Source organism: Leptidea sinapis, chromosome 32 (genome assembly GCF_905404315.1).
Source record: "Leptidea sinapis chromosome 32, ilLepSina1.1, whole genome shotgun sequence".
NCBI classification, from domain to species: domain Eukaryota; kingdom Metazoa; phylum Arthropoda; class Insecta; order Lepidoptera; family Pieridae; genus Leptidea; species Leptidea sinapis.
Window position 1 is genome coordinate 3,973,214 of NC_066296.1, and position 65,166 is coordinate 4,038,379.

General features: G+C 39.1%; 1 protein-coding gene and 1 long non-coding RNA gene across 2 annotated transcripts; both read left to right on the forward strand.

Annotated features, from left to right (window-relative positions):
- The first annotated feature begins 11,003 nt into the window (after positions 1-11,003).
- Positions 11,004-30,331, forward strand: LOC126974523 (mitogen-activated protein kinase kinase kinase 4). Its single transcript, XM_050822033.1, has 11 exons — positions 11,004-11,415; positions 12,152-12,233; positions 13,505-13,606; positions 15,274-15,385; positions 17,068-17,252; positions 19,270-19,437; positions 20,288-20,453; positions 21,673-21,795; positions 23,323-23,423; positions 24,369-24,548; positions 26,431-30,331. Exons 1-11 carry the CDS (start codon positions 11,174-11,176, stop codon positions 26,488-26,490), a joined length of 1,521 nt encoding a protein of 506 aa, XP_050677990.1. The 5' UTR covers positions 11,004-11,173; the 3' UTR covers positions 26,491-30,331.
- A 20,852-nt stretch (positions 30,332-51,183) lies between these two features.
- Positions 51,184-53,251, forward strand: LOC126974578 (uncharacterized). Its single transcript, XR_007731545.1, has 3 exons — positions 51,184-51,265; positions 52,340-52,411; positions 53,173-53,251. It is a non-coding gene; the product is annotated as an uncharacterized LOC126974578 (long non-coding RNA).
- Positions 53,252-65,166: the final 11,915 nt, after the last annotated feature.

Here is a 65,166-nt window from a genome sequence, read left to right on the forward strand (position 1 = left end):
GACGTATGATCTCTGACATTGCTTTCTTCTTGAAAATAGCTCAAAATAAGGTTGATTGTCCAGATCTTCTTTCGACAATTTCAATGAGAACTTCGTCAACTGCACGACGCTATAGCCGTTTATTGTATGTACCTCAGTCATCTTCTAACTACCGGAGCAATAGTTATATCTTGCGAGCTAGCTCCACCTATATTAAACTAAGCAGCGAAATAATTAATTTGGATATTTTTAATACAACTGTCAAAGCAATGAAACAATGTATCATGAAAACATTTTTTGTATCCAATGACTAACCTGTAAATATTTAGTGTGCTTATTATTAGATTATAATTTTACATGTTTACTCTTTATAATTTTACTTCTTACTACTTCTATTGTCTATTAGTGAATATCTGTAATTAGCTCTAAGTTTTTATTGTCTTTTTATTTTGTGTAAGTAGCTGTTGATATTCCTTGAAATAAATAAATAAATATTACAAACGGTAATTAACAATCATCTTATATTTAAACAATTTGTTATTTTTTAAAGTGACAACCCTCACTTCTGGGATTAATTACACAAAATAAATTTGAAAACAAAATTTGTAGACGATGCGGAACTCGAAACTGCGATCTCTCGCGTTCCGTGTGAGCACTCTTCCTAGGCTCAGTGCCTATCGTTCGAGAGACGTTTCGTTGATAAATCTTGTATGTCTTTGTTTAACTCTCTGGTTGTGGCTCCATCTAAAGGATCAACTTTACAGTTGATATCCTGCTCAATCCCAATATTTGCATATTAGGAAATTGACTTGAAATGTCGCTCTTTCAATTCTAAACAATTTGTTATTTTTTAAGTGATAACCGAAACGCGAGAGGTCGCGGTTTCCAGCCCCGCATCGTTCATAAATTTTGTTTTCAAATTTAATTTGTGCATCTTATATTTGTTTGCTGTTAAAGTTTGTTATGAAAGCTAAGGGAGATATAAGTTTAAGGCATAGTTTCTCATCCTTATTTTGCTCACCGCCCACTTTATGTTTTTCTAGAGTATTTTCGTGTATTTTTTGGCTTTTTAGACTATATTTTTTAATCTACCCACGCCCCATCTGCGCCATCTCAATGCCCCCTAATTTTCTCTGGGTCTTCTACTGCCCCCCCAAAAGTCTCAAACGCCCACAAGGGGGCGTTATCGCCCACGTTGAGAACCTATGGTTTAAGGTATTCTTTCGTACAAAGGTCTTAGGTCTTATAGAGCGGTTTTCGCTATTCCATACGCTTATTATTATTATTTAAGGCGAAGAGCCAAATTCGTCGCATCTTATTGAATGTATCTACATTATATACACTACATCCGGGGCTTACACCGCTGATGCCGGATAGATTATGGGTTCCACAACGGCGCCTAAAGCAGTAGCTTCACGGCAGAAATAGGTGAACATTATGGTGAAATTAAGGTGAAATGTGTGAACATTATTGTGGTTAGGTCTGAAGGGCGCCGTTGCTAGTGAAATTACTGGGCGAATGAGACTTGGTGACGAGCGCAATTGTAGTGCCGCTCAGTATTTTGGGGGGATTTTTCAAGAATCTTTTTTTTCGCAAGAAACTACTAGTTCTTTTTAGGCTAATTTGTATTATTATTAAAATGTATTTTATAAAAAAAAACTAAGTGATGAGTGCTACAGTCCTAAGATATGATATAATATAACCTTATCCATATATAATTCAGTAGTTAAATATGGTTCAATGTACAACAATTGCAGGCAGGTGAGGAAACAATTGAACTCGGAGAACAATTGAGAGATGAGAAGAAAATGGAAGAGAAAGACAGTAACATTGGCAACATTTACGAATTACGGAGGTGAGTTTGTTTTATTGGTTATATTTTTTTATGAGATACCTAGGGTACTTATGGACTTATGCTCTTGCAACCGTAAGGGAATCGAAAAAAAAATACCTACATGTGGTTGAAACATCGGTAGGGCTGTTACGACACGTCGGTTTTTATTTGGTTACGAACCCTGTAGAGTTCTCGCATTAGCGTGATTCTCTCAAGTTGATATTATTTGTGGGAGGCACCTTTGCACAGGATGCCGGCTAGATTATGGTTACTACAACGGTGCCTTTTTCTGCCGTGACGCAGTTATGTGGAACCATTATTGTGTTTCGGTCAGAATGGCGTCGTATCTAGTGAAATTACTGGGCAAATGAGACTTAACATTTTATATCTCAATATGACGAGCGGAATTGTAGTGCCGCTAAGAATTTTATGTTCTTCAATAATCCAAAGCGGCACTGCATTGTAATGGGCAGGGCGTATCAATTACAAACAGCTGAACATCATGCTCGTCTTGTCCCATATTGTCATAAATAAACTTAAGCCATACACATTCAAAGGCCGTCAGTATCAGCCTAGCGAAACTCTTAGAGAGAAAAAGCGATTCACTCGAATATATGAAACATGCAGTCATTGACAGATTGACAGCTATAATGTTGTAAAAAACGGAGTTTTAAGCAACTGTTCGCTTTCAAATTTAGCCGGATTATACTTCGTCGCCCAATTGTAACCACTATCTCAAACTTATGTCACATCACTGCATGTTTCATACTAAACTACATTTCAATTTTTACTTTGGCAATCCATCTCTTAATCACCATTTTATACTCTTTTAACCGTAACCGAGTATGTAGCAGTGAGTATGAGCAGGTACGGATGCTGGTCGCCGGAGTGCCGCGCGTTGCGTCTGCCTTCATACCGCAATCACTTTCTGCTGCTAAGCTGCATCTGCATGGAGGCCATACATGACTACCTGGCAATGCGCGTGCACTCGCGTCCAGACCAACCCTCGTGTCTCACCATCAAGCAGGTACCCTACACCTACATTATCCTTAATAATAACCTATAACAATATTTAACTTTCTATTATATTCCGATATAGGTTCATGTCACCGAAGGGTTTTGGTGTAAATTTATTACACTAAAATAAAGAAATATGTAGTATATTATTTCTAGTGTAACACTAGAAATAAGGGATTGCGTGTAACTATTTCTAGTAGGCTTCATAGGATACATAATAGCTTTAAGGGTAAATGTATACATTTTTAAAATAAAGTCGCAGCCGCTGTTCCGGCATTATCTATAAATAAATCTAAATGTTTTATTAAAAAAGGCTACCGTAAATCCTACTACTCCACAGCTGAATATCTAAGTGATCAGAGAGCCTGGGACTAGATTATGATTATTTTAAATAAAAAGAGCGCAAAAAAGAATGCTGGGAGAGTTTCTTGCGCCGCTTAATTAAAAGATGAATGATAATTATAATAATCACATGAGTTTTTTAATACCTAATTATCAACAGTTGCATACAAGACTCTATCTACACCCATAATATGAATGCTCTATAAAAGATTCTGAAACAGTTAGCTTACTGCTAACATAAAAAAAAGCCAGTAGCTCGTAACCATTACATTATCCAAACGAGTGTTGTAATGTTGTTCTGAATTTCAGTCCCACACTTGTATGGATGATGTAATGGTTATTAGGGCATTTGGTGTTTTATTGTTGGCAATAAGCTGTTTTAGAATCTTTTATAGAGGATTTAAAGCATGGGTGTAGATAAATAACTATTACGTGTGTATCACTATTATTGCGTTAATATAAAATCTATAATCACATTCCAAAGATAACAAGAGAGGTATCGTCAAGTTTCTCATCAAGAGAGAAATTTCACATCTAAATTGAAAATATACCTTATTAAAAACTGCTTATATTTATTAGACAAATATTTTCAATTAAAAACTTGTATTTTTTTTTTAAATAATTTAATACTAATAAATAATACTGCTACTAATCTTTTGTTAAATTGATATTATTGTATCTAATGATTTAGAAAGGTACTAGTGGACCCAACAGATGTTGTCCTGTACACACGTCTTAAATTTGCAAAATCTGTCCAGCCGTTAAGAGGAGTTCTTATTTATATGGACGGAGAGAATTATATTATATGGACGGAATTGAGAATCTAAACCAATCTCAAATTCACTGAAACAAACAAAAATATCATCAAAATCGGTCTAGCCGTTTTGGAGGTAGTTCAATTGTGAATCTAAACCATTCTCGAATCCACCTGAAGACATACAGAAAGTTTTAATAAAATCGGTCCAGCCGTCTAGGAGGAGTTCAGTGACATACACACGCACACAAGAATTATTAAAGAATAATTAAAGATTTTGTAAAATGTCATAAATGTCATAAATGTGGCAAACATGTACTTTATAATATTTATGTAACATCAATCTAACATGTTTATGCAAATAAAAACTTTTACTTTTTGAATTTGATAAAATAAAATAAAATAATAAAAGTTAAGCGTGGTATGAGCACACCTGTTCTTTCGGTTCGCAGCTGATCCACGAATTGCGCGAGGGGCTGGATATAGCGGCCGAAACGCGTGCCACCTTCACCAGGAACACGTGCGCCGTTCTGCGTGGCTGGCGGGCCGGGCCCGACGAGCACACGCGCCGCGAACTGGCTCTGGTGCTGACCACCTACGACACCACGGTGCGGGACACAGTGCAGGTACGTGACACACAAGAGAACACACGCGCCATATGATACTGCCATTCGAATCAATGCCATGTATATAGTTCTGGAAAAAAAAAATATTATTATTTATTTATTTACTAATTAATTAGCAAAATCATCCATTGTCGCTTATGAAAATATTAAAGAGAAGGGGGCCTAAATGAGATCCCTGTGGAACACCAGATGTCGCCTCAAAGGATGAAGATGTGAAACCGTTAACCACAACTCCGCACGTGCGGCTAATGATCTAAACCATCCAAGAACAGTTCCATATATTCCATGCCTTAAAAGCTTATTTAATAAGATACTGTGCTCTACCCATCAAATGCCTGCTGAAAATCGGTATAAATAGCGTCAGCACAAAATCTATTATAAAGACATAAGGAGATTGCATTTATAAATGAAAGAAGATTTGTCGTTGTTGATTTACCACTAGAAAATCCATGTTGGCCAGGGTCAAGTGCACAAGGATTTTAGGATACACAAATTTTTCAAATAATTTTGGAAATATTGGCAACAATGAGATTGGCCTGTAGTTTTTGACATGATTGAGAGAATCGTTTTTCAAATATTTTTTTCAAAAATTAAATATTTCTTCCAGAGCGAAGGAAAGACACCACTATCAAAGGACTTGTTAAAAACAATAAAAGAGTATGTCAGAGAGCATCTGCGAATTTAACAGAGAAAACAGAAGGGATTTTATCACAGCCTGCACCCTTAAACTTATCAAATCTTTTTAAGCCTGTCAGAATTTCCGTTTTGCTGATCATAATTGAAGATGATTGAGATTATTATTAAGATTTTCTTGAACGGACGCAATTTGGGGTGCAACGATACAAATTCAGTTTCACCTTGAGTTCTTGACTAAAAAAACAAAAGTCTTCCACTGGTAGTTGGTAAAATGCTTAACAAACCATTTCCAACGACGTTGTATAGGGAGCAACTAAATGTCAATAACTTATATGGCGTACAGCTACAGTATTTCAATTTCATGCGCTATCAGTACCGGTACCTATCAGAAATTGATGTTACTTAACGTTAACCATAATAGTGGGCAGGGCACATAATACGACGGACCTGTCCGTCGTATTATGTGCCCTGCCAGGCTGTTGGGCCAGTTAAGTCCTCGAATGGCGACCACGTACCGGATGACGCAGTGTTGGTTGGCCCCCCACAAGATGGACCGACGATCTGGTCAAGATCGCCGGAATACGGGGGCGAGGCCTCTGTCCAGTGTACGTTTTCCGGCTAGTGATGAAATAATGAAAAGTTATCCATAAAATAAATATGATTCCTGACTTTTTTATGTTAACTCTCCGTTGCCACTCTACAACTGCTGGATTAAGATGATTACTGCTGTGGTGTTTGTGATATGCTGTCCGCGGCAACCTATTCACCGCGAGTACCTTTTCGTTCAATATTTGCAATTAAAATTTGTATTACAATTCATGTAATAATTTTTAAACATTTTGCTAATTCACATTGCAAATTATTATCGAACTTTTTAAATTTTTATATTTAATTAAAATACGGGATTAAAGATCCATATTTGTTCTCCTTCGAACTTCTTTTCTATTCTTCTTTTTATTATATATATATTATATATATTCTTCGTTATTATGACCTGGTTTTTGTTTCAGCAATACTTGTCTTACCTGAGGAAAATGTCGGTGACGGAGCCGATGTCTCGCTCGCAGCTTTCGGCCGAGTGGAGCTTCGCTTCCCGCCTGGCCGCGCGGGTACCTCTTGCCGACCACCTGGCGCCACCTGCCTTTGCGTTAGTATTAACTGTACCGCACCTTATTTATTTCTTTATTAGGCACTTCAACAGAATACATATTAATACATTAACAATTATAAATTTAATATTATTTACAATTCTAATCGCACACCTATAAGAGAAATGCACAGCATTGACTTATAATAATTTAAAGTGTTTCATCACTAAGTACAAATGAAAGTAAATGTGAAAGTTACTATGTTTATAGTTAGTTTATAGTATGACTTAAAAGTATGTTAGTATTTTATTTTTACCTTAAATATTATATTAGTTTTAGTGTGCGTGCATTTCTCAAAATAAAGGCTAAGTTTAAACTCAATTTTTTTTCGACGTTTTTACAGCTGTCATAGTCTATCTAGACGCATAAATGATCTAAGATTTAATCTATTGCTTATTATAATTTGCAGTTCATCGACAAAAAACTGTTAAGGAAAAAGTATTTAAGTATTAAGTAGTTGAGAGTTGTGAAGGGAAGTAACTTTCTTCTGGTAAATTCTTTGTTATCTGAGTGTGTTATTCTACAAGCGAACACAGGCACTAGGAGCCACCACTTATGAAACGGATAAAGAGAATAATAGTAATTAGCTGTAAAGTAATCTTAATTAGTGTTGTTATAATTAACATAAGGTGGTTTATTTCGATTATTACATCTATGTAATAGTTATTTATGCAACTGTTGTGTAATAAGGGGTATTAAAAGACGAATGTGGGTTTATCTCACGAGGCGAAGCCGAGTTTGATAATAGTGTGACACATGAGTGTTTTAATACCTAATTATCAACGGTTGCATATAAGACTTTATCTACCTTTATCTTATCTACCCACCCACCCAAAAAAAAAACATATGAGTGTTGTTATGAAATTCAGTAGAACATTACAACACTCGTTTGGATGACGTAATGGTTATTAGAACATTGGGTGTTTTAATGTTGGCAATAAGCTAGCTGTTTCAGAATCTTTAATACAGGATTTAAAGCATTGGTGTAGATAAATACATTTTTCAATACGCTTGCTCCTAAAGTGAGCCTTATTACATCGTTATTAAGGCTATATCACACATTTACATAATAGTACAAAGATAAGTTAGTACCTAACTGCAAATTATATGAGAGTAAAAAGAGCATTTTAAATTTAACCGGGTGATATAGTTTTTGTTACAACAAATAGGTTTAATGTTGCTGAAAATCCATTTACATTTTTTGAATAAATAAATGTGAAATGTGAAAAAAAAAGTAACGACGAAGACGAATAAAAATGTGCGGTTATTGGCAAAAATCATAATAAACTAAAACCAATTTTTCGTAAAATAAAAACTAAGTTAACTAATTCAACAAAACTGTACTATTAATCAATAATACATTAGTTGAATTATTCTTAAAAATCAGATATTTAAATCGCACACACGAAAATACCTTCCAAATTATTCTAAAGTTCAAATAAAAATTGCAGTGAAATAGCGTGTAACCAGCTGAACAGACTTCGACAAGACTTCCAAGAGAAATTTGAGAAGTTGTCCGCGATGGACGAGAACACCGTGGACAACGAGGATCCCAGGTGAGTGGTAAATTTGTAATGCAGCTCAACAGATAGATTATTAGGCCTATCGCAGATGACACACTCTTTGTGCAATTCACAAAGTCTGCGGCACACAAAAAGTCTGCATTGCGCGCAAAATGTCTTTCAGCTATTACACAAAAAACCATTTGTAAATTAATTATCTGTAACTATTCGATTGGAACAAAGAAAAAATACGTTTTTACATTCTCCCCACTGGTGGCTCTCTCTTGTGGCTGAACTGATAGGTACATACCTACTCAAATGTCAATGTCTGTGTCGACATGAACACAAAGGTTACCTCAATAACAGTTTTATTTGGTGCGTGAAATGTTTGCATGCGAGCTAAAGCGTCGTTCCTTCCTGCCCAGGCACGTGATCTACGTGCTGTGTCGCGAGGCGCAGAACATCTACGTTGGGTCCCGCGAGGCGGCGCTGCAGGCGGCGCAGTGGGCGCGCGCTCTGGCGGCACGCATGCCGCCGCGACACCGCCGCTATAAGCCACTCATCTTCGTGAGTACGTCGCTGACTGTCGTGTCTGCGATACCATCGATTTGATAATTATAATAACCCAACATGCACAACTCAGTACAAAAGTCACGTTTAATTACTACATAATTTATCTATCGATGCAAATGAAGCGGTTTTTGCAATTCGAGTTGAACATTTTCCGGGTTTTGAGTCATGGGTGCAGGTCGGAGCGTAGACTTTATAAGTCGAAACCACTCCAGTCTTAGAGTTATATACAATGAGTCTCTTACTATGCGGTGATACTCCCAGCCGACGCGGACGCCACCCTGGAAAAGTTGATCGCCCTTTATCGAGTCTGCCGGGGACTGGAGGCCGGGGCCTTACAGTGTTCTGTTTTTTTTTTTTTTTTTGTGCGTTTTTCCATAATCACCACGCTTAGCAGGCCGTTTGGCGATCGCAGTAGATGGTGATGCTCTCTGGGAAAGATGCTGCTGTCGATCCTCCGATCTTTGTGTCCCTTAGTCGCCTCTTACGACACCCACGGGAGGAGCACAATTTATATACTACCAGTTTATTAATTTGGTTGGCACGGAATTCACTGCATTGGTAATATGTAATGGCCCTTTTTATGAATCCAAAGTCTGTCAAACGTTTTTTTTTTTACTTTTCATAATACAGAATTTGTATGTGAACAGAACAGTCTGATGTCTCTCCGCGACTGTCTGGTCAAGCACACGGAGCACATCCTGGTGCGGAGCAATGAGGATCATGGAGAAGTGGATTTACCGAAGGATGTTCAGGACAGTCTCGCAAGCCGTGTACGGGAGCTGTTGTTGCAAATCTTCAAGCTGAACTTCGAGGTTTGCTCGTAGCTATGACAATTGTTTTATAGAGTTATTGGCAGCAATAGAAACAAATTATGATTAGGCTCTTTATATAATTGGTATATGTGTGTACGAGGGCACATTTTCACATACTTCTATTATATAAACTACTAACTGCATGCCTTATTCGAAATTCTTAAATTACCTGTATATTAGCAATACTAACCCCAATTTGTGTATACATATTTTGTTTTCTAATATTAACCTGCTATGCACTTTTAATGTTTGTACCTCAAAATACAGAAATCGCGACATATTATTATATTGGTGCTAAACGTGATCTAAGTCCGAAAACAAATGAGTTTTGTTTTTCAACTGAATGAATAAAATCTCCATTTGTTGTATCAATCCTTTTCGATAACACTGCTCCAAGTATTGGAATATTCACTCGAAGTTTCAAAGGTTCCGCCCACACATGGAATCTGGTCTGGTATATCCCAGTATCAGCTCGTAATATTTGACCGAGTGAAACGCAGAGCTTCTCGAATTATTGTGGCTTAGAACTCTCGGTTTGTAGCGTTTCAACATAGTGTGGTTTTTAAGAAACCTTCTTCGAAATATTACCATGTGGAATGAGCTTCTTGGCGCTGTGTTTTCAGGTCGATATAATATGTTTACCTTCAAAAAACATTTCTTCTAGACCCACCAAAAGGCTGGTAACGCAACTATTATTTCTCCAGAGTAGACCATTATTATTCATAAAAGAATAAGCCACGCCCATTTCTAAGATCTCAATATTAATAAAATACATTACTTTCATGTCGGATGTAGAAAATAATATATATTTAGAAAATGTAAAAAAAAACTGTAAATAGTATTGTATTGCGTTTTATTTGCCAAAAACCACTTTTTTACTATTATATATAAGTCAGCACGCACGCTCTTCTGCGTATGCACACGCACGTTTGCGTACACGCATGTATTTTCACAGCTACACAGGGAAATGTATATATTCGTGCAAGCGCCGTTCCTAGAGCAGCGCGCGGCTCGGGCTCGACGTCTCCGCCCCTCGTCGCTGCAGCCGTATCGCGAGCGGCCGGAACTACCCGTCAAACGAAAACGACCCGAGACCGTTCTCATACGCGAGACGTGCAACCCCATGGTAGAGTTATGCTCCTGAATTTGGTCACTGTGTTGTTGGCTTCGCTTTGTTTGTGTTGTCTGTGTGTCTGTGTGTTTGAGAATTTTGTATTGAATATTTATATATATTTTATTATGTATGTTTTTTATGTATTTCTATACTTACACGATATTATGGTATATTTTAATATCTATACTTAAACTGATTGCTTGATAAACTCAAACTGTTTTGCTTCTAGAGTCGTGTTTTTTGTTTAATTGCATATTTAATCGAAGATCCTATCACACGAGTTCCTGCCGAAAAAAATCAGATTTTAAGTTAATCTGTTCTAGTTACTTTAATGTAGTTTTGTAATGTAATCAATCATAAAGCCAAATTCATTATTTTTGTTAAATATTATCAAATTCAGTGTAAAAATGTTATATCTAGTAGATACAATATTTAATGTATTAAGGCATCTGCATGGTGTTAATAATTGTGAATTTAATTACATAGATTCACCGGGAGCTGCATCGCATGGTGGCAGAGTCGGCCCGTATCCCCTGTGCGGCGGCCACGCGCGGCGTGTCAGGGGGGAGGCGAGTGCGGCTGCTGCGGGCGGACAGCGTTGGGGAGGAGGAGCCGGCCGTGTTGGATGACCACGCCTTCCGTAGCCACCGGGTGGGTGACAACATATTGGATTTACATCCCTGTGTTAAACTACCATAAGATATAATTTCGTTTCACCGGAAGTTTGCCATTGACATCTAACAATTTAATCGGGTCGGGTAATTTCAAAATTACTCCGTACATCATCCGCGCTGAGAGTTGATGATTTTTGATCTTATTTTTAGGCACAAAACAACATGGAATGGTTATTTTTGGATTCCGGTTCGGGTTCAACAGGGACGCAGGGCGAGGCCTTGGAATGGTTATTGTCGGATTCCGGTTCGGGTTCAACAGAGACGCAGTGCGAGGCCCCGGAGGAGGTCGGCGAGCAGGAGGCGCAGTGGGCAGGGCGGGTGGCGAGGTCCATCATCGAGTTCGCGCGCTGCTGGATGACCTTCGCGGTGGAGCACTGCGACCGCGGCCGGGGGGTGCGACCCAGGTTACAATACCATCTAATTTATATGTTGATGATGTACGGATTATTGAAGAAATAATAAAATGATTATATGATTATGTGAACGGGAACTGGGAAAAATGTGGAAAGGCTGACCAGACCTGGCGTTTGCTTCTTACAGATAAGTAACAGCCTTATACTACCTAATCCTAACAAAGTCAGATTTTTTATCTACACCCATGCTCTAAATCCTCTATTAAAGATTCTAAAACAGTAAGCTTATTGCCAACATTAAAACACCCAATGTCCTAATAACCATTTCATTATCCAAACGAGTGTTGTAATGAAGTTTAGTACAACATTACAACACTCGTTTGGAGGATTCATATTATGGATGTAGATAAAGTCTTGGATGCAATTGTTGATAATGAGGTATTAAACCACTCATGTGATACTATTATCACACTCGGCTTCGCCTCGTGCCATACATTCATGTTTTAACACCCCTTATTACACAAAAGTTGCATAAATAACTATTACCTATCAATGACATAAAGACGATATTTTCTCACCAACAATTTTTTTACGTTGGGAATGCTATTCAGTCAACTCCAGGTCTTGTCAGCTTACTCTTTGCACTTATTTTCCTTCACTTCTATCAATAGCCTGTTAATTACCGCATTCCATAAATTGTCAATAAGTAGTAAGTACGGACTCTAAGATTGTATAACTTATGTTACATTAAATTTAAAATAATAATAATATTCTAAATTACTTACAGATGGGCCAGTCAAGGCTTAGATTTCCTCATGTTGGCATGCGATCCGTACAACACAAAATATCTGAGCGACGAGGACTTTGAGGTAAGTGATTGAGTCGTCTTTTAAAAGTTATACATCGTTAAAGAAGTATGTCTCTTGTCTTGGTCTTGACTTGTTGCATTTTCCGGGCATTGCTGACTTAATGTTGAATATATTGGTGGACGTGATCTGGACTCGAATACAAATGGGGAATTGAATGAATAAAAGTTTCATTTGTCGTGTCAACGCTCTTAGACAACACTTCTCTTACAGCCTCGCCTAGTATCGGAATACTGGGTCTCGAAATCTCGAGCGATTGCCAATTCCGCGCTCATCTGGAGAGCAAAGCCAAATTGGCTTCGAGTAACCTGGGCATTATAAATAGAGTACGGCAATACTTCAAGCCGGCCCACATTGTAGCGCACTACAAAGCGCAGGTCCGCCCACATGTGGGGATTTCCTGTCATCTCTGGTCTGGCGCAGCCCAGTGCAGAGTAGCTGGAGTTGTTAGGGACCCAGTGCTCTGTGAACGCCTGGATCACTAGGCGTTGAGTAGAGACGTCGCTTCATTGTCTGTCTTCTACCGCATTTATCACGGGGAATGTTCCGAAGACCTGTTTCACCTGATTCCTGCCACCGAATTCCACCTTCGCACTACACGTCACAAGTTAGGATATCAACCCCACCATCTGGATGTGTGGCGGTCCTCCACGGTGCGGTTTTTAAGGAGCTTTCTTCCACGTACTATAAAGCTGTGGTATGAGCTTCCCTGTGCGGTGTTTCCGGGACGATTCGACATGGGTACCTTCAAAAAAAGCTTGTACACCTTCCTTAAAGGCCGGCAACGCTCCTGCGATTCTTCTGATGTTGAGAGAATGTGGATGGCGGACGCTTGTTTGTCCTCCTTTTAAAAAAAAACCCTACTAGTATATCATATACTGTACCGCCGAGTCGCATTACATTCGACACCCTTGACGTCCGGCACTACAAGTCAGCACACTGGGATCAGTTTTTTTTTCATTGTTTTTTATTTTTGTAGACCTATTTTTGTTTTAATTTGGATAAATAACCAGTGTTTAATAAACGTTTTTATAAACCAGAAGAAAACTGCCATTTAAGTTGATACTTTATTAAGTAAATTTTTGATATCGCAAATAGATTCCCCTATCACTTAACGGGAATGCATCGAATTACCATTAACCCTGTCTATATCTTTATATTACTTATAGCGGTATAGATATATCACCATACTTCTGACCGATCCTATATATAGCTTTATAATATTTAGATACAATAGTGACACTTATAATTTTGGTAATTGTGTTCAATAATAGGAGTTGAAGACGCAAATGGATGGATGTATCTCCCATGTGATCGGCTCCCGGCTCGCAACTCCCTCGCCGACCGCGCCGCACCGCCAAAGGCACCGCCTCCAGGTAACCCTCTCACATGGCACGATATGAGCACTCATTTCAAACACGCATCTACTCAAATGAGTCAAAGACAGGGTCTGTTCTATTTTTTAAATTGTGACTTTTGTGGAAAGGTCACCACAATTGAGCCAGTGTCTAATAAGTAATGAATTATGGTACGGTGTTGAAAAGCATTCCAATTTTAAAGGTAATGATGAGTGTTTATATAAATACAACAGTCTTATAATTTAATTTTAAATTCTAAAACAAATACACAAGTGATAGTAAAATAACTTAAAAAATTATATACAGCATTATAAAAAAATCGTATGTTAGTGTTAGGAGTTACTTAAAGCTTAATCTTATTTTTCCTAATATATTTACAAATGGAGTAAAAACCAGGGAATGGAGATATGACAGTTAGGAATCACATAATGACATGACACCACAATTCAACACTTTGCTAAAGTAGATATAAAAAGATAATAAATGGGAAAAAAGGTTAATAAGATATATCAAATCAAAATCACTTTATTCATGTAGGTCACGGAAATGATACTTATAAATGTTTAAAAATATTTTTCTTATTGAATCTACCGCTACTTCGTAAAGGGTTGAGCTAATGAGAAGAAGTAGCAAGAAACTCATTGCCACTCTTTTATATCAAGATTTATATTTCCATCGATTTACAAATCATTTCAATTACAATATAATATGTAAAATGATGCAACAAACATACTCAAACGTCAAATAGTCAATGTCTTACACGAGTAAGTCAAAAAAGTAAATGTTAATTAATACAAAAGTTATTGAGTACAGTAGCTGCATCATCCACACACCACCATAAATAAATAAAGGTATTCTGCGAGCATTTTATGATCGACGTATATAAACAATGACATGACAAAGGAGCTTTCTTCCTCGTACTACGAAGCTGTGGAATGAGCTTCCTTGTGCGGTGTTTCCGGGACGATACGACATGGGTACCTTCAAAAAAAGCGCGTACACCTTCCTTAAACGCCAGCATCGCTCTTGTGATTCCTCTGGTGTTGCAAGAGAATGTAGGCGGCGGTGATCACTTAACACCAGGTGACCCGTACGCTCGTTTGTCCTCCTATTCCATAAAAAAAATATTCTCCGGTTTTTTTTAAATATAAGAGGGGGCATACGGGCAAGTGGCTCGCGGGACGGGGAGAGGTGAGGCGACCTCCCATGGACATCTGCAACAACAGGTGTCAAGAGATGCGTTGCCGGTCTCGAAGGTGGGAGTATGCTCTTATCTTGAAAGTGGTATGTGTTCGGAAAAACCGCAGCCTTAAATTGATTTCATAAAGTGACTGTGCGAGGCAAGAAATATTTTGCCTCGAAAGATGGAAAATGAAAGACACGGAAACCATGGACAGCAATACCAGAGGACTCGGAGATGTGTTGCGGTACTTGGGAATATTGTCGTTTCGATATCCTCAATCATTTCTTTATTTATGAGTCAAAACTTTTAAATTTGTTGCACAATAATAATTTATTCACAATTATTATTTATATATTTTATATAGTTTCAATAGTATTTTTTAAATATATAATATAGCAAAAATGTAGTTTTCTTATACTAAGCGTCACTTTGATGAAGTTTTCACTTCGATCGTGTGGTCTTATGCAAACACTGGTTTTTATATATTTTATTGTACTTTCAGAGTCCACTGTCGAACTGTAGCGCATCGAGTAATGGCACGGGAGCCGAGTCGATCACTTCACACATTGAACCCGAGGCCGACCCACTGCTCGTCCACACGCAGAGAATGCGAGGTACACACACACACACACACACGTAGAAGAACCATATTATAACGCTTGGTATTGTATTATAAAAGGGTGATCATTTTCTTAACATAACTATATTCAAATTCAAAAACACTTTATTCATGTAGGTCACGGAAATGACACTTATGAATGTCAAAATAAAAATAAAAATATTGTTTCTTATTGAATTTACCGCTACTTTGTAAAGGGCTAATGAGAAGAAGTAGCAAGAAACTCATCGCCACTCTTTTAAGTCAAGATTTACATTTTATGTTATTGTTTTACAAATCATTTCAATTACAATATATGCAAAGTGACGCAACAAAAATACTCAAATGTTAAAAACTAAGTCAAGTAAGTCAAAAAAAGAAAAAAAAAGTAAATTAATACTTATAAACACAAGAGTTATTGAGTATAGTAGATGTATCAATCCAGACATACCGTAAATAAATAGAGGCATTATGTGAGCATTTCATAAAATAAAATATATAATAACTAACGAAATATGATTGATTTATGCTTTTATCGCTTCAAACTTGTCTGAGGGCTAGGAATTAGATCAGCTCCTAACAAAAATCGGTTTACGTAGTAGCTACGGATCCCCCGGTGATAATTGTTATATTTATAATTCAAATCAAATTAACCAGTGGGTGGCTCCTTTGCACAGGATGCCGGCTAGATTATGGGTACCACAACGGTGCCTATTTCTACCGTGAAACAGTAATGTGTAAGCATTATAGTGTTTCGGTCAGAAGGGCGCCGTAGCTAGTAAATTTACTGGGTAAACGAGACTTAACATCTTATGTCTTAAGATGATAGCGCAATTGAAGTGCGAGTAAGAATTTATCCTGAGTATGGCATTGCATTGTAATGGGCAGGGCGTAATAATTACCATCAGTTGAACGTCCTGCTTCTCTTGTCCCTTCATGTCATAAAAAAAATATTTTACGAGTGGAACATCGCACATCACTTGCGCCCTGTCAGCGGTTACGCTGGGCGTGCCGTGTTTCCGCATTTTCTCCCAGTTCACGTTCGAGCATCAATCGGTTCGCGTGTGCTCAAAACCATTTACCATTTCAACCATTTAGACTAAGTTCAATAAACTAATTGTTCTTAAGTCTAGTTTAATTTATGAACCAAACATAAAATCTGTACGGCAACCAGCGCACCGTACAAATAAATTAGCCTACAATTGGTTCTGTTATTAGTAAGTTCAATTCTTACAAAGATATTTTATCGTACTCGTAGTACCACATTGATTGTTAGGTAATATTTTAGGGAGCAACTATCGGAACTACCTATACTTAAGTTATATTGGTTGGAGTGTGTAATTGTCATCATCTTAACGATTTGTTATGTTTTCTGTGTGATAACCCGCATTTCTAGGATTAATACACAAATAAAATTTGAAAACATAAATTTATGAACGATGCGGGACTTGAATCCACGACCTCTCCTCTTCCGTGCTAGTCCTCTTCCAACTGAGCGAACCGTTCGAGTGACGTATCGTCATTAAATCTGGTACTATTTGTTCAACTCTCAGGTTGTGGCTTCACAACGCTCGAAGTTGGAAGAGAACTCGCACGAAACGCGAGAGGTCATGGGTTCGTGTCCCGCATCGTACATAAAATTTTGTTTTCAAATTTTATTTGTGTGTCACAATCTTTTGATAAAATATCCATGTTCAGAGAACAACAATCGCGTGCTGGAGGCAATAGGCGCGACGGACGCAGCGCGCGACGCTCAATTGCGGGCCAGGGGGTGTGTCGGCCGCGTGTTGCCGGCGGCCGTTCGTAGCTACGAGCCCAAGTTGCGGCAACTCACCTTCAAGTGGCAGCGCGGGCTCAAGATCGGCGCCGGCACCTTCGGCAAGGTATTGTAAAACAACCTCTTACCCACACGCACAAGTAAAAAAAGAAGGACTCCGCGCCGTGATATTACCAGGTAAAGCACCGTTATGCTAGTGTGTGTGCGGTTACGGGGGATACTAGTTATACAATTTTTTCTCCCTTAAATAATTCTATATGGCCACAAATACTTATATAGTATAGTTTTAACACTTTTTCACAACGCACGACAGCATTTTTTAAAATATTTTATTGAGACTCAAACTAATCTGTCACAGAGGATGACAATTCTCATAATGGCCGCCTATCGGCCTGTAGTAGTGTAAGTGGGGCTATGTTATGTAAGTAGACTGTGATTAGAGACTAATGTCATTTTGAATACTATTTAACTCTACTTAGATGTTACAGTAAAGACTCGAAAGAATGTTTAAAACTTAGATTCAAATTTAAATATTTTTATTCAAAATAGGATGTGACATCACTTATTGAAAGTCAAAAATTACTACCCATTCCAAAACGAATGCCTCAGACCTGAGAAGAATGGGCCCAATAAAAAATATGTTAACAAAGTACTATTGTACAATTAATGTTATTATTTCATAGCCTGAGGGCGGTCTCTCCATTCCCAATCTGTGGTATCATTAAGAAAGTCATTTATGTTATAGTTACCTTTACCACACAACAATTCTTTTGAATAACGTAATAACAACAAAAAAAAAGTGTTTTGAACATTTTCTGGGATCTTCTTGTAAAAGCATATACATCGCCCCAAAAAAGACTTACTAACTCGATTTAGTCGAGTAGTAGGCATTATAAGTGTATGTCTGTTCCTGGTGTTAACATTATGATTATGACAGTTTCTAGCAAACATTATCAAGAATATATTGAGGTAAGGTTAGGTTAGGATTTCTAAAATTTTAAGTAAACATTTTGCATGCTAATTTAAATTAGCCGAATACAAGACACTACAATAAATTTAATATCTATAATGTATACTATATTCGACGCATTAAATAAATTTCATTTCATTTCAAGATGTTAAGGATTGTTGTCCAAAATTTTTAAATTACTCTATTTGTACTCCTTATAAATCGACATAATAAGCTGTCTTTCGTAACGAACTTAATTCAAAATACGATAGACAACATAAAGGTAATTTTAGTAGTAGTCAATTGGAATTCGATTAGCCAATCAGATACCAAAGCGTCTGTTGTCCATAGCTATCTCTCTATTATCTACAGGAATCTATCTGCACTATACCTTGCCACAGTAAAAAATTACAACAAAGAGCATAGACACTATATAAAGAAGAAAAAATATTTAGTGTTACATCAATATTATCTAAGTTTTATTTTGAATGTATACTCTAATCAACGGAATTGTAAAAAGTCTTTGTCGGGCGATGTCTATGCTTTTACAAAATGATCCTAGAAAACGCACAATAAATATGTTGCTAAATTTCAAAAGAATTGTTAAAAATTGTTAGTAACTTAAAAGACTTTCTTAATGATTACACAGATTGGGAATGGAGCGGCCGTCCCTCAGGCTTTTAAATAATAATGTTATTTGTACGATATTATTACATTGTAACTTCTCAGGTCTGAGGCATACTTTTTAGAATGGGTGGTAATTTTTGATGTTCAGTAAGTGATTTATTAGGTTTTTGTTGTTAGTATTTGCATAGTTAATTGTAACCGTTTTTTCTTCAAACAAATAGTTAGCTAGATATTTCTTCTGGAGTTCACATAAATGTACGTCAGATTTAGTCACACATGTGGCATAGTATTCCACCCTTATTTTGGGCTATTCATCTTATTAAAATGGTACTAAGTACATGAAATGGGTAATTCGGGTAGGTTATGTGAATCATCGGCTTTGATGGGAAATCGTGGAGTAGTTTCGTAATTTCTGAAAAAAATTGCTTACTATCCAAACCTGCCTAAATCGCGTAATAAGACATTCTCGCGTCTCCTTTGAAGTTCGTGTTACTGTTTAACTGGTGATGTGAGGTGAATAACGATGTATTTGTTCCGATTGAAACAGGTGTACACGGTGGTGAACACCGAGAGCGGGCAGGTGCTGGCCATGAAGGAGCTCAACATAGGCGCGGGAGATCGGCGCGCGCTGCAGCGGGCTGCCAACGAACTGGCCGTGCTACAGGGGGTGGTGCATCCTCACCTGGTGCGATACTACGGCTGTGAACTGCATAGGGTGAGCACTCCATGTACTTTACACGAGTGTGGAGACTACTTACTTCGCACTGTTTCCCTAGTGATACAATATGGTATAAGATATCTCGAATCATTATAAGTCCTCTCTCTTTAGTCGTTCTCTCCTGATTGAAGGTCGTGTATATCAATAAGTGGTCCACACTTGGAGTGAACTATTTGTTTCCATCGATTTCTGTCCATCGCGGCCCTGACGACGGAGCTAAACCTCGGGGACCTGGAGTCTTTTATTTGGTCTGTCCATCTGGTAGAAGATCGGCCACGGGCTCTAAAACTAAACTAAAACATAGTTTGCTTATGAATTCAAAGTGGCCAATATCTTTTTCCGAAAAGAATTACTGGCAAAAGAGATCCACTTAAAAATATATATATTTACATGAAATAAATGAGTCAGTTTCAGTCCATTTATTTCACCAAAACTAAGGTACTGTTGTAGGTGTGAGGGTGGTGGGTATATATAATGTAATGTATTAATTATAATCAGATCGAAACACTTAAGAAATTAATTTTAAACTAGGTAACCTTATGTAAGTTTATAAGATTTAGTTTTTATACCACGTTACTTTTAGTTTCCTACTAGTAAAAAGTTTTGCTTTTATTTTATATCAAAATATTTTTTTTGACGTCACAAAATGGCCCAACGGAAGACCAGCGTTGGTTTTCAAACCGGCAACATGCTGAGTTGGGACCATTTTTTTGAATCGTATATAATACAAATGTTTCAGTCTTTTTGTTTTTTGCTTGTTTATCAATCTTAGGTTTATATATTTTATTTTTTATGTTATGTCTTTGTTTTCCTTCTAATGTCTGTAACGTGACCCGTGTCGCGGCAGGAGGAGATGTTGATCTTCATGGAGCTGTGTGTGGAGGGGTCGCTGGAGGCGCTGGTGCTGACGAGCGGGGCCCTGGCCGAGCACACCACGCGGCGCTACACCAAGCAGCTGGTGGCGGCGCTGCGGGAGCTGCACGGGAGATCCATCGCGCACCGCGACGTCAAGAGTGAGTCGCACGACCACGGGCACACAGACCTACTGGAAACCTGTTTATGAGCCGCGCTCTGGACTCATTTTTTTTATAGAATTACCGGACGAGACGAGCAAGATGTTCAGCTGATGGTAATTGATACATGCAGTGCCGCAGTGAAAAGCCCAAAAATTCTGAGCGGCACTACAGTTGCGCTCGTCACCTTGAGACATTAAGTTAAGATGTTAAGTCTCATTTGCTAAGTAAATTCACTAGCTACGATGCCCTTCAGACCGAAACACAGTAAAATTTACACGTTACTGCTTCACGGCAGAAATAGGCGCCGTTGTAGTGCCCATAATCTAGCTCCTGTGCAATGGAGCCTCCCACTGGTAACCAGAATGTGCAGTGAGCTCTAAATCCAGAGGCAGCTTATTATACTCTTGCCCGTAATAATCACTATTACGAGCAAAAGTATAATAACACAAAAAATAAGGGATATCTTGTAACCAATTCTAGCAGGCTCCATAAGAAACGTAATTAGTGTTCATCTGTTATTTTGACAGCATCATTAAGTACGGTATTTCACTATAGGGTCATGCTGCTGACATCGATGTATTGTTTTTTCAAGAGAAGCTATTCTTGCTGTATATCAGCTTGGTTATAGACAGTCTCTCAAAGAAAAATTCAAAGAAATAAATATTATAACTGTTCATTATCAGTACATTTAGGAAAATATTTTATACTTTCACAAACCTTTTTGATCTTAATAAAGATTTTCGTTATAATAACACTAAAATAGGAGATTGCTCGTAACTAGTTCTAGTAGGCTTCATAAGATACATAATAGCTTTAAGAGTAAATGTATACACTTTATTTATTTATAATAAAGCCACTTTTCAGGCATTATCTATAAGTAAATAAATTTAAATAATTTATTAAAAAATGTCTCTGTCATATATCCTACTACTCCACAGCTGAATATCTAAGTGCTCGAATAGCCTGGGAGTAGACAGTACAATATTGTATATTTTATTAAAAAGAGCGCAAAAATAATAATGGTGGGAGAGTTTTTTGCGCCGCTTCTTCTCTCTCAGAGCGCCATTTGTTTCCGAAGCGGTATTAGTATCTGGTATATTAGAAATGACACCAAAAACATTACTAAAGGAATCAATTTTGAGAAAATAAATGGCTTTTATAACCACGCTAGTGATGAAATATATATCTATGAAAGTATTTGTTGAACGGTCCACAGGTGGCAACATCTTCCTCACCAACGACGGACACTGCCTCAAACTGGGTGACTTTGGGTGCGCCGTCAAGATTCGCGCTAACACCACCGCGCCCGGAGAGCTGCAGGGCTTCGTGGGCACGCAAGGTACTACCACCTGCCACCTGTGCACCCAACGTCGGTACCAATAACTACTTTTTTAAGCAGCAAATCGCCCGTGCGTAATAGAAGCACTTCGTCAAAATTGGCGAGCAGCTTTCCAGTCACCCGACCGGAACACGCAAGTTCTGGTCGTTGTCGAAAGCTGCTCTTGGTAACTTCAACCAGCCGTCCATGCCGCCGTTGCACATGAGGAATGAAACCCTGGCCCATACGGCAAAAGAGAAAGCCGACCATCAGTGCGCTCTTTTCGCCTCCAACTCGACTCTTGACGACAACGGAAAAACACCGCCGACCATCCCGCGGTGTCAGAGCTCTATGATTGAAGTACAGTTCAGACAGAAAACTGTTTTCAAGGAGCTTTCTTCCATGTACTACAAAGCTGAGGAATGAGCTTCCTTGTGCGGTGTTTCCGGGGCGATACGATATGGGTACCTTCAAAAGGCCGGCACCGCTCCTGTAATTTCTTTGTTGCTGTTGCTTTTCCTGTGTTGCAAAAATATGGGAGCGGCGGTCACATCAGTTGACCCGTAAGCTCGTTTGTCCTCCTATTCCATAAAAAAATACATACCATACTCATACGAGTATGGTGTGTATTTTTTGCTGCATGGGTAAGAGTATACACTCTTACCGCTACTGCAGCTTACTTGCAGCTATTAAACGGCGTGACATCTTAGGGTTAAGTTAACAATAATTCATAATTACAATAATGATTATAAGTTCGCGAGGTGGCTCTCTTATCTGACCCTTTGCTTGAAGGAAGCCCACCCATCATGGAAGATGAGCATTGAGGCAAATTGACGACAGAATCTTACATCTTCAATTCCGATAGACCACTCTGTACTTAAGATGATATGATATCGGTACCTTTAAAAATAAGCACATACACTTAAAAGGTAATCCTCTCGTTGCTGCTTCGTGACTCGACTGACCACCAGGTGACAATTTAGCTTCCTAATATGTAAATATTGGGGTTGAGCAGGTTATGCAACTGATCCTTTTGATGTAGCCTCAACCTGAGAGTTGAACAAAGCATACAAGATTCGATCAACGATACGTCACTCGAACGGTTGGCTCAGTTGAATGATCGCTCGCACGGAACGCGAGAGGTCGAGGGGTTCGAGGCCCGCAACGTTCTTAAAATTTAGTTTTCAAATTTTATTTGTGTAATAGTTATGTAACTCAACGTTTTGTAGTTTCTTCGCGTTTTAGTCCAATAAAAATTATTTTATTTATATTATTTAAAATACTAACTGTTCATTGGATGGTTTTAAGTGTAGAGGGTCAACCAATTGAGATTGAAATGTGGAGTCTGTACTGCCTTTTGTGTTCAGTGATGGGTTGCCTGCTGATCGGTGAGTGGAATTACGCGACAATTACTTTGGAGAGGTTACACCCCGATCTGATATTGCTCCGATTTTATTACTCTGCTCCGATTAATATATCAAGACAATTGTGTGAAGTTTCTCAATATATTAAATATATTACAAAGTCGATGTGTCGCTTTCCCCGCAGCGTACATGGCGCCCGAGGTGTTCATGAAGTCTTCGGGTCACGGGCGCGCCGCCGACATCTGGTCGCTGGGCTGCGTCGTCACCGAGATGGCTTCCGGCAAGGTAACCACATACAAATATCTGGAGTTCAGTGACCCAGCTCCGCACTCTCTTCTCGATTTTCGTTTACGAAAACACCCGTGTTGTTGACTTCAATAATTCAAATCTTTAGAGCCAAAGATAGAATAATTAATATTACGCTCCAGTGCACAAGCGCACACGGCAAGCATTTCTGTGGTCCTATGCTACCGTGTCCAGTTTTTTGACAGCTGTTAAAAAACTGCCAACATCTAGGTATCCCTAGACAAAAACACCAGACAGAATGTTTTACCGTGTGTATTATTTACTGCTCTTGGTTCTAAGAGCCATTAAAAACAAAGCGCAACGAGTCGAGCAAGCGAAAGTCGAGGTCGTGAGAAGAACATACAAGAAAGTTAACGGCCACTCTTCAATCTAATAGACTATTCTTACAATGGCTGTAATATACATAACAAATTAGTTTGTAAGCTGCATCCAATATATGAATCGTGTTTAAATAATATATATGACTTCATAAAAAGAAATAAAATAAAATAAAATAGCCTTTATTCAGGTAAAATACTTAATCAAATTTTACATGCATTATTATTATGTAAATTTGACAGTATTTTCCTTCATAAATTATATATATATACATTTTTTTTAATTAGTTGAATTATTATGGGTTTTGTCTGTTTGTCTATAATAGACATAGGCCTCCTTCAACTGCCTCCACAGACTCCTTTTTTCAGCTGTTCTAGTCCATGGACTACCGGAAACTGCTTTAATTTCATTACCCATCTCCTAAATGGCATTAAAACTAAATCCTTATACAAACCAACACTGAAGATAAGCACCCCAAGCCGGCTAGTCACCGTGGGGGAAGATGACTACTACCCTCATAAAAAGCAATAAAGAATATAAATTTTTGTAATAATAATATTATAAATAGTATTATGTCGATATGTATATTCTTACTGCGTGTCGCAGCGGCCGTTCCCGGAGTACGACAGCAACTACCAGATCATGTTCGTGGTGGGGATGGGCGGGAGGCCCCACGTGCCCCACTCTCTGTCGCCGGAGGGCCGCGAGTTCTGCGGCGCGTGTCTCACGCACGACCCGCACGACCGACCCGCCGCTGACGCGCTGGCGCTGCATCACTTCCTCATGGTGAGCGCACACTCAACACTACTGTACAACTTTATTTTTTAATGAAAATAAGGGACGAGACGAGGAGCTTATGTTAATTGATACGCCTTGCCCGTTACAATGCAGTGCCACTCAGGATTGTTGAAAAACCCAAAAATTCGAGCGACACTACAATTGCGCTCGTCACCTCGAGGCATAAGATGTTAAGTCTCATTTGCCCAGTAATTTCACTAGCTACGGCGTCCTTTAGACCGAAACACAGTAATGTTTACACATTACTGCTTCACGGCAGAAATAAGCGCCGTTGTAGTACCTATAATCCGGCATCCTGTGCAAAGGAGAGCCCCACTGGTAGAGCTTGAAATGTAATGGTGGCATTTATTAATACACGCAATACGATCCTTTGCCCTTATCTTAAATAAAAGTGTGTATGCACGCAAGAAGTTATGCTTCTGTGGCCTAACAAAGCAAAAATCATTAAAATGATTTATTCCTCGTCCGTTTCTAGGAAGAATAATTTTGTATTTGAATTATTGCTAAGATGGCTTTGGCAATTATTTATTAAATAATGAATACGGCTGTATGGGATTGATCCCTTTGTCTGTCCTAATAATGGACGAAAAAACCGAAAAAAAATAACGAATGACGAAAACGTCAGAAAATTTTAGGAACCAACTTGAACCTGTTACTTTTGTGTTACAGTGAAAATGTATGAAAGTTTAAATTGCACTCTCATCATTTATTCATAACGCGCCTAAAGAACTAACTTAACGTCTAACTAACCCTAAAAGCCTAACTTCAAAGACTGAAAAGTGTAGGATAACTTACTAAAGATTTAACGTCTTATGCAAACCTGATAACTTTAATATGAATAAAATTCTACCTATAGATAGGGTTTAAGTCAGTGCCTGCCTGCTTGGGTTAGTTGTTCTAGACAAAGCGATCCCGCTCAAAGGTATCTGCTGTTACATTTGGCTTGGCAAAAAAAAGCCGCACACAAACTATAATTATATCATCCACGTAAACAAAAATATTCATAAAATCAAAACTACTGGGCCAAACTATGTAAAATTTTCCTCATAAAACTAGATAAGAATCATGTAAATCGGATCATGAATCTCAGCGTAATCATACATACAGCGTACATACCAAAAAACCGATCGAATTGTAGAACCTCCTCCTTTTTGAAGTCGGTTAAAATTAAATTATTCCTAATATCACATCAGAATAGCTTGTACTTAAACATTTGTAGCACAAGAAGTCATCAATGACATTAAAAAATTCAAATTTTAATTACTGAAATTTTTATATTTGTTTTATATTTACTGCTAAGTAGCTCTACGAGGACAAACGAGCATACGGGTCACCTTATGGTTTGTGATCTTATTATACACAGGGCCTCCGTGGTGACAGTCAAGTCAAAAAACCTACTGCGACATCAACGATCATTATTATAGTGCCGGGTTTGATGATTATTGTTTTTTCTTTAGAATCGTTGTGATTTGAAACTCGATGAAACGAAAAAGTGAGACAATAGAGACAGAAAACTTAAAATTTTGTATGCATTTAAATATCTCGTCAGGATGAGAGATGAAGCCAGCGCAGTACCGATCGTCGTGGAAATCTTTGGGAGAGGCCTTTGTTCAGCAGTGGACGTCTTCCGGCTGATGATGATGATGATAATGATGAAATATCTCATCATAATAGTGACGAAAAACCCAATAGTTACTTTTTAAATATCTATAGTAATTATTTCGAGAGCTACCAATTGTTTTAATTGGTTATAGAGTGTTTTGTTTACAACATTTTTCTGTCAAATATTTATTTCAAGAAAAATTTTTTTTGATGAAAAACTACGAGTAAGAGAAAATGAAATGACTACATTACGTTAAATTACTTCCAGGTGAAGTCTGACGATGACTGCAAATGTGAACCCGGGTTCATGATCCAGGCGAAGAGTTAACCTTCTGTTCTACCACACTGACTACTTGGTAGATATCATCTGCCTGAACTCATTTGGAAACCGAAATCTGCCATTCGTCTGAATATATCAAGCGATTGTACACCGACAATTGACATTGTTCTATTCGTTACACGCACTGACCTGTACTATATACCACTGGACTGGCGGCTGTCAAAGTGCTTTTGTGCCTGTTTGATATTTTTATTATATTCGCCATTTTGGCGCTGTTGGCCATGTAGCGAGAGTCTGCGGTACTAAATCTAGTGATGACAACCTCAGCATACATCGATAGATGGTGGGATACTATTTACAAAAAAAATGTCTACTTTATCACGTTGATTCCTGGCGTATAAATAACACGGAAAACGAACGAAATTAATTCAAAATGTAAAAATACTTCAGAGTATTGTACATTCCTTCGCAGCCATTTGTATTATACCTCAAAATTATTTCTCTGGGCGCTCGCGAGTGGCGCTTCAAATAGGCACAAAAAAATTGCTGTCAAACATGTGACAGCGACAGCCTGTCCAGTGAAGTTTGTACAGGTCAGTTGTTACAAGTCAGAATTTAAATACGCACTTAAAAAGAAAAAGGTGCGTACAAATAATTTGTCTTTCCATTTTAAGTATCATTCATAGCAAGAAAACACCTTCGATCAACAATCAAAACAATCCAAGAAACGCGGCAAATTTTGACAGTTTGGCCTAACGTCAAACTAATGTCAATGCAATTGGTATTGCCATAGTGCTAAAATGGCCTAACTCACTTAGTCCACTACAGCGCTACCAAACTTTTTAAATTTCTGAAAGGTTAAGATTAATTGTAATGCCATCTATGAAAAAAATGTTGAACTAAATTTTAGGCCACTTTGGCGCTATGACTTACCTTTTAGAGCAGTTTTATCAAATAAAATCAGTATTGAAAAAATGACAGTTAGGCCACTCTGGCTCTCATGGCCTCAATTTATATATGTGTGTTTATATAGTAGTATAATATTATAATATATTAGTAAGTAGGTATAAACTTTATATTCATATATTTTATGCATTTGTAACAAAGAGATTTAAGTATGATTTGACATCGAGGGAAGATCACGAACAAATTCGAAATCGGAAAAAAAAATTCAGTCACATGTGTGATATTCTACTTAATGCGCGGTATCTCCCAAAACGATTAAATAATAAAATAATAGTTCGATATAAAAATGCGTTCGTGTGCGTTGTGATATAATTTTCTGTGACTTTTAAGAACAATCGTGTTAACTTAGATTAAGGGTTGGGCACCGCTGCGCTCCACCTAGATACCGCACTACTAAGAGCTTTTTTACTACGGCAACTATAAGATTTTGTAAAAATACGCTTCGTGTTATTTTACTTCAATGTAATTAATACAATACAAAATACTTACTGATGATATGTGATCCCAGTGTATTTCTTATATCTTGTAGTATTATTTTTACAAAGTTTTGCTACGTGACCCGGTATTTTAGTTTCACTTATTAGCTAAGTTTAACAGAAGTTGTGGCACGCAACGTCTCACATTGTTCGAGACTGGCTCGAGTACGCCCACTTGGGCGTAGTATTAGTTGCCGCGCCTGCGGTATCTAGTTGGAGCGCAGCGGAGACCAATTCTTTATCTAAGATTGTTAATATTGTTATAAGCGCCCTCTATTGTTCACCAGCTATATCGATCCAGCTACACTATACTTGATGATTTTTTTTTCACAGTTTACAGCTGTAGTTCAAAGTAGAGCGATCACTGGCCTTCGATTTTAAGCTGTGTTTAATGTGTTATAGCTATTGGTATTTGGATAGTGCCATTATTGGAAGCCATCAACAATTATGTAAAAAAATCCCAGTGAATCTTACTGTAATCTCTTTGATATAATAATTATGATAGTACCTGATTATTATCTATAAAAATACGTATTTTATTCTAGTTATTTTAAAGAAATAAATAAATTATGTTAAGAATATCGTGTATATTTAAATTAAGAATACGTATTATATTTTATTTGTATCAAAGATATGAGTTTAACTCAATGGAATTGTATTAAATTATTATGATTTTTCTACTTAAAATTATATATAGTAGTCAAGTGCGAGTCAGATAGACACTCGGAGGTAAGAGATAACATAATGTTGTTCGCAAATACTTTTTGTAAAATATTCTTATTTAATTGTTAAGCCAGTTTGGAATTTCCCATCATGTTGAAGTTAAAACTTCTTTAGCTTCGTTGCGATTTGAAAGTCGATGAAACGAAAAAGCGAGACGAAAAAGAGACAGACAGATAAATTCATAAAATTTAACGTAATAATGAGAAAGGAAGCATTATACAGTGTTTTGGTACCAGGCAATCATAGTTGTAGAAGAGATTGTCTTATGTATAACGTGAGTATACCCTAATATATTCTAACGTCATGCGCACGACGTATTACTACATAGACACCAGGAGAACATAAATATTGGTAACGGTGATAGTAATGTCTTTCATAGCGGTTAAAATCATGTGTCATCCTAGCAAGTCATGTACCAGGACTTCATATGCAGTTTAGAGGTTCATACACAATGCAAGTTTAACTTCAGACATGTGTACTTTGTATCCATGCTTTTTTTTTAATCTGTAATAGTTACATAATATTCGCATGGTCACACTTAACGATAACAACCTGTATATATCATAATGTTATCAGAAATATATAAGGCTGATTTTTGATGATGAAGAAGTGCAGCTGTCTTGCGAGTCAATATAATGGTTAAGTATCTCAAACTGTCGTTTTAACATTATGTAAAATTATTTGTATTAGATTGTTATTATTAGGTTTGGTTTGTTAAACGTAAAAACCACGAGATTGTCATTCACTACTTCCATTTTTGTAGGCTTAAACTAAGTACTTTTGAATCGTCACTCTAAGTATTTCTTTCAAATTACTGAATACCATATGTTTGTAAAAAGTTGAGCTAGTGAAAAGAACATACAAGAAACTCAACGTCCACTCTTTTCAATCAAATAGAGTATTTTACAATATTTTGGTTTGTGAGGTGCTGCATCCAATTAAATGAGTCGAGTTTAAATAATATAAATGATTTCATAAAAAGTAATAAAAAATTAACTGTATTAATATAAATTATCGTATATTGGATGCATCAACCTTTAGCATTTGAAGTCATTGTTTGTGTAAGGATGCTTCGTGAACATGACGGTCGTGAGTACTGTCACCTAGTAAAAGACTTAAAAGGTTTTCTTCAATTCTGTAGTAAATTAATACTTGAAATTAACAAAAAACAGATCTAAATGCATGCAGCTATATTATGATCTCACTTTAATGATTGTGAGATGAAATTAATATTTGGATAAACTTTGGCAATCATTTATCGTCCTACTATGACTAAATTTATATTGTTTTTACAAACTATATGATGTTATTCACTTAATTATTATTGTATTGCTACGTGGCGCATCTCAAACGTTATACGAATTGAAAATACAACTTAGGCCGCTATCCCAAGAAATCGCCAAAATAGCGCATAATCGAAACCATTTCTTGACGGTTTATGTAAAGCTTAGATTTTTACAAAAAATAATTATACATCTACACAATATGAGACGAAAATTGATTTTTTCTTTACATTTCTATTATTTTTATAGACAGTGCCAAAAAATAACTAAACTACGCCTAACTTTTACATTTGTAGCTAGTTTACAACACTACACTATCTGCGTATGCGCGTTGTCTTTGACATTGTTATATTATAACACAAATTTAATTTGAAAACAAAATTTATGAAAGACGCGGGACTCGAATAATATAATTCCTTAAAAATGTTATTTTTAAGGAATTATATTATTCGAGTCGCGCGTCGATGCTTTTTCTGTATTGTAGCCACATGGCTACAATTTATACATATAAATAAGTATTGTAGATGTTTATTGCATTTTTAATCTATTAAGTTGTTAATTTTAATCGTTATTAGATAATTTATACGTCTAGACTCTAGATAGAGTCTCTTGCTGTTAGACAACCGATAAAAACACGCCAGAAATATTTGTTTATTGTGCGTGACAAGCTACGTCTTACACTCGCGATTTGTATGACACTTTGTGTTAGTGTGCGTGAATTGATCAAAATAGATATTCTAAAGTATATTTTTTTCAACGTTTTCACAGCTGTCATAGTCTATCTAGACGTATAAATGATCTATGTAATCGTTATTAGCTGAATATTTTTGTATGAAATGTATGTTAATATACTTAGTCAATTTTAAACTTCGAAGTTTCATTTGGTGCCACTTCTTCACTGCCATATCAAATATAATAAATATTATTCTTAACCTATCGATCTCAATACTTAAATTATTGTAAAACATCTCTAAAAGTGAAGTTAAGTTCTTGCGTATACCAGGCCTGTCTCATTCCCCGTTTCGGTATCGAAATCGTAAGTACGTGCGGCGGCCTCTACAGAGTAGGCCAGCCAGTAGGGACTCACGAGCGAGCAGGGGACGCACGCGCGAGCTTTACTTCACTTGTCCAATGGATCTTTTAAAAATGGAGAAACATAAAAATTAAAAAGGTTAAAGGTCATTGCGATCCTCATTTTAATTTTATAAGCTTCCCTAAGACGCTGAAACAATCTAATTTAAAGTAATATGTATAATAAAATTACCATTCATGATAGCTACTTATTTATCTCCTATATACTAAGTAGGTTTGACTTTGTCGTGGTCTTCCAACGCATACATTACTATCTGCAAGTAATTTAGTTTAACATCGAACGAAAATTGATTTAAAATACGATTAGGTACATATCTGTTTATATTATAGAAATACTGAGCTATTTTTATAAGATGAACATTTACTAGGTTGTAGGTACAGTTTAAGGTAAAGAAGAAAACCATAATGCCGTCAGAAGAGGTTAGAGTCACGCAGTATTAAGAGAGTTTTAAGTGCCTGCTTTTTGAAGGAAAAGTGAATGTTGACTATGTCGTGGTCTTCCAACGTATACATTACTATCTGGAACTAATGTAGGTTTGACTGCGAAAGAATATTGATTTAAAATTACGTTTACATACCTATTTATAGAAAAAACTGAACAGCATTAATAAGATGACCTTAAACTAGGTAGGTACAATTTAGTCAAAGACAACCCTAATGTCGTTAGAAGCGGTAAGAAACACGATTTAGAAAGAGAGGCAACTACTAGGTGAATAATAAATTAGTTGAATAGCGCTGTGGGATTTTAAATACATCTTATTGGATGGCCGCAATAGCCCTATTTCTTTAAATTTTTTGGCGGAGTGGGATTTCTGTACTTGTACTATTTATTACATATTCATTGTGTATACACACAATGTTTGTATCGATCGATAAGACTGTTCACTCGAGTTTTGTACTTTTCGTGAATTGAACACAACTAAACCATTCCAACCAAGTCGATGGAGGTGCGTAAATAATTGATGCAGTCGATCGTGGTATAACATCTTCTTCTCAAATTGACCAGCCGTTGTTTGGCTATACCCGAGTCAAGGTCCTACAGACAATATCAGTTTGCAAGAAAGTTCTACAGTCTAGATCTTGCTTTAATTTATAGACATTTTATAAAAATAAGTAAAGGAGCAACGAGAGAATAGATTAAGGACGAACGAACAATAGCTTTTTTATTACGGCATCTTTATATTGTTGTGTGCATTTGCTATTTGTAAAGATGCTTGTGTGCGTGACATCTTGACACTTAATGGCATCTTTCAAATTTTGTAACTTTTGTATGCTTCGTGTTATTTTACATTGAAATACAAAATACTTACTGATGGTATGTGATCTCAGTGTCCTATGTCTTTCTTACTTCTTGTAGTTTTATTTCTACAAATAACTACGCAACTCGGCATTTTAGTTTCGCTTGGGCGATATATTAGTCGCCGCACTTTGCGACTACGCCTGCGGTATCTTGATGGAGCGCAGCGGAGACCAATCCTTAATCTAAGTAAAGGAGATACCGTGTCAGGCGAGTGTCACTCAGCGATTTGGGTACGAAAACATACTTCGAAGTAATTAAACTTAAAGCAACTCGGTTGTCTATCGCATTCTTGTCTCGGCCCCCGCGCCGAGCAGACTACTTCACGCGCCTGTGCTCACGCTCCGCTACGCCGCCACGCTACGCCCAGTGCTACGCTACGCAGCTCCGCTACGTGTGGTACGAGGTATACTACGCCAAGTTCGACTGGTTACGTCGAATTCGTTCCGGCCCGCAGCTTGATTACAGCAATTTTTATTGTAGTAAGTGAGTTGCGTGCCATCGCGGTTGAGCTGAAGGATACCTAACGGTGACAACTAACTCGGCTAACGTTGACCCGGTGCGTTTCTCAGGCCGAGAGAGAAACCGGACGACCCGATCCCATTGCAGTTGGGCTTTCCCAAGGGTGACGGTTCGCGGCTATAACCAGTAGGGATAGCCGCGCCTCTTCCAACCCCCGTTGCTCCCTGCCCCCGGCGGGGAGGCTTCATCAGTATGGCTCCATCAGCGGACCATCGCAGCGCCCTCGCAGTCCAGATTGCGGCTTTGGTTAAAGCCGCAAATACCCAATTCGACCAGTCGCTGGTCGATACCGTCACCTCCGTGATCAACACTCCAAGTCAGCCCCTTGCTGACTCTCCCGCGTCCCCCGATGAGCCCTCCGCTCACAATCATACTTCCGAGGACATGGAGTTCTCCGACTCCGCCTCCTGCGGCCGAAAGCGGCCAGTCCAGTCCTCCTCTGAGGACTCTGATAACGGAACCGTCACTGGCTCCGTTGTCAACACCTCCCGTTGTCCCTCTGGAGAACCTTTCAAACTGGTTCAATCCAGGAAGAAGCGCCAGTCCAAGCGCTCAGCCACCACGTCGGATAACGTACTCTCCGCGGTAACCCCTGTCCCTCTAATGTCTCTCGACATTAGCTTGCCCGAGGTCTCTGTCACCTCTTCTATGAAGCCAGCCACGCGCTGCACGCCTGTCCTCCCTGCAAATAAGCCCCCACCGCCTATCTTCATACGAGACAAGGCAAAGTGGACTTATGTTGCACAGCTCTGCGCCGACAAAAAGGTGCAATACACCCGAGCCACAAACACGGGTGAAGCCATCCGCGTAGTCGTCCCGACTACGGAGGACTTCCGAGTCCTCACTCGCCTCCTCACTCATAAGAGTGTTGCTTACCACACCTATGCGCTCCCGGAAGAGCGCAAAGTGAAAGCCATTCTACGTGGCGTCCCATATGAGCTCCCCAGTGAGGTCATCCTAGAGGACTTGACCAAGCAAGGGTTCAAGGCCGAGGCTGTACACAAAATGTACAGCCGATCCGGCAGGAAATACCCACTGGCCCTGGTTATCCTCACCAATGTCCCCGAGTCGAGGGAAATCTTCAAGAGAGAGCTCATCGTATGTGGGCTCTCAAACATCCGTGTTGAAGCTCCACACAGACGGGGCTTTCCAGGGCAGTGCCATCGCTGCCAGCTTTATGGCCACGCAGCTGCAAACTGCTCAGCCCCGCCTAGGTGCGTCAAGTGCCTAGAGCCGCATACAACCAAGGAGTGCAAACGCACTCGCGATGCGGAGACTCCTCCCGCTTGCGTCCTTTGTGGGCAGGAAGGACATCCCGCGAACTACCGCGGATGTCCCCGCGCCCCTCGTCCTTCAACATCGAAGCCTGCTAAGAAGCAGTCTTCAAAACCAGGACCACCTCCGGCCACTGGCACGAACTTCCCTCAACTGAGGAAGAGGACAACCGGGCCTTTACTCTCCACTTCTTGGAGACAAGCAGCCCCGGTCTCCCAGACATCCAATGTCAATTCCCGCCCTGTGCAAGTCACCCCGAGTGGCCGCAGATGGGCAACACCTACCCAACCAGACTCAGGAGTGCAAAACCCCCTGAGTTTCTTGAAGAATGGAGAATTCGATATTAAAGAATTCAACATTCTCGCCAACAAATTTAAATCAGCTAGGTCTCCTGCTGAGCGCCTTATTGCAATGATAGAGCACCAAGACCTGGTGAATTCTTTGTACTAATGTCCCAATCGCGTAACGCTTCATCACCGAACATGGGGCGAGTGAAGCCTCAGGGCTTATCACTTGTCTCATTCAATACGCGCGGCCTGCGCACCAACCTCCCAGAGATTAAGGAATTTGTTCGCAATAAGGACATCGACCTATTGCTTATCCAAGAAACATTCCTTAAACCCGACGCTTCAAAGGGATTATCGATCCCTTCCTACTCTCTTGTACACAATGGCAGAGCCGACGACCGTCGTGGCGGAGGCACAGCCATTTACTACAAGAAATCCCTTCATTGCTCGCAAATCGCTACTCCAGTGCTTACCAACATGGAAGCAACCGTCTGTCAGTTGGGCATGTCAGGTCATCCGTCTCTGATCATAGCCTCAATCTACCTCCCTACTCTCAAGATCCCTCTCCAGAGCGACCTTGAGACTCTCCTCTCACTAGGTGACTCGGTCATCTTGTTTGGAGATTTCAACTCCAAACACGCTGACTGGAAGTGCCTATCCACAAACGGGAATGGCATCAAGCTCCGCCGTCTAATTAGGTCTATGGATTTAGACGTCCTAAGTCCCACCTCTCCAACACACTACCCGGACAACGTAGCACACTCTCCCGATATTTTAGACATCGCCTTGGTCAAGGGTGTCGCTCTTAATTTAAGGGCGATCGAACCACTCGATGACCTGGGCTCCGACCATCGTACAGTCTCCCTCAAGCTCGGGCCCCATGCCCCCGCCCCTACCACCACACACCCTAAAACCCTCACCAACTGGGAGGGTTATAGGGAATCTCTTGCATCAACTTTTGATGCCCACAATTCACCGTATGCAATCTCGTCCAACTATTTCGATAGTACGGATAAGATTGACATCACGGTAAAAGCACTTACTCAAACAGTGCAGTCCGCTCTCCATGACAACGAGCGGGTGGTTAAGGTTAACAGCCATAAGCTCCCGCTTGATGTCATGAACCTCATTAGAGCCAAGAATGCTCTCAGAAGAGCCGCCAAGTACCCAACGCCCAACTATAGGTCACGCGCTAACTTCCTCCAGAGCCAAGTTAGGTTACGTCTCTCCGAATTGAGGAATTCCAATTGGGATTCACTCATGGAGAACATATCCCCTTCACACCAGGCGTATTACAAAGTGGCGAAAGCCCTTCGTACTGACGCAATATTCCACACTCCGCCTTTGATACGCCCCGACGGCAGTACAGCTTTCGAGGACAGGGATAAAGCGGAGTGTTTTGCTGAAAGCATTGCTTCACAATGCTCACCCAGCACTTCTTCTTTTGAACCCCTCCACGTAGCGTCGGTGGAGAATGAGGTCAGCCGTCTGAACTCAATGCCTCTCACCGACGATCCCATTTCAACTTCTGTAGAGGAGGTTAAATCCATCATCCGTGGATTAAAACCTCGCAAAGCTCCAGGAGCCGACGGTATTTCCAACCTGGCGCTCAAACACTTCCCCGAGCAGGTGATCTTCTTTCTTGTCCTCCTCTTCAACGACTGCCTCGACCACTGCTTCTTTCCAACCGCTTGGAAAGAGGCCATAGTTATAGGGATCCCTAAACCAGGAAAACCCCTCAATATCCCCTCCAACCATCGCCCCATCAGCCTCCTCAAGGCTATGGGGAAAGTCTTTGAACGGGTTATTCTGTTCCGTATGAGAAAGCATCTCTTTCCAACAGACGGCCCTCCCTTAATAATAAATCAACAATTCGGCTTTCGTGCTAAACACTCTTGTCCTCAGCAAGTCCACCGCATTGTAGAGTACATCTACAGCGGGTTCTATCCCAAACGTAAGAAGACAATCGCTGTCTTCTTCGACGTCGCCAAGGCTTTTGACAAAGTCTGGCACGAAGGCCTAATATATAAACTCCACGCTCTAGGCCTCCCATCCCGATTAGTCCGCATAGTAGCTTCTTATCTTCACAAACGTACCTTTCGTTTCAGACACGAAGGTGTCCTCTCCTCCCCTCGCCTGCTCACGGCTGGGGTACCACAGGGCTCAGTGCTCTCACCACTTCTATACATATCGTATACCAACGATATTCCCATCCCTAGAAATGGAGTCCAACTCTCTCTTTTCGCTGACGATACCGCTCTCTACGTCCAGTCCCAACAGATATCTTCAGTCCTCTCCAGGCTCCAACGCTCAGTTAATGAGCTAGGTGACTGGTTTAGGAAATGGCGTATTGAGGTCAACCCGGATAAAAGCTCCGCAGTCCGTTTTGATTTTAAGCGCAGACGCTTCTGCCGGGATCGACCCATTCATCTATTAGGCTCCCCTATCCCCTTCAGGTCCACAACCAAGTACTTGGGTGTGACCCTCGACTCCCAACTCACCTTCAGGCCTCACGTCAAGAAGGTGACCGGAACCGCCCGCTTCTATCTGTACCGCCTAAACAGTATGTTAGGTAGGCACAGTAAAATGTCTTTTAGGAACAAACGAACACTCTTCAAGGTTTGCATTCGACCGGTTTTGACTTACGCCGCTCCAGTTTTCGCTCATGCGAAACCCAATATTATAGACAAATTACAAACAGTTCAATCCATTTTCTGCCGTAAGGCTGTCAATGCCCACTGGTGTGTTAGAAACGCAGACCTTCACCCAAATCCCCTGATTAAGGAGGCAGCGGATTATACCGCCTCCCCTCCTTCACGTCATCAAGTCAGGAGGCCCAGACACGCCCTCTCCGATCCCCCTAACAAACTCTCGTCTGACCTGGAACGCCTCTTGGCATCCGGGGACAATCAGACGCATTCACCTCTATTTTGTGATCATCCTTCTGATGTGACTAGTCCCAATTAGATAGCACCCTCTGTGCAATATCCCAGCGGAAACTCCATAGGGAGTGCCGCTTGCGCCCCTCTCTCCCCATGAGAAGGTCGCCTTCGATGTAGGCTTAGAGGGCACCTGCCCAAAGCCAACTGCAGGTGGTGTTTAGTGGGTAGGCACCTAGGTTTCACGTGAGTCCCACATAACCAACGCAGACTTAGGCTGCGTTGGTATGCATGAGCATTCACCACCTCCCTCCCGTCGTTATCCCGGAGGGTAGCCCATTCCCTTGCTTGTGCGCAAAAAAAAATTGTCTATCGCTCAATTAGACTATCATTTATCTTTTAATTCCAATACTTACACACCATTAAATACCTTACGATACTTGCTATTCAAATTATGTGACATAAGATATTATTTTCTTTTCTTGTGTTTTAATCATAGATTAATCAGTATGTTGCTCGTAACGCGTCCATCGTAGCTGTGTACTGATTTGGAATAAAACACCTTATAAGCAGGCGCATAAAGTACTTATTTCTCTATAAGGTTATTTCTTGAGAACCTTCTGTACTAGTACTTTATTTATTCTGTACATCCTATACTCAGAGACAGACTATCTTGTGGAATATTACAAACATAACATTGTTTCTATCTCATGGCTCGTTCAAGTAATATTTTACGTTCTTATGAAAAAAAATCCTACGAAATAAGTTTACAAGTGTAGGCGCACGAGATCTCGCTGCATGGTGACTTGAACTTTTAGGGTTTTGCCTAATAAATGGCGCATATTTCAAAGAGCTCTTGATGTATACCTCGATTTTGCACAATCTATAATAGAACCGTGTTGTGGTTTAGATACCTTGTCCTAATAATTACAGATGGAATATAATCAGCAATACCAATAGTGTTGATAACAGAGATAGGAACCTTTTGTGGTGCTGTTAGCGTCCGCCAGTACTCTACGTGTTCAGTTGTTTTTCCTGAAAGTTGTGTGCCCCGCTGGTTGGCACTGGTTGACGATTTCCCTTGAGAGACCTGCATGGTCCGTGTATACGTCATCACCAGTGCTGTCGTCTGCATAGCAATGTATGATGGAGGTGTCCAACATATTATTGATATGCAGAAAAAACAGCGTGGGAGATTGCACACAGCCTTGGGGCACTCCAGCGTTCACGGGCTTGGGATTCCAGCAATAACCGTCGACAACGATCTGTATGCTGCGCCCAGTGAGGAAGCTGGAGGTTCACTGGCGTAAGCTCTCGGGAAGCCCAAATGATGGAAGTTTTGCGAGGAGTGCCTTGTGCCATACGCGATCAAAGGCCTTCCATATATCCAGGCTAACTGCCAGGCTTTCCCCCCTGATTTCAATAGCCGCCGCCCATCTATGTGTTAGGTATACCAGAAAATGGCCTGCCGACCGACCATGGTGAAAGCCGTACTGTCGGTCGTTGATCAACTGGTGACCCTCTAGCTATACCAAGAGCTGGTGGTTAATTATGCTCTCCATGCATGAGAGCTGGCAGGTAGTAGCAATAGGCAAGTAGTTTGCTGGATCCGAACTGTCTTCTTTTTTTTTGGATTGGATGGACCAGGGCTGACTTCCATGAGTCAGGGACTACGCCTTTTGAATATGAGTGCCGGAATAAACGCGTTCTTAGCACGATTGGATAAATGCCATTCGGCCCGCTCGACTTCCTGACGTCCAACGAAAACAGATCGCCGAACAGTTTTCTATCTGAACTGTACTTCAGACATAGAGCTCTGACACCGTGGAATGGTGGGCGGTGTTTTTCCGTAGTGGTCAAGAGTCGAGTTGGGCCATTTTCGGTATTGTGCGAGTGCGTAAGCCCACTTCTAAGAAGCCCTTAGTCGCCTCTTACAACTCTTACTTGCCATTGGACCTAAGACTCCCCTATTATTTTTACGCCCCGGGGAAGCACACTTATGGACGTAGAGGGCTGAATCTCTTGCGAGATGTGTTCTCGTAGGACCACAAAAATACACAGAAGTTTTTTAACACTTTTCTTCTCCTGCAATTTTGTTTCACGTGTGCAACTTCAATGTATCCATTCTAGACGTATAGATTCTTATTGAATCTTAGCAGTGAGTTATCGTTAACAGTAAGTAGATCACATTCATTTATAAGTGTAATATTCTGTGAATCTCTACACGACAGCCTCTTGCGTGACTTACATGAAGTGACTCTGATTAAAGTCCCTATTCGTGATTTTTGGGTCTCCATATGGAGGTAGAGTATAGTAGCTGTACAGTACAGTGAAGTTATGTTTAGTTATCTATGTATCGTTATTATTTTAATCAATGTTCTTTCATTAAATTTTCGCACCAGATCGGAATGCACGAGTCAATGTACTTGTTTTTTGGAGAAGGTTCATTTTTATGAAAGTAAGGGAAGATGCGAACAGGACGTTCAGCCGAGGGTAATTGATACGGCCTACCGATTACAATGCAGTGCCACTCAAGATTATTAAAAAATACAAAAATTATGAGCGGCACTGCAATTCCGCTCGTCTCCTTAAGACAAGATGTTTAATCGCATTTGCCCATTAATTTCAATAGCTACGGAGGCCATCAGACCGAAACACAATAATGCTTACACATTACTGTTTTACGGCAGATATAGGCGCCGTTGTGGTACCCATAATCTAGCCGTCATCCTCAGTAAAGGAGCCTCCCACTGGTGCTACAGGGATATACAATAAAGATAGCGTCACTTCGATAGAATTTTATTGAGATCAACAACATCAATTACATCAACAAATAAACTTACAAGCTATTGATATGTTCACATTGCATTCCCTGCTCTACACACACACTTACATAGTAATACAAAGCTTCTGGCAATCATTTTACTAAGGCACCTCTACACAATCGGCGATTACACACGAGCACGTGTGGAGGGCTTATTCGCTTCTAGTCGTCGATCATCTTCTATAATCGCCATAGTGATCGCGGCGATCAGTAACTTGTCCGTTTTTCGGGTACGCATCAGAGGGACTTCGCGTGTAGTTGCGTGCGCAAGCCCACACGATCCCCGGTCATTCATTCACTGGAAGACACTGGAGAGTGAGCGAAGCTAGTAACTAGGATTACTAAGTTAAATTTTGTTGGAAAAATATATTTACTTTGTTCTATTAAGATGAATGCTCAATCACCATCATCTTCTCTTCTTCCATTTTTTTTCACAACATTTCGTTCAACTAAATAGGCAAAATAATTGTATACTGAAATTAAATGGAATGGCACCAACTCCACGTCCAACTTGAAGGACAGCCACTCAATAAATGATCACGGACGATCGAGTGGATGCTTACACGATGATCAACGCTTAACTTGCCGATGACAGACGATCATACAAGTAACGATTATCGCCGATAGTGGAGAGGAGGCTTTATGTTCATTAACACTTAATACTTACTACTACTTACAATTACACTGTATATAACAGTGAGCTAACGTTTTATAAAATTTTAACATGGTATAAGTAGAAAGGTACCAACATTCATTCATTCGCGTAGAAAGAAAATAGATAACATATAGATACATAAAATATTGTAACAGATCCGAATAATATGGCGATCAGAATCCATATAATATGGCGTTATAATATTGACCTGTTTTCGCACTCTTAAAATATTTTTTATTACTTGTCAATACAATTATTGTTTATGGTGCGACGTAAAAGAATATTTATTTATTCGACCTATTATAAATAGGTAAGTCAATCAGTAAGTTCTAATTGTCAAGACAACATATAAAAATCATAAAATTATTTTAAAAAAACTAAGAATTACATTTTGAGTAATTTTATAATGCTTAAATTATTTTTTAATTCTTATTATAAAACACTTATTCTCACATTAAACAGTTCAAAAAAAATATAACAGCCATATAAAATATATTTTAATTAGGTACTAAGTTGTAATAACAAACACTAAAGATGTATTAATTACTTATATAAATATCCTGCGATTTGTTAACCATAACTTTCATGTGAAGGGTCTCAGCCTTAATATGGCTCTGGGTAGGAAAACAATATTACTTATATTCTTCATAAAGATATACATAACTACATAATATAATATAATTACATAAATATATTGCAATGTATTTTGATTATATTTCCAACGATATATATATATATATAAATATTTAAATCATTTCAGACTTTATAATTTCGAATTATAGTTTTATTCTTAGAAAAAATCGTAAAGGTTGTTATTGACACGTAAAAAATAGTTTTACAGTATTTAGAGTTTCATCTCATTATTTAAACTGAATGTGTTAAATATTAATGTAAATCTATACACTTTTATAATAAAGTCCCAGCCACTATATAGGCAATAACTATTAAATTAAATACCTAAATTTAAATGTTTTATTAAAAAATGGCTGGACCGTAAATCCTACTACTACATAGCTGAATATCTAAGTGAACGGACAGCCTGGGACTAGATTATGATTATTTTATAGCAATAACAATGACAGTACAATGATGTATATTTTATTAAAAAGAGCGTAGAAAAGAATGCTGGGAAAGCGCCGCTTCCCCTCTCTCAGAGGGTGATTTGCTTCCGAAGCGGTGGTAGTATTAGAAGTGACATCAAAAAGAATTCTAAAGAAATCAATTTTATCGAACTGTCATATTACGCGTTGCATTACGTAGGTACCTACCTACTTACACATTGTATACTGATTCAAGTACCTAATGCACATTGCGAGGTACTAAATGAGTAGGTACTCGTTACCACGGCTAATGCAAGCTCCATGTAGTAAAGTTTGTGACAGCTAATTTGATTTATATATGTGAATTATTATACTATAATGGTGCTCATTTCAAAATTGACAAATACACTACTTACGATTAATTCTAAATTGACACAAACATATTGAACACAGATAACTAATAGGTTCCACACACTAGTTCTACATTGACATATAGGTACAATGAGTGTGCGCCTAGTTACCTAATTAATACTTTATAGTTACTTCGATCTAACTTTGCTCTCTACAGTGCGTACGCGTTTTTTTTTCCAACATACTAAGATGGTGTCGTCGCAGTGTTGACAACCTGAGGCCAGGCAGCTATCGTAACTACCAGTGCCGTAAATTTGTCGTATGTTGGCATTATTATAGTATTGTTTAGGGATCAAACTTATCGTACACACCAGGATAATGATGATAATAAAAAATCATATGAAACGTAACAATAATCGAAACAAAATACATTGCTCGACGATATATTCATATTTCTAGTTTAAGTACTCTGTGGACGATATCGATATCAATCGCTGATTGGCAGACAGTAACAGCAACCAATGAAAGATCCTGATGTGGTCTTAAGAAAGAAACGAGCCAATAGATGGCGCTGACTGCAAAAACCTGTAACTTTTGGTTAGTATCCATCCCTACTCTGTGCTATGAGTATAATTTTCAAATCCCGCATCATAATAAAAATTATCGTATAGTCTACGATAATTATCGTACGGTTGCGAAGGTTGTGTCGTCACCAGCGGCCAAATTTACGTTTCGAACCCGAAAATCAAAGTCGTGCGGTCGACATTGAGAACTATCACACACGGAAATCTTTTCATCTTTTTGATGAAAAATGGTGTTGTGTGATAACATCTGCTCAATATCAAACAACGTTCGAAACTCAAAGATCGCATTCTCCGTCTATGATTTACTGTTTATATCATAAAGTTAGTATACTAGCGTAATAGATGAACCCTATGAATAAGATGTGAGAGTGAGATCCTTACACAAAATCCTAAGTGTGAGAAAGAGACGGAATAGATGGACCATGAAAACGTTTTTAAACAATTTAGTCTCCATTAGCCTCTTGTCAAATTGGACCGCGTTTTAATTTTAGTGCTTTTATTGCAATAATACTGTGTTATAACGGAAATTTCATGTGTTGTTGTATATAGCAACAGCCCAAATAAAGAAACATTTCACAGGTAAATACTTTCGTGGTGTTTATTTTCGTAGAACATAATATTATTCACAAAAATCTTTTTGGTATTACATTTAAGCACTCTATTTTCCAAAGATTATAATCATTTAAGAAAATATTTGTTAAATAATAAAATATTGTATACGTGAATATGACGCCGTTTATCAATATTTGGCCAAAAGCAAAATACTACACACTTCATTAACTCAGTAACACATCTGTAAAACTAGCACACATGAACTTAAAATTTTAAATTTAGTCTCGCCGTAATAAGGAGAGTGTTATTACTCTAGTATACTAAGTCTATGGTTTATACATCTGACAAATTACCTCTCATATCACAGTACCTATTACAAAAACGTGCAATTATAAATTACATTATCTGCTTCAATTCATATAAACGATTTCCATGAAGGAACCCACTATAATTGTACTAAACAAAGCGGTATTCTAATTCTTAATATTAATGTAACAAGAGAATAAGAATATAAAATTTATTTATGACATATATAACACGAAATATTTGGTTACTTTGTAGAAGCGGGACTAAAGCCTGCCTCAAGAGGAAGGAACTTATTCCATAACATTAATTAAACAGGGAACTACTTTTTATCTAACCTATAATTACTAACATCACTTGCAGCTAGGGTTGCCAACGGTACTCTAAAATAGAGTATTGTAGGTACTCTATATTATTATCATGTAGCTATACCTACTCTATAATCTATAACACTAATAGATTATGATAAAATACTCTTTTTACACAATGTTTACTACACTAGTGCCGAGTGGGTCATGTAATAACCAAAAAAGTCAACTATTTACTGTTAATGTGTTGGTAATTGATAGTCCCAATTCCCCAAGCCACACTTCTGATACTGTAAGTCTACTCTTATTCAACGAAAAACGAAGTTTAGTTTATTTCCTACTACGGTTCCATTCGTTCTGAAGTTTTGTCCCGGATGTCATTGTTTGACATTTAGAATTTTTAAACCCACTTTAATTTATTTACGTTGCGAACGAAAATTTGAAGATCATAGCTTTTTGTTCTATTGTTCCGAACTTCGTCGGTGTGTTCGAAAACAAAATAGAGTAGGGTCAGTATCAAAACTTCGTTTAAATTTCGTTCGTTTACGAAGTTTCGTTTCGGAGAAAATGAGTAAGCCCCCTGAACGTACACACCTATGTCATTATGTCAATGTCAATGTCATGTCCCAAGTTGTTTTGAGAAGTGTGGCAAACTTTTAAAAATATAAAATAATTGATACTCTATATTTACTTCATTTGAAATCAGATATACTCTATTTCTTCCAATAAAAGTTGGCAACCCTACTTGCAGCGAAGATAGTGCCAGCTGAAGGCTACGTACCCATTCTCATACCCATATAATACATGTACCTAGGTATAGGCTGCATAACTACACTACAATCAGTTGATTTATGTCTAATATTTATTTTAAGCGTCATATTAATCTAAGTATAATGTTTAAAACACTCAATCCAACATTGATATTAAGTAATTATACATTCATATTGAAATAACAACATATTTAATAATTTCAAAATTGCTATTCATTAGATTTTTCTACAATAAATGCGTAGGTTTACCTACAATTATTAGTTTCTAATAATATTCTTACAATAAACTTTGATATGTTTTTGATATTCTCGGTCATGTCATGTCATGACAAACACGAAGTCTGACACCTTGATATGTACTCGTTACCTTATAAACTAGACATATTATCTAAGATACTATCAGTAAACATTAATTACTTTTAAATATAAACTAACCTTCCACACATATATATTTGTGAGTAGATAGTACGGTATATCTCTGTTAAGATTTGAACAGATTGGACACTCATTAATAAATAATTCCTGATAAGTTAATTAATTAACTTCCCAACATTAAATGGAAGCCGTTTACATATATTTTGATCAGATAACCCAATGAATATGAAAGTGAACCTATTTAATGTAATTAAGCACAGACTGCATTTGTTATTGCAAAGCTGTTGTTATAAATATTATAACATAATTTTATTACAATAATTAATAAAATCATACGACGCTTTTCGTTGACACACTAACGAGGATAAAAATATTATAATATTTTCCAACCACTTTTACATTACCTAAATGTTTCGTTTAAGGAGATTTATCTAAAAATTTATAATACATATTCCTTACAACTTTTCTTCAATAAAGCTGCAATAAGTATTTGTTGGTATTATTATTAAGAATTTTTCGAATTCAAATGCTTAACTGGTTTATCATAACTTATTACTGCCCTAGTGCACGTGTGGTACATATCTTCCAGGTTAGTATTATTAAAATCGTTAAAGCGATGTAATACACAAATGATTTGAGTTTTCTTTAGTGTTAATTCCGCCAATATTTGTCTTTAAACAATTCGACACGTGTTTCGCCTCTACACGAGGCATCTTCAGGACGTGTTGTTTCGCCGAAATCTTATAAAAAATATTAGTGGAAAAATTAACACTAAAGAAAACTCAAATCATTTGGATAATTATGGATTTCCGCAAAGTAAGGCCTACTTCAATAAATTTTCGATGTAATACAGTCCATTTTACGGGCAAATAAGTGAGTTTAAGGTTTATTTATAAACTTCACGGACAGAACATCTACTAATGTATTAGGTATGGAGTTAAGTACATAAGATTATTTATTTATCATTTTTATAGTTTCACTATATGTGTTATAAATTTACTATATGTATGTCTAATAAGCATAATAATATCATATATATTTTTCAAGAATAACAGGAATCATATCCCACGAACAATGCATATAAAGTAAACTAAGCAATAACTTTTTTTATCAATCAAATTGATGCGGTAAAGTTTTAATTGAGTCATTTAAGTATACTCATAATTTTATAATTTATACTTAAAATAATAAATTTATAACTAATAAAAATATCTATCATAAAGTACTAAACACTTAAGCGATAAGTAATTAATATTATATTTAAGTATGTACTCGTAGTAAACTGTTCTATAGGGGCTATGTTCTGGGCCACCTAGTGTTTTAAATTAGAATCAGCTATAAAAAAAAATTTGATTATTATTTGAAATTTCTATTGTTTTATTGGAAAGGTTGAACTTTGTCATTTAAGAATGAAACACAATATCATTCATATGACCACCACGACTGGCTCGGCAGTACCTCATCCGATCAACCCAAATTTTCAGTAGATTTTCCATTGTTTCGGGTTGAATCTCTTCAATAGCAACTTCAATTTTCACGTTTCAACGCTTCAATTGTCTATGGATGGTTTGCGTAACATGTATCGTTAATAGTTCCCCACAGAAAATAATCCAAAGGGCTTAAATCACATCTCCGAGCTCCTATTAAGAATAGGCTGACTATATATCACTTATTGGAAGTCAAAATCTACCCATTCGAAAAAGTAAAGTAAGTTTTTAGTAATTTCTTAATTTTGTTCGAGCATATAGTGTCTGATTTTCCAAATGTCAAACATTAAACTAACTTCCTGTCAAAAAATGATTGTCATTCTGCCTTTCAAAGTCAAAGTAATCGGTACTTCTAATTTAAAACACTACATCGCCCACCCTTTATAATTATACAATAAAATAAATACCAATATTAATTATGTCCGGTAAAGCTGTTCGAAAATATTGAACAATAAGTATCTAGGTAGGTTTATAATAATAAGAAACCAATAAATTATTATAAAGTTACATGGAATTTGGTCGCAAATTTATAAAAAGCCTCAGATCTTTGTTGATATGTATAGATTATAGAATTAAAAATACATTAACATCTAAGTAAGTCCAATTGTATTTACCACTGAACTGGCGGCTGTCAAAGTGCTTTTGTGCCTGTTTGATATTCGCCATTTTGGCGCTGCTGGCCATTACGGGAGCCTGCGGTACTAAAACTAATTATGGCGACTTCAGCTAAAGAAACATCGAAAGATGGTGGAAAACTATTTACAAAAACAGAAAAAGTGTGTACTTTATTAAGTTGATTCTTGAAGTATAAATAATACGGAAAATGAACGATTCACTGTTCCTGTCGTCTCATCGGCGAGAGTGGGGGCTTGCGTTCGTGGCGGAGCGGCGCTCGCACCGAGGCCGACGGCGGAACCAGTCGCCTTAAGAACTTGACCCGCGCGCACATGCATTAACGCTAGCATTATATTAACTTGCATCTTATATATATTAATTACGTAATACAGTCCTTTTGTGAAACAAGGTATTTTAATTCAAGACCACCAGAAGCCACAACTGGAGCTTGATATTCAACATTCACTTTAAATGCAAAAATACTTCAGAGAACTGTACGCTTCTGTCGCAGCCATTTTGTATCATACGTCAAAATTAGTTCTATGGACGCCCACGAGTGGCGCTTCACACAGGCATAGTCCAGTGGTATTTATACAGGTCTGTGTGGTACATGCACTACAATAGACCAAAATGTGTCTAACTTCATAATGACGTTAAAATATATATTCGTGTATATAGTAATATCTAGATGTATAATGAAATAATAATCTTTATAATACTTTCAATGTATAGATAACGAGAGTATAATATAAACTTGATAAAGGCAAGAAGTAGCGTCAACGAAGCAAAAACTGTGACACGCTCATAAAATATATACAAAACATAATATATTTAGCTTTGGTTTGTTAATTATCAGGCTTCCGATGTTGAAACATGAGTTTCATGGAGTCGAGGGCTTCCGCCAGCGACTGGGTGAAGGCATCGGTGTTGGTGAGGCTGGAGGGCACGAAAGACGAGATGCAAAAGATGACGCAGTCTGGTTTGGGGTTGTAGCTGCAACCGTAGCCGTCGGGAACCACCGCGCCGTACCCCATGAACGTGCCAGGGGTGGTGCTGGCCACCTGCTCACCACTCACATGTTCAGTTATCATGCAGACGTAACAATACCAGTTATATGAAGGATGTAAGGAGTGTTACACATTTAAATAAAACGCTTTCAAAGGATTAAAATGCGTGTAATTGAAACTGTGTTTTTACATTAGATTTTTGCGGAAAAGTTACATTTTTATTATTACTCTAGTTAATCAGAAGTTTCAAGACCTTTCAAAATCTCGTTTTCAGGGAGTCAAATGAAATGAGTCAAGTTAGTATTTGTCACCCAAATTTCAATAGAGAAGACGGTATAAAATTATCTAACACCTGGGAACCAATAATCTTTAAATTAAAACCGAAAACTAGAAAAACCTTTGACCTATAATACCTACTACCTATGACAAATACTATCATGACTAATTTCATTTGTCACGCGACAAAAATGAGAGATGTTTAGACAGTCAGACTAGGTTCTGGCCCACACCAATATAAATATATTAGTGGTGGCTTGCGCGGAACATGCATGAATTATAAACATACCTGACTAGTACTAAGTTTGAACTCTAGCATCTTCTGGTACGTAGAGTCCGTGAAGATGGGCGGTAGATGACCCAGGGTCTCCCTCGCAGCTTCACGTAGCCCCAACAGATGATTGTCTATACCCTGACCCTGTATGTTTGCCTGCATTATCTTGGTTTGTTTCCGAGCTGCTTCTTCAAATAATTCGATTTTCTTTTGTTCCTGTCACAAAAAAAAATTAAGCCAAATTGAATAATATTTTCACACTATCTACTCGACAACATCCAGTAAAGTCGTCATTTCTTTTTATAACGCAGACGTAGATACTATTGTAGAGATTATAATTTGTATGAATACTCTTAGCGTAGGTACCTATGGCTTTTGTAAGTAGATTTAATTTAAAAATCACTCCCTTAGTGTAAGATCTTCTACTAATTATTATTTACAAAGAGTGCGGATTATTGGTAACTATTGTAGGTTTTTTTATAATTGGCTTACTTTTTATTACTTTCATAACTAAATCGTAGAGTTTGATTAGTTTTGAGCATCACATTGCATCTATTCTGGTCGTAAAAGGTACAGAGCTTGTCAGTCACAAATTACACTATAACATATCATTAATGTAATTTGGACTAACAAGAATCAATTGTTTTTGAATTTGAATTATTGAATACCCCGTGTAAGTTGAAGGACACCTTCTTTTGTCCGTCGTCGGCTGGCTGCGGGGTCGCGGGTGGCGGGCTGTTGTCAGCGCGGGACATGTGCGTGGCCCAGGCCAGCGCGGCCGGGTGCGCCGAGCGGATGTTGTCGACGCGGCCGTCACGGAACCGCCGCAGCGACGCCGACTCGTACGTGGACACCAGGTGGCCGTACATCCTGCACCAACAGACGGGCTCTGTCACCGCGCACTATTCACGATACTGATGATCACAATCTTATATAAATACCATACTTTACTATTATCAATGGGAGGTTCCTTTGCACCGGATTATAGCTAGCTTATGTGTACTACAACGGTGCCTATTTCTGCCGTGAAACAATAATGTGGGTGCCGTAGCTAGTGAAATTACTTGGCAAATGAGACTTAACATCTTATGTCTCAAGGTGCGGCTCAGAATTTTTGTGGTTTTTCAAGAATACAGAGAGGCACTGCATTGTAAAGGGCAGCGCGTATCAATTACCATCAGCTGAACGTCCTGCTCGTGTCGTCCCTTATTTTCTTAAAAAATTACTTGCTACATTAAATCAATCTTCCTCTTCACAGAGGCAGAGTTTATGTACTTCCATTCACCATGACCGTAACATACTTCCTCCACTAGCATCAAAACTTTCGTACAAGCTCTTTTGTTCTTGGCACTCTATACCAGAATCGTGATCTATACAAGATCGTGCAATGTAAGCATAGATCGACCTCTTCAACCACTTAATTCCACATTAGCTCTATAAATGTGTGCAGTTAATCTACTTCCTCCATGACCAAACCACACCAATATTCTCTTATCAATCACTGTCTCTTACTCACATCGCTTAGTTATCACTATTTTTTAATACATAATGTAACTTTCAATCGATTGCTCTGCACGTTAAGATACATCTTCTCAATCTTTAAATATATAATTCTTCTGTATGTATGTTGACAGTGAATCTTCTCCTAAACTGCGGGACCGATTTTAATGGATTTTTTTAAGTGTGTTCAAGTGGATTCGAGGATAGTTTAGATTCTCAATTCTGTCTATATATAAATCTTCTGCCCATGTGTTTGTATGTTAGTGAGCTCCTCCTAACGGCTTGACCGATTTTTCAATTTTAAAACGTGTGTACAGGACAACGTCTGTCGGGTAACTAGTGTATAATTATAATAGTTAAATATTTGTGTAAATATCGCAAAATAATTTAAACTCCTTTGCAAAAAGATGGTTCTGAGTCCTCCTAATAAAAGAAATGCGAATAAACGAGAAAAACTATTGCTTACTAATAAAAAAAAGGGCGTGCGAATAAGTATATAAGTAGTACGCATATCAGGAGTGAAACCTGCATTGTGCATGAACCTCTAAGCTGCATATGAAGTCCTGGTACATGTTACCAGGATGACACATGATTTTAACCGCTATGAAAGAAATTACTATCACCGCTACCAAATGTATGTTCTCCTGGTGTCTATGTAGAAGTATATCGTGCTTCAGATGACGTCAGAATATTTTAAAGTATTCTTTCGTCATACATAAGACAATCTCTTCTTCAACTGTGATGATCGCTTAGTACCAAAACACTGTATAATCCTTCCTATCTCATTTTCTCCCACGTTAAATCTTATATATCTATGTGTCGGTCTCTTCTTTCTGTCTCGCTTTTTCGTTTCATCGATTTACAAATCACAACGATGTTAAAGAAGTTTTCACTTCATTCAATTATAAATTAATATGTAGGTACTTAATAAAATAAAAATTGTAGGTATCTGTGTTTACTTAGTTGTCTTTTCCTCTGTATAAGAGCATACAAATCCAAGTGAAAAAGAGCATTACTTGTAGTAGGCGTACTGCAGCGCCAGCTGGATGTAGACATCAGGGCTGCAGCGACAGGACTTCATGAATTCCCGGCCATACCCGCGGTAGGTGAACACCTTCATATCCAGATCCGCTATCGCACTACGAACAGTTACCACAATAGTTATAAGTTAGTCAAGTAGAAGGCCCCTACACCCAACTGAGACAAATTCTTAAACCAGATAATTATTTGTAAAATCTTAGCAAAAGATTTACCAGTGGGAGGCCCCTTTGCACAGGATGCCGGCTAGATTATGGGTACCACAACGGCGCCTATTTCTGCCGTGAAGCAGTAATGTGCAAGCATTACTGTATTTCGGTCTGAAGGGTGTCGTAGCTAGTGAAAGTACTGGCCAAATGAGATTTTACATCTTCGATAAAACTTGAAAGTTAACTTAATAAGCAAATATTGGGGTTGAGCAGATTATCAACTGTAAAGTAGATCCTGTACATGAAATCACAACAGTTGAACGAGACATAACTAGATTTACTAACGATACGTCACTCGAACGGATGGCTCAATGGAAAGAGCGCTCGCACGGAACGCGAGAGGTCACGGGTTCGAGTCCCGCATTGTTCATAAATTTTATTTTCAAATTTAATTTGTGTGAAACTAACTTATCCGAGTTTTGATTAAAACTTTTACTAACTTTTAAGACTTATAAAGCATAAATAGTTTCCAAATTAATCGTTTTGAGCTGTGTTAATAATATGCAAAGCTGAATTTAGTACATAATATTTGATCGAAGGTCTAGCCAGTACCATATCAGTTAGGGGCCATCTCCACGAGCGAGAGAATCGCTGCGAATTATCGTCGTGCCACGTATTTCTATATACCCTCTACGAACGCGTCTCCACACGGCGATGCGTCGAGTGGCGTTGTGCGCGCGTAACGTCATCGTATCGCCGCCGCAGATCGTGGCGCTCTCGCATCGAGCACAATGCATCTATTTAATTTAATTTACTTTATTTGACAAACCAACATTATTCATGCGTTCAGAATTCAATTGTGATTATATTTGGTTCAATAATAGAGACAATAATGTTTTTAAAAGGGGCATGATGGGGTTTAAATAAGGGATGAAAGTTTTCATAGAAATTCGTCATTTGCAGAGATAATCCATGAAACTTTGCTTTAGGTACTTGAAGAAGTAAGCAATCATCTATTTGGAGATGAATGTCCACACGGATTAAGTCGCGGGTAAAAGCTAGTAAGTACACAATCATAATAGTTAAATGTTTGTGTTAATATCGCAACGAGCACAATGCATATCGCTCGTGGAGATAGTGCCTTACCGGTCGAGCTGTATCGCGGCGCTGCGCACGGTGTCGAGCAGACGTGGTGACAGCTGCCAGCGCAGCGCCGGCGGGGCGGGAAGCAGTGCCGGCGGGGGGGAGGGGCGCGAGGACACCTCGGCTCGTGCCAGGGCTCGCTCGGCCAGACGCACGACGGCCACGCCCTCGGCCGCGCTGTGCTCGTAGCACATGCCCACGGTACCATCCGACGATATTATCAGCTGCAATGTAGACTCTCATCAACTTTACCGTCACCCCCGTATAAACCGTATATCACTATACTGGAATACAAGTTATCATCGATATTTTTATATTTGGTACCTATTGTGAACATTTACTTAACTGTATCTAATTATCTGCACAACACAACTGTTCCCTGTTCTTCTTATTTTATGTCAACATTTCGCCATAATGATTATTTGCAGTTATAATAAGACTTGACGTGTGTCCACGCGAGCCAACCACCGCTCGTAATGGCTCTTTTTTTATGGAAAAATGAGGACAAACGAGCGTACGTTCACCTGGTGTTAAGTCAACGTTGCCTTTAAGGAAGATATACGCGCTGTATTTAAAGTTGCCCATGTCGTATCGTCCCGGAAACACCGCACAAGGAAGCTCATTCCACAGCTTTGTAGAACATGGAAGAACACTAACCTGCACAGTCTTGTCAAACCAGCGGTTGGCAGAGTTATGGTTGGTGCCGGCGCCGTGCATCGCTCGCAGCAGGGAGTTGGTGTCCGCGTCGCAGTCAGGTCGATCTCCGCCTGCCTCGTCCAGGCACACGACGCACAGGGCGCGATCGATTAACTCCAGATTGTTGCGGTTGTTCTCATCTAAAATATATGAGGCCTTTATCAGAACGAAGAACCACAGCAAGATTTGATTGTTTTATTTTTTATATTTCCATTGTATACTTTGCTGACCGGCAACTAGCTCTCATTGTCATTATTGGTTTTTAACCAACGTGTGTTGCCAGTGATGAAATACGGAACGCAAACGTGGTCGCTAACTATGGGCCTAGTGAAGAACCTCATTGTTGTCAGCGGGCAATGGAGAGGGCTACGCTCGGAGTTTCCCTGCGAGGTCGAATCAAAAATGAGGAGGTCCGTAGGAGAACCAAAGTCACTGACATAGCCCAAATGATTGCGAAACTGAAGTGGCAGTGGGCAGGGCATATAGTTCGACGGACAGACAGCCGTTGGGGCAGTAAGGTCCTCGAATGGCGCCCACGTACTGGAAGACGTAGCGTTGCTAGGCATCCCACTATGTGTGGGGTGCCTATGATGGTCCGACGATCTGGTCAAGATCGCCGGAATAGGTTGGATGAGGGCAGCGCAGGACCGATCGTCATGGCGATCGTTGGGGGAGGCGTTTGTCCAGGAGTGGATGTCTTCCGGGTGAAATGATGATGATGAACTGGTTCTCTGCGTGGACGTTAGTATTTTTTTTATGAAAATAAGGGACGACGAGACGAGCAGGACGTTGAGTTGACGGTAATTGATATTCCCCCCTGCCCATTACAATGCAGTACCGCTCAGGATTATTGAAAAACCCAAAAATTCTGAACGGCATTACAAGTGCGCTCGTCTGCTTGAGACATAAGATGTTAAGTCTCATTTGCCCAGTAATTTCACTACCAATGGTGCTCTTCAGAAATACAATAATGCTTAAACATTACTGGTTCACGGCAGAAATAGGCGCCACCGGTGTGGTACCCATAATCTAGCAGGCATCCTGTGCAAAGGAGCCTCCCACTGCAAGAATCGCGTTTCCGGCCATTAAAGTGATAGTCTTGAACATCCTTGAGTCGATCGACTTGAGAATAATGCAGCCAGTAAATAACGCTTTTAAATTGAAATTATGCATTTTGGCTTTTATGGCACTACCGCCTGCTAGATGCGATGTAAGATGCATTGAGACACACGCGTGTTCTGTATTGGGTTTCAACTTCTAATGTACTTCATGTTCTGATGCGGCATGTACTCTGAAGTTCTGTCACACCACTCAGAGTACACCAAGTCTCAATCTATTTAGACGATACAGGCTTTAGGGTTATGTTCTCGGATCGAGAGGATACGACAAAGGGAGACTTTCAGCAGTGAAACTTTTACCTCTTTTTAACCATTAAAAGGCATAAAAGGCGCTTTTTTTCTCTAAATGTATTCGTTTAGAATTATTTTAAAGCACTACTACGGACACAAATGGCGAGAAAAAGCAGCGTAATAAACTCTACCAGCATTCTTTTTTGCGTTATTTAAAGAAATATATACGATATTATATTGTTTTAATATAATTTATTATATACTTAATTAAATCAAAACTAGATCAACTGATGGCAATAATAACTATGAAATAGTTATTTATGCAACTTTTGTGTAATAAGGGGTACTAAAAACACGAATGTGGGTTTATATGATAGTATCACATGAGTGTGTTAATACCTAATTATCAATAGTTGCATACAACATACTTTATGTAGATAAAGTAGTGGGTCTGGGTGTAGACCCAGTATATGAATCCTCTTTAAAAGATTCTGAAACAGTTAGCTTACTGCTAACATTAAAAAAGGCCAGTCCAAGTAACCATTACATCAACCAAACGAGTGTTGTAATGTTGTACTGAATTTCATTACAACACTCGTTTGGATGATGTAATGGTTATTAGAACATTGGGTGTTTTGATGTTGGCAATAAGCGAACTGTTTAAGAATCTTTAGTAGAGGATTTAAAGCATGGGTGTAGATTATAGATACATATTAGACCTTTATATCCTGAGCTTTCCTAACTCACCTCTGCAGAGTTCTTCCCTCGCCTTAGCCCAGTCGTCCCGGTTCATGGCCGTCAGCAGCCCGACGCGTGGGGCGGGTGGAGCGCTGGCTGCGTCCACCATGGCGTGCAGGAGCTGTGCCTGGATCTCCCCTGGAGTGAGGCGGCCACGGTCCGCCGCCTTGACCGGCACAGCGTAAAACTACAACCAGTTACCAGAGTAACATATTATAGGGAGTGAGAGAATTAACATTGCTGCGCTCGTCAACACCGAGTGTGTCAAATATTTAATGAAAATCTAATTCGATGATGCAACAAACCACTCTTATTAAGGTTTTTTCATGACAGTAAAGGACGAGACGAACAGGACGTTCAGCTAATAGTAATTGATAATAATAATAATAATAATAATAATAAGCCTTTTATTTCATGCAAAAAAGTAAAATACATACATAGTTTACAAAAGAAAAAAAATAATTAAATGAAAGTTTATGATGTTATTTACACGTATTTGTTTAGGTCTGGATAATAATAATATAAGTTTGCTTGCATGAACCCCTCTTCAAGTGAGGGTGAAGGCCTCCTCTAAAGAATACCATGTGTAGTATGTGTACCATAGTAATTGATACGCCCTGCCAATTACAATGCAGTGCTGCTCAGGATTATAGAAAAACCCAAAAATAAGAAAAACCCAAAAATACTGAGTGGTTATACAATTGCGCTCCTCACTTTGAGACATAAGATATTAAGTCTGATTTGCCCATTAATTTCACTAGCTACGGCGCCCTTCAGACCGAAACACAATAATGCTTACACATTACTGCTTCACAGCATCCCGTGCAATGGAGCCTCCCACTGGTATAGTGAAGGTATAGGTGAAGTATAAACTGCACAATTCGGATGCAGTTACGGCCGTTCCCAATATTCAGTACATCAGTTACTTGAGAAAATAATCGTAACTGTCGTTGACTTCTCTGTCCCAATAAACTTATCGACGGTAACTCACCTTATCCGTACACGCTGTCTGTCAATGGGACGACGTTACCAGCGATAGAAGTTTGTATGGAAATTGCAATTCGCACGTCCAGCTTCAGATTATTGACTGCTAATTACTGACAGTAGAAGGTAGTAATTTCTCTATGTGTAGATAGTATATTGGGAACGGCCCTTAGAGTATCTCGTGGTACTTACTAGTCATTTTAAATTCTATCCGCTTCGAACCATTATTGAAGACAACCGCTTATCATCAAGTTCATTCAAATTTAAATTAAAAATAAAATATAATATGACAATAAATACCGGAGATAATGCGTTAGAATTATTGTATGTATTCTAAATATTATAAAGAAGCTCTGGATTTTTGACATCAATTTCACTTTACGAAATAATATTTTCCGTATACAAACACTTGACCAAAACGCTATTTGTATAAAGTTATTTCAGTTATTCATGGAATCCAGAGTCAGTTTCGAATTCTTTTATGATGGGACAAATCTGGAAGTAAGTTTATTCTATCATACAAAAATCCCTTCTGCAATCTTTTAAGCAAGCCTTATATGTATATTAGTAGTTATTCGGTGAAAATGTACATAAAAAAGGTTATTAATTCAAATATTTATACACTTATTAAAGGATAGAAGTAGTTATCTAACAAGTAATCACTTAATAACTTCTCCGACCAGTCCCTCGATTCTCTGGATTGTAGATAATTCAATATTCTGGGAACCAAGTTGGTAATTAATTTATCTTCGATGCGAGACTTAACACGCGAAACCTCTAACTTGTCTGAAAATTGTGTTTCGAACCAAAATCATGGCTGAAAATTTAGGATGGGTATAATAATGCGATAAACGGTTATATATACAGTGTATATCTAAAATATGGTAATTTATTTACAAACTGACTCAACATAGTTAATTCGGCTTATAATAAAAAAATGTTTGTCTCAAACCACGCCAAAACCACATTGAATTGACTCAAAATTTTAAAGCCTCTCTTTTATTAGTTTTGGATGTTATTAGATATTAGTGATAAGTCTAAGAAATTATTTTAAAGAACTAAATCTAACTATAAATAATTCTTAGAAGAACCAAAAAAGTTTACTTTTTTTCTGTGAATAATAGGCGAATGGAGAAATATAGTGGTAATGTTTCAGTAAAAGTCTCCAATTTGGAGTTATTCAAATATAATAGTTAATCCCAATGAACTGTATGTTATTTAAAAAAAATTAAAACATAAGTCATACATGTTTGGTGTCGAGACACTTGGCCCGTGGAGCCCAGAGGCGCGGAGAATGTACAAAGTACTATCATCGCGCCTCAATAAGGCTACTGGAAGCTCAAGCGCTGGCAGCTATTTCATTCAGCGGATCAGACTAGCTATCCAACGTGGAAATGCTTCCAGTATTCTTGGTACGCTTCTCCGTAATGACAGTTTTCATTTTATGTAGCCATGATATTGTAATATAGTTATAAGATTTGTTTAGTTTGTCAATTTGACATTTAAACAGACTTTGGTTTTTAGTATTTATGTTACGGGCAATTTGATAAGTCCGGGCATTATTCATAATGGCCGGGCTTATCTTGGGAAAAGTAATAAAATAGGTGAACTGTATTGTTTCTGTTTATTAATTGAAATTAAACTTACAAAATTATCATGAAAAGCTAGCAAAAAATAAACTATTGAACAAAGTAGTTAAAAAATAAGCAGTTAAAAATGTAATAACATCATTAGTTAACTACTTTTATTTTGACAAATATATTACTTAGGAAAAAATAGCTCATCGCTCTTGGGCATTATTAATAATGGCCGGTCCTTTTTAATAATGCCCAGTTAATCACGTTGCCTATATTCTAAGCTTTGCTACGATATTTACTTCTAAGACGTCAAGTATCTTGTCATTTAATGATTTGACAACAGCTGGCATTCATAGGAGCAGACAATGAAATGATGTTGCATCTTTTTTTGAGTATGTTATAAAAAATACTCTAAATTAAAAGTGTTTGTTCTATTGCAAAGGCTATGCATATCAGACAGATAATTAAAAAAGCATTCAAATAAAATTAATACGACTTGTAATGTTATTAACTGGGAAACTGGTAGAGTGAAAGACCGCAACTTTGATTGTAATCTATCAAATTATTTAATTAGTTAATAAATAAATGAATAATTCAATAATTCAATCTCAGCAGGAAGTTACTTCTGCGTTTGAGAATTTTTTTTCTGACATTCCAGTTTCTATCACAAACACTCTTGTCTCGACCAGTGTTGCTGAGTCACTTCTTCTGGAAAATGTTAGTGAATGTCAACAAATTTTCAATTTCAGTTTTGTAAGTCCTGGAGAAATAATTAAAAACTTTTAAATCTCTAGACATGAAAAAAACACCTGATATATTGGGCATTTCTATTAAAATAATAAGTTCAATAATTGATGGCATAACACCATATCTTGCAATAGTTTTTAATAGTAGAATAGTAGTAGTATTAAATATGGCGTGTTTCCTACGTTAGGATCAAATAACTATCGTCATGTGTTCGTTTTGCCGATTTGGTCTATCCAAGACTAACAGAAAAGTGCTGATAGTATACCAGTAGAGTTTATATAGCTTACCAGTGGTAGGCTCCTTTGCACAGGATGCCGGCTAGATTATGAATACCCTAACGGAGCCTTTTTCTGCCGTGAAGCAGTAATGTGTAAACATTACTGTGTTTCGGTCTGAAGGGCGCCGTAGCTAGTGAAATTACTGGGCAAATAAGACTTTACATCTTATGTCTCAAGGTGACGAGCGCACTCGTAGTGCCGCATTTTTGAGTTTTTCAATAATCCTGAGCGGCACTGCATTGTAATGAGCAGGGCGTTTCAATTACCAACAATTGCTCGTCTCGTCCCTTATTTTCATAAAAAAAAGTATTTTTAATAATTGGCTCTTGCGCTGGCACATACGTAGCTCTTGCAGGCGACGATGACCAGCTCCTCGCAGTCGTCAGGGTCGGCGGGCCTCGCGGGCAGCACCAGCCGGTCTTTGCCCCGACCGGGCACACGGCTTCCACCCAGCAGGCGGTAGAACTGCTCCATGCACAGCGGCTGACCCTTCTCGTGACTGGCGGCACGCTCCTGGGGCAACTCACCTCTAAAAACACAGACAATATATTTCCTTTACAAAGTCAAAGTCAAATAAACTTCATTCAATTAGGCATAAGCGTTTTTGAATTATCACTACAAATATTTCTTTTAAATTACTGTATTTACCATATGTTATATGTGACCTGGCACCACAAGCAGCACCCGTTCATGAGTTGACGCATGGACCAGCCATTGTTGCTTGAGGGAAGGCGACGACTCTGCACATGACGCCGCCGCAATCAATGCTATTCAGTGATTATGACGAACGATAACTACATAATGAATGCTCACAAAGCAAGCCCGCTAATGATTCTATATAATGCAATTACAGTGGATTCTATATAACCAAAAGAATATATCTATACATCTATGTATATAAATAAAATTGGAGTATCTGTTTGCAATATTGATATAAGCGTTTTGTACTACATGTACATATTGACACGGGAGTGGGTCAGGGATTGGAAATAATACTCCGCTTATAGGAACGAGTCTTTATTTGCGTTCACTTTTTCTGAACTTGCACTTCGCCGGTCTGCCGCTGTTCCTCTTGTGGGCGGCGGTACCTTCAACGCGTCACACTGCACCGAACACTACTTCTCTTCTGTCTTCTTCTTCTTAGAACACTTCCACTTTTCACTACTTCTTCTTTTCTTCTTCTTCTTCTTTACACTTTCGAGTCAGAACTAGAACTGCCGTAGGCCATGCTTAGTACGGCTTATATACCCCCGGATCCGTTCTATTTTCAAAATGATTCTCCCATTCCATCTTTAAATTTAAATTGTACTAGAAAATTCTTTTAACTATTTTTATCCTGCTTACACATTTTCCATCCCTTTTTTTCTGTTCGATTTGATCCTGAACTTACTAGAAATTTCCTTTAACTTTACAAAACCCAAAAAAATCCATACACTGGTAGGGTGTATCGAACCCGGGTCTACAGCGTCTAAAGTAAACACTTTTCCGCTGAGCTACGAGTATTGCTGACAGAGCTGTTGAAATTAACAATGTCTTGAAGTTTGACAACTCTCGTCATATACTTCGAAGGGTTGCTACGCAACACTGCCCCCTCCCAAGACATGATCGTCCCGATCATCGTTGCTTCCGTAGTACTTAGCCACCCGATCGACATGTACGATTTTCGGGGGACTTCGAGGGGTACGCTGGATCCTGAGAGTCACATCATTTATCCTTGTGATTACTTTATATGGTCCCTCCCAACTTGGTTGGAGCTTCGGAGACTTCCCCTTTCGCCTTACAGGATTGTGTAACCAAATCAGGGTTCCCTCTTCAAAACTAGGAATATTAGCTCTTCGATCGTAGCGGGTCTTCATCCGTTCACTTGCCTTAAGCCCAGTTGTTCTAATTTCCTCGTAGATGTCAACCATCTTTTTCCGTAACTCATCCACATATTCTGTTATACTTTTCGGAGTATCCGGTGGACAGCCTGAGAGTAAATCAGCTGGCAATTTCAATTCCCTTCCAAAATTGGCGTACGCAGGAGTCACCGTTGTTGTCTCGTGTATTGCGCTTCTATACGACATAAGAAACAGTGGAATGTACTCATCCCAGTTATCCTGATGACTGTCCACTACTTTTGCCAGATGTCGCTCCAATGTTTGGTTAAACCTCTCCACCATCCCGTCCGACTGTGGATGATAAGGCGTAGTTCTGGTCTTATGGATTCCCAAGATCTTGCAAACTTCTTGAAATACTTGTGACTCGAAGTTCCGCCCTTGGTCACTGTGCAACTCCAAAGGCACACCGAATCTGCAGAAAACTTCATTCACCAGTTTCGTCGCAACGGTAACTGCTTCTTGATTCGGTAGAGCAAATGCTTCCGGCCACTTCGTGAAATAATCCATCACCACCATTATGTAACGGCTTCCAGCTTTGGTGACTGGAAACGGTCCGGCTATATCCAGAGCTACTCTCTCCCACGGAGTCCCAACATTATACAACTTCATAGCTCCTCTGCTCCGGGTTTGAGGTCCTTTGACAGCTGCACAACTCTTGCATTTACGGCACCAGTCTTCCACATCATCACGGCAATGCAACCAGTAAAATCGTTCTTTAATTTTTATGAGAGTTCTTCTTATTCCCAAATGTCCACCTGAAGAACCATCGTGATAAGCTCTCAGGATCTCGTTCACCTTCTCCCTGGGAACGACCAGTTGCAGATGGCAATCCTTTCCTTGCGGGGTTTCCCATTTCCGGCAGAGCAACCCGTCATGCATCACCAAACTATTCCATTGTGCCCAGAGACTCTTGGTAGCCGTACTGTGTCTAGCCACTTCAGACCATTTTGGTTTAAGTGATCCACTTGCTAGCCAATGTAAAAGTGGTTGAAGATCTTTATCATTTTCCTGAGCTCTCCTCATTGCATCGTTGCTCCAGTTCCCATCGATCGAATCTGTTCTGATCAGTCGGATTATTGGATTTTCTTTCTCCTCCTGACGAATGCAATGTTTGCATTCCGTCGGACAAGGTCTTCTGGATAAAGCATCTGCGTTTCCATGAGTTTTTCCTCCTCGATGTTCGATTTCAAAGTCATACTCTTGAAGTTGCTCAATCCATCTGGCCACTTGTCCTTCCGGATTCTTGAATTCTAGTAACCACTTCAAGGCGGCATGATCAGTCCTTACTAGGAATTTGCGACCCAACAAGTACTTTTTAAAATGTTGTAATGTCTTCACCACGGCAAGTAACTCCCTACGAGTTACACAGTAGTTTCTCTCCGGCTTCGATAAAGATTTGCTAAAGTATGCAATTACAACTTCTTGATCTCCCCTCTTCTGAGATAACACTCCACCAATTCCAGAATTGCTAGCATCAGTATCTACTATGAATCTTCCCTCCGTGTCAGGATATCCGAGGATAGGTGATTCACATAGCCGTTTCTTCAACTCTAAGAAAGCTTGTTCGCAGTCTTCATCCCAGGAAAAGGCTCTTTTCTCCTCTGTCAGTCGATGTAAGGGCTTAGCAACATCAGAAAACCCTTGCACAAAGCGTCGATAATAAGAGCATAGTCCAAGGAATGCTCTCACATGTGTCTTTTCTGTCGGCGTCGGCCAGTCCTTGACAGCACTTATCTTGGCAGGATCCGTCGCAACGCCTTGCTCCGAGATAACGTGCCCCAAGTAATTCACCTGACGTTGAAAGAAGGAACATTTCTTTGGACTCAACTTCAAGTTGGCACCCTGCAGTTTTGCGAAGACTTTTTCGAGCTTCTTAAGATGATCTTCAAAACTTCGTCCCATAATGATTATGTCATCCAAGTAGACAAGGCAGGTTTCTCCCAACATACCTGCCAGCACATACTCCATCAACCTTTCGAAAGTAGCTGGGGCGTTGCATAATCCGAAGGGCATTGTTTTGAACTGCCATAATCCTTTTCCGGTTGAAAAAGCCGTCTTCTCCTTGTCTTTAGGGTCCAGATCAACTTGCCAGTAGCCACTTTTCAAATCCAGAGTAGAGAACCACGTCATGCCACAAAGTGAATCTAAGGTGTCATCGATTCTTGGCAATGGATAACTGTCCTTCTTAGTAACATCATTCAGACGCCGATAGTCCACACAAAATCTAGTTGATCCATCCTTCTTCTTCACCAGAACCACTGGAGAACACCATGGACTCGACGACGGTTCTATCACATCATTTTCTTTCATATCCCGAATCATGTCTTCCACTTCTTGTTCGCGTGCAAACGGAATACGTCTTGGTCTTTGCCGTATCGGAACAGTGTCTCCTGTGTCGATCTTGTGTTTCACCAAACCAGTTCTTCCGATGTCCCCGTCGTTCTTTGAGAAAATCCCGGAGTAGCGTAGCAGGAAATTTCTCGCTTTTATTAACTGTAGCTTGGTAAGATTGTCCTTACAGCTATCCAGAAGTTTCTGTATGTTCACATCCTGGTTTGCGGCTTCGGTCTTCCTCCCTTCTTCACACTTTCTTAACCAAGCTATCTCCTCACAAGCTCCGATCACTGTTCCCTTCCTAATGATTTGCTTGTCCCCATGAGGATTAAACACGGGAACCATCGCAATCTGGGAGTTACCCACAACAGTCCTGGCTGGGATCCATGTCGTGTCCGATGTCTCTCTTTCTATTATAGCGCATTTACAAGGTTTTCCTCTGTCATCCCTTGGTAGGACTACCGGGACTAGGGTCTGCGATCTTGGATTTAAAGTAGTGTCTCTTAAGCACAACACTTTCCCAACAGTTCCGCCTTTTATTGGAATTTCTTCACTTCCATGCTTCAATACACCATGTTTCATGTCAATGGTACACTGATGATTTCGAAGAAAATCCAACCCAATGATGCAGTCATCTGTGATATCCGCGATTACCACTTTTTGCCAGTACAACGTATCACCGATTTTCATGGCCACGACCTTCTCTCCCTGGACTGGTATGCGCTGGCCTGTAGCTGTTGTCAGTGTTAAGTTTACATTTTCACGCATATGTCGTCTTCCGATGCTCTCTAGTCTCCTTTGGCTAACGACTGTACGTGAGGCTCCCGTATCCAAAGTGAAACGGCAAGATTTTCCATTTATCATTCCTTCTATAACCAAAGTGTTTCCGTCACATGCTTGCTTCACGAAGATCCTTGGGGCTTTCCTTTTACCGGCCAGTGCCCACCCCGCTGCTCTGGCCTTTTCCTGTTGCTCCAGCGGTGACGTTGAGATTATCGCATCCTCCCTACCTTGCGTTGTGCGCTCACGCCTGGGGCAAGTGCTCCTGAGGTGTCCTCGCTTCCAACAGCCGTAGCATACCGGGTTGTATTCTCGCATTCGGCTGGAATCTGCTGGTAAAATTTCGCGGAGTCTCAACGCCCGAGAATCGTGGCGAACCGCTTCCACTTCCAACGCATGTGCCACCGCTTTCTTCAAGCTGGTATGATGACTCAATCGTACGGCTGCTCTAACTTCGGCGTCCCGTATTCCATCGATGAAAACTTGGAGCAACATTTCTTCTATTGCAGCTGGCGACGACTGATATGCTTTACGCACTAGTTTCTCGGCTTCCACGGACCACTGCTGTAGAGTTTCGCTGGCCCTTTGACTGCGGTCCTTAAGTTGCGCCCGGTACACATGTTCGAGGTGTTTATCACCATAGCGTGCCTCCAACGCGTCAATAAGGTCTGTGAAGGTCACTTCCTCCTTCCCAGCGCCGAGTGCTTCCAATACGGAAAGTGCTTCGTCACGGAGCGCTAGTGTGAGGGCAGAGTGCGCTTCTTGGTCACTCCAACCACAGGCTTTTCTGACCGTCTCCAATTGTAGCTTAAAGGCAGCCCAGGAAGACTTGCCGTCGTAGGGAGGTACTTTTAAATTTCTGCTCGATGTGGTTCCGCAGGAAACTCCTGTGTTGGCTGAAGGACACACGACCCTCCCACTGAGCTGATTAATGGTAACTTCCATCTCTCCCATCTTCCGTTGAAAGTTCTCTTCAACTTTGTCCATCTTCTTTTCCACACTATCAATCCGGGCGATCTCTTTTTCCACAGCGTCAATACGGGTGGAGTTTTTCTGCACAACGGATAAAATGTCTTTGGAGAGGCCTTCGTGCAGGCCTCGCAGCTGCTCCTCCTGTCGGCGCGCTTGTTCCTCTTGCAAGGCCCGCAGCTGCTCCTCCTGTCGGCGCGCTTGCTCTTGCATCATGGCGGCCATCTGCTGCATGAGCGCGCTGATGTCTACGGCAGGAGCCTGCGGTGCTGACACGGTCGCACTGAGTCCAGAGCCGGATGTTTCTGACTCGTCCTCTGCCGCTGCAGCTGCTCCCGCTC

What these genes read in the sequence shown, in the direction of transcription:
- LOC126974523 (XM_050822033.1), top strand. Translation starts at nt 11,174, where the DNA reads ATGGAATGGTTATTTTTGGATTCCGGTTCGGGTTCAACAGGGACGCAG. An exon ending in CGCGCACCGCGACGTCAAGA is followed by an intron (nt 20,454 to 21,672) that starts GTGAGTCGCACG and finishes AACGGTCCACAG; the next exon opens with GTGGCAACATCTTCCTCACC. An exon ending in CCGAGATGGCTTCCGGCAAG is followed by an intron (nt 23,424 to 24,368) that starts GTAACCACATAC and finishes TGCGTGTCGCAG; the next exon opens with CGGCCGTTCCCGGAGTACGA.